The sequence below is a fragment of the Sorex araneus genome, chromosome 2 (genome assembly GCF_027595985.1).
Source record: "Sorex araneus isolate mSorAra2 chromosome 2, mSorAra2.pri, whole genome shotgun sequence".
Taxonomy (NCBI): domain Eukaryota; kingdom Metazoa; phylum Chordata; class Mammalia; order Eulipotyphla; family Soricidae; genus Sorex; species Sorex araneus.
This window is the reverse complement of record NC_073303.1, coordinates 57,091,355-57,162,868: the sequence shown is the minus strand read 5'-3', so window position 1 is coordinate 57,162,868 and position 71,514 is coordinate 57,091,355. Positions and strand designations below refer to the sequence as shown.

Below are 71,514 nucleotides of genomic sequence, written 5' to 3'. Positions count from 1 at the left end.
CACTGTCTGGAGTGACCCCTTTGCACAGTGATCCCTAAGCCATGTATAAATCCAAAGCAAAGAGGTGCCACACCCATACCTCATTAAAGCACTTACATATGAAACATCAGAGGGGATTTTGAGTGACTCTTTTTAACAGCAACAAAACCTAATTGTTTTATCATTCCTTTCTACTGTTGGATCTCACTTCCTGAGCACAGAACTTGTTGGTTTCTTGCACAATGGAAGATTACTGTGGTACTGCTATTGTTTTTTCCTAGAGAATGAAACAGGAACATCTCAGTTTGGTAGGGGTCACCTGCATGAATGTTCTCATGCTAGGAGCGCTAATGTTGATTAACTACCTGAGGCTAGGTCATGTACTGAGATCTTTACATACTGACATTCATTGCATTATTGCTTCGTTAGACAAGTATCTCCATATAGAAGTGAGAAAATTAAGGTGCAGTGAGCTTTAGCAATCTGTTCAATGCCCAGAGCCTGGTACATGCTGAGACTAGCCTCGCCCATCTGTCCAAGCCTGAAGGGTCATAAACAATCTACCCTGGAATCGATAATAAAACCTCACTCAGTAAGAGACCTATTTCCTGGTCAGAGGTGAATGCTGTCTATTTTCCTTATTACCTAAGCAAGTATTTTCTTCCTTTTTGTTTTTTGAGATTTTTTTTCAAAGTATTCCTCACTTTCTACCTAAGTTTTTGAAGAAAAACAGAGACAAGAAAATAGCAGAGAATGCCTTGCTCTTCTAATATCCAAATCAGCACTCTCCAACACCAGGAAGTTCCTGGCCCCAGACAAATAGACCTTTGGCGGGCTGGAGAGATAGTGCAAGAGGAAGAACATTTTGCCCTACGCGCGACTGACCCACGTTCCAGCCACGGCAGAACTGATCCCTGAGCTCAGAACCAGGAACTCTGCAAGATGCGACCCCCAAACAAACGAACAAACTATAAAATGGATTTTGGAACACTATTTGGTTTTAAAAAGTTAATAATAAAAAGTATGGAATTTAAAAAGTAACAAACAAATAGACCTTTGATATCTATAAGCTTTGAAAAAGTTAACAATTCAAAATGATCATTTATTAGCACCTGGAGACCGGGTAAAGCATCAGAGCGGGCCAGCATACTTGTCAGACCTTCCCCGTCTGATTGTCAGGGCAAGTCTGTCTCTGTTTCCAATCATTGTTCCAAACAACTAGCAAAGGAGCTTTTTACTTCTTCCCTTCACGGTGGTGTCCCACATCATCTAAGACTCCTGTTTGGTCTTACTCTCTGAGGAGTGAGTAAAACACTCGGTTTATGAACGCTGTCTACGAAAGGAGTTTGGTGAGAATGAGATTTCAAGCTCCATTTCAAGGGTACAGGAGTCCTCAGAACTTCTTTAAGGCTCTGGGAACTTTTTTTTTTAATCATAATGAATGGGAGTACTTATTTAAGCACCCAGGGACATAATCTTTTCTCTAATCCACTACCAAGTTTGATTCAACCACAGACACTTCATCAAATGAAGTAAAATCATGTCCCTAAAATTGTGCTCAGTTGGCAAAACATACCCAAAATAAATGTTCCTTCTCTACAAAGCTCCACTGCAGCCTCAAGAAATAAATTAGCCCAGCAACTAATTAAGTACCTTCCTCTGCCATCTATTATCATTCCCAAAATATTATCTTATCAAAATAGTTAGTACATGTCAATCCTTACCTTTTTGTAAGAAAATTTAAAAAGTGGTTCCTAAAAGTTACTTCCTTCCATCCAGCTGACGAGACTGCAGAGCTTGAGTATCTCCCCAAAGGACAGAGCTCCAGGAGTCCTGCTTCTTTCCTCTCTTCACTTCTGTTGAACATTAACCATCATCTGCTTTTATTGATTTTCAGAAACCGTCAAGTGTCATAAAAGGTAATATCACATCCACTCCAGAAAAAAAAAATGGGTTTGTATGGGAAGAAGTCAATTCATATATAGTGCATTAAAAAAAAAAACAAAACTTTTTTTTGGACTTTAAGGTATGTCAATAAGTAAATTAAAAGACAGAGAGAAGTTTAACTGGGAAAACTTCCTCTATATTCTACTCACTGCAGATTGAGCTTCAGAAGATCACCTGCTGCATTTCAGCCGCTTCAGCCCTATGCAAACTAACTCCTTTCCTTCAAAATTCCGATCATAAATTTTCCTACGAAGTTATTTCATCCTCTTAAAACACGGTTTTCATTAAATAATAGAAAACCATAAGAGACAGTAGACCCAGGCTGTGTATCCAGGCTCAAAACTATTAAACTTGTCATAGTCTAAAGACACAAGCTTGTAATAAGTACTAAATAAGCCTTAGGTCTCAGTAATATGACATTGTACAATAGTGACATAATATGATATTGTTTCAATGCCAGTCTGTTGGATATCATTGGTTTGTCCTTTCCCCCTTGCCACTAGGAGCTTAGGTTTATCAGTCACACCCATCAAAGTGCTCCCGAGTCACTCCCATTCTTTTGTTTATCTGTAACCAATTCTACCAGTTTATCTGCTCTTCCCTTAATCAAACTCTGTTAATTGGTAAGGTCAGAACTTCCTAGGACACTGAATATTATAACATTGCCTTTCTCTCCTCTTTATGCCTTTTGAATAATTTACTTTTAAAGCTATGTCTTTTTTGTATAGACACAAGAAGACAATATTATGTTTTTATAACTTAAGACTTAATTGGCCTCGATATTCCTTCCTGGACATCTGCTTTCTCCACTTAAGCCTCAGTTGCCCTCAGTTCCTAGCACCCCAAAGTAGGGTCCCCGACGTGGGACGGGAAGGATCCAGGGCAAGCGGTGAGTTATGTGCTACCCTGGCATCGAGATGGGCCTGGCCAAAGTGCCTAATTCTTAACTATAAGTTAAGAGCTTGATCATAGACAAATGCTGTCATGATCCAATAGTAATTATGAGACTGGGACCCTGCCAGGGATGGGAAAGACTGATCTGGCCTGAGCACTGTAGTCTGAGATTGAGATGGCCCCAGGAGAGCAATTCTATAAGCTTTAATGCATTTCTTATTGTGTCCATACAAAATAATTAATATTATGAATTCTTATATGTTTGCTGGCTGAGGAGAAGAGAAACACATTCATGGGACTCTGCCCTTGGGTGGATCCTCCTGCTGAAAGAGAATTAAGTCCTAGGAGAAGCATCCCCTGAGGGAAAAGAACCTTACCCTATTGCTGACCACACCTATGGGTATGCCCCAACCCCCTCATGCTGTGGAGATTTAACTAGGCTGTAAGAGTGGGTTGGGGGCGAGATCATCGGGCCAGATCCACAGAGCCAGATCCATCGGGCCAGATCCACCGGGCCCAGATCCATGAGATCCAGATCCACGGGGCCAGATCCACGGGGGCCAGATCCACAGATTGAGAGAGAGACCCAGAGCCGGGAGAGAGGCAGAGAGAGAGAGAGAATGAAGTAGGATGGGGGAGAAAGAAGCAGGAGGAGAATCAGAGGAGAATGGAGATGGACATGAAATAAACCGATCGAGCAACCAGTTTGGCCTTCTTCCTTCCTTCGCCTGCCACATCTTCGCCATCAACCTCCCCGGGGTGGGGGAAGCGGCTGGAGGCTACCGAACTCGGGCGGCGGGAGAGACAGCTGCTGCCCTAGGCCCTGTGCCTGGCTCGGTGTGGTGAGGCTTCCCTTTCCTCGCCCGCGTTTTTTCTTTTTATTTTTATACACCAGTCCCATTAGCACGTAAAAATACAACTCTTATATACAGAAAAAGTAACATACTGTACAACTCAAATATATAAAATATATAACACTGATACATTCATATGGATGAATGTATCAAACATAAGGCAAAGAAACCCCATCCTTTATTTTATGCTGTATGTTTTACAAAGAGAACTAGGCAGGTCATGCTTACAGACTGGTCTTGACTGCACTGCTCACAAACATTAAGCTTGGGTGATAATGGATAGAGAAAAGGAGAGTTTTGCATGCCTTTGCATGCCAGAAAGTTTACACATTTCCAATTAATGCTACCATCATGGAGGGGAGGAAGATGAGAGGCTGCTGATGTGTGTTGGGGAAAACAGCATCTGAATCCAAACCCGTCCAAAGGCCTTTGGCACAAAAGACAGCAAAGACATTTCAGGAACCAGGAAAGCCCCAGGATGCAGAATTCCCAGTGCAAGGAGACTTCAGCGCCAAAGGCCAGTGAGATCCAGGCCTCTCTTAGAGCGATTCCTAATTCCTAATTCCTGGTAAATAAGTGCCCGAGTCCACCTGGAACTGAGGGATAATGTCACCTTGCGTTAGACCTGTCACACCCTGTCCTGTTTCTCTTAATGGAATGTCTTCCCGGAATCCAAGCTCTGGTGCGTTTTCCACTGTCTTGAGGGGTGTGTGTCTAACAGAACGGGAGCACAGACTGGACCCCACCCTTCCTTCCCAGGTCCCCTAGAAGCTTCAGGGTGCTTGAGGCCTTGCTGTCGGGGACCCTGAAAGTGAAACTGTCCAGTCGATCGGTGGTTAGTGCCACGGAAGTCCGACAAACACACCAAGGCCCTGTGTTCTTTGTGTCACATGGAAACAAGGTGAGGAAGGCTAAGGACTTTTCCCATTCTTAACCCCTCCCGCTAGCGAAATCAAATTATCGTGTTCAACAAAATCAAGTAACTTCTGCTCGTGGGTTTACTTCATGAAATCGGTGACAAGCATTTCACAGCTTTGCTCTGAAAGGTGCCTGCTTCCTCTTAGGAAACAATTACAGGAAGCTTTAAAAAGTGTTTTTAAATCTATATCTTAAATAAATAAAGAGTATATACACATCACTCTTAGTTATTATTGCTTTTCAGTACCATAATACAAGAACGTTTATAGCATATTAGTAGCACTGTCACTGTTGTCCCATTGCTCATCGATTTGCTTGAGCGGGCACCAGTAACGTCTGCATTGTGAGACTTGTTGTTACTGTTATTGGCATATTGAATATGCCATGGGGAGCTTGCCAGGCTCTGCCGTTCGGGCAGGAGACTCTTGGTAGCTTGCCAGACTCTCCAAGAGGAACGAAGGAATTGAATCTGGGTCAGCCGCGTGCAAGGCAAACACCCTACCCGCTGTGCTATCGCTCCAGTCCAATTCATATTGGTATGTCAGCTAAAATGTATATTTTCTCACAACTTGTTATACACAGAGAAACTTTCATAAGACTAACAGCAGATTTTTTTCAGCAGAAATTTTACAGGCCAGGAGAGAATACCAGGTTATCTTCAAAATACTGAAAGGGAAAAGCTTCTATCCAAAATCATTCTAGAGGCTGGAGTGAAGTACAGTGGGTAGGTCACTTGCCTTGCACATAGCTGGCCCAGGTTCTATCCCCAGCATCCCATATGGTTCCCAAGCACCGCCAGGAGTGATTCTTGAGTTCAGAGCCAGGAGAGGGCCCTGAGCATCACTGGGTGTGGGAGTCCCCACCAATCAAAAGTCATTCTATCCAAGAAGGCTTCTATCCAGAATTAAAGGGGAGGCGGGGGTTATAAGCAAAGAAAGGCTAAAGGAATGTATCACACTAACCTGTCATTATAAATAATGTATAAAGAACCTTTTAAAGACCAAACAAAAAGCCCCAATGAGGAAGTGGGCACGGAACTCAGGGAGAGAGAGACTTGCTTTGCAGTAGCCCTGAGTTTCACAAATCCCAGGTCTCACAAACAACTCTGCACTAAAATGCAACAAAAAGCAACTGAAAGGAAGATGTTCACTAGTAAAGTTAAACTTGTGGTGAAGGCTTGAACTGATAAATTATAAAACTTATATCAATATTAAATTACAAAATTTACTGAAAGAATTACTACTGATCCCGAGCAATAGTAGTGAGCCGGGTGCCAGCCTTGCACACAGCTGACCTGGGCCGGATCCCCAGCGTCCCATCTGGTCCCCCAAGTCCCTCCAGAAGTGATCCTGAGCACAGAGCCAGGAGCAAACCATGAGCACCACCAGGTATGGCCCAAAAACCAAAACAATAAATAAAAATTTCAAAATTAATGACAACTAACATACTCATGAAGGGATACTTTTTTTTTTTTTAAATAGGAAATTGGACGCCAAAAAATTCACATTTAACACGAAAGGGGAGAGTAGTAAAGAGGTAGAGTTTTGGATGCATCAGACTTAGCTCTGATCAGTTCTCAGCACAGACTGTGAGCTAGATCGGCCAAATGGGTTCGGTAGGTGAGAACGTCATGAGAAGCAGCGTAGAGGCTGTAGGGTTTTCCATAATGTTATTAGTTTCCTCTGAGTCAAACTTACTTGCTCTCTTTATGTGTAGACAGACATGGGGAGACGCTGTTGAAGTACTGGAGGGTGAAGTCAACTCCCGGCAGCATTCAACCTGGCAGTACTAAGGCAGATAGTGCCTTCGGTTCCCAGCACTCCACTCTCAGTGCTCAGGAAAGGGCAGGGTCATGCAGTACAGGTATATCAGAGCCTGGCGCATGCTCTACCACTTAAGTCACACCCAGAGGCCCTAGATTTTGTTTTTTCGAGAGCATTTAAGCACGCATCTTTGCCCTGACAAAGAAAGAGGATGACAGTGAGGTCTCTGGGCTTGCTGTCTCTCCCCTGACTTTTTAGCTTGGAAGTTGAGCATAAGATGAAATCTCTGATGCCGTTCCTTTCCTCAATGGAAGGCTCTTTTCTTTCTACACTACTAAACCTAATACTGCCAGGGGAAAAAAAAAAGCTCAGACTTTTATATTTTGCCCTCAGGTCTTGGTACTCAATATACAAGTAAGCCCGGCTCTAATCCAGAATCTTTGGGAAAATTCTATTATCTTAACTAGAAGTTTTCCCATTGGCACTTGAGGCAACACAGGAACTGAAATCTCAGCTGGCATCCACTCCAGTCTCCTGTCTAAGCCTTCGAGACTGGGGAAGGAGGGCGGACACAGGTACAGACTGCAGGGAAATTCTCGGGCTTCCTACTGTGTCCATGCCACACCCAGCAGCTCTCCCTTAGGACAAGGCTGGAGCAGCTCACGTTTAACTAAGCTGCAGTTTAAGCCTGACCAGTTTGATATACATCTCAGAAAACTCAGATGTTTTGGGGTCTTTCTTGCCTTTTGGGTCACACCCGGCAATACCCAACGATACTCCTGGCTCTGCACTCAGGAATTACTCCTGGCGATGCTTACGGGACCATATGGGATGCTGGGAATCGAACTCGGGTCAGCTGTGTGCAAGGCAAACGACCTACCCACTGTGCTATCTGTCCAGCCCTCAAACTCAGAGATCTTGAGGGACTTTGTTCTCCTGGACGGTTCCGATCAAATTTCTTAGATAAGAGAAACAAAGTCAAGGCCGAGAACCAGGATTACATCCAAGTAATTTATACAGCAGTAGTTAACACTGTGTAAACATAGAAGATTCCAAATTTTCCTTTTATTTGAATCCCCTGGAGAACATTTAAAATTTCTAATGTCTTTTTGGCGTTCCCCATAACATGGCTGAGAGTCAGACCACAGCCATGAAAGTTACCTCAGAATTGACGCTCAGGTGGGGCCCAGGCTTCAGAATTTTGATTCCTGTTCAGACTCTTCCAACAGACAATGAACTTTGTGAGAACTGTTGATATAAAGCCCTTTATACAGAATAAAATAAGTAGCAGTTCACAACACAGGATTTTACTATAAATTAACACAAATTCATCACTCTACTTCCCCTGAAAGTTTTTGTTTTATGAAGTTAAATATAGAGGGTTCAGAGAGGTAATACAGCAGGTGAGGCGTTTGCCTTGCAAGTAGCCAACCTGTTTGACCCCTGACACCCCGGTGGCTCCCCAGAAGTGATCTCTGAGCACAGAACCAGGAGTAAGCCCTGGGCACCATCAGGTATAGCCCCCAAATAAAACAAAAGCATATATATGATTTATTTTATATGCTTATAAACTTTATGCATTTTAATTATATAAATTAGGGTCTATACACGCATACTAGGTCACACACAGCTGTGCTTGGAGGGCCTGGACCAGCCTCTGGGATGTTCAGCCCAGTGGTGAAGGCCTCCCAGTTCTCCTGCCGTGGTGCTCGGAGCTCACCAGGATTGTGCCCAGTGATGCTTGAATGCTACGGGTTGATGGACCAAACTCAGGGCCCGATACAATCTAGGATGTGCTCTTTCAATTGAGTGTTCTCCCCAGCGCTGACAAACAAAATTTTAGCACAAGTGTTTCTCAGCCCAGGCCACACAGAAGCACAGGGATTGGGATTTGCTTGACCTTGATGCGTCCAGTAGCAAGTGCTAAAGTCCTCCTTGAGCCCAGGGCAGAGTGCACCGAGATTAAGCACCATTGCTTTGCAGCTGGGTGTACAGCTCCTCACTAGAGCACTTACCTTGCATGTGTGGAGCTTGGATTTGGTACCAGGCACACACACACACACACAACACACACACACACACACACACACACACACACATCAAAAGCCCCCACTGGCTTAAACTCTTCCTTCTGCCAGGCCCTTTCTTAACATCACTAGATACTATCTTGCTTAGTCTTCACAACTCTGCTGTGAAATAGAAGCATTACCCAGTTCTGACTCCAGGCCTTGTTTTTTAAAACCCCAACAACAACAGAATCAAGGCACCTAACAGCCCTTGTCTCCCCAACTCCAGAAAGCAGCCTGCTGAAACTGTCTCCTCAGCCAGTTGAGGAACAAGAGCCAGACAAGTGTCTTGAGTCCAGCACTTCCAAGCAAGTGGGTTAGCTCAGAGATGCATAGCCAGGCCGGACCTTCCAGCCACAGACATTCCCACCTCACTTTGCAGAGAGACGTAGCTGGAAATTCTGCCCCAGCTGCGAAACCTGTCCAGGGTCCGCTTCCAGAACTGTGTCACCAACCACTTTCTCCCATCGAGTCTCTTCAACCCAAACCTTCAGCTGCACCTCTTGGACTTCCTCCTCCTCTCGCTTGTCCTGCAGCAAGAGCCTCACCAAACCACTCGGTCCTGTCTCCCCTTCAGCTGGGCTGCCGAGAGACCATTCTCTCCCAGGTCGCATAAGGAAGTGGTTAATTCTACTTGTAGCTCAGCTCTGACAAGCCAAGCCCAGCAACCAATATTGTTCAGAGTCACACAGAATGCCAGCGCGCCTCGAGCTAGCAGGAACTGTGTTTCCCTGACTCGGGGTTGGGGGTTGTCGCTGAAATGCAGCCTTCCAAGGGAGAGGACATTCTCTCCATTACTGCGACTATCACCCTAGACTTGCTGACATTCATTTGAAATTTAACTTTGGTCTGCCAGGACCTAGGACTTTGAAAATTAATTTTCTTCTCTCTCTTTGAAATAGAGGGGGAAACGGTGGGTGTTCTTGGAATCTTTTCTTCTTCAACCACAAAGCAAAGACCTGTAGGGATAATTACTGGGAAGCTAATGCCAGGGTCTCCACGATAACGGCATATTTCCTGAACCTGACAATATCAATTATGCCCCATGTTTTCTGCCCTCACTAATAAATTAGTCTGCTATACTTCATGGCTGTTATTTAAGCTGCAGACTTTGGAGTCTGATAAATTAGAATCTGAATCCTAATTTCTGGGCTACCCTTTGACTTCTGGATGTATCACAAAGATGGATTAGGGAGTCTTCTCTCTCACCCTTGGCACTACCCTCTATGTTTGTGTTCCGAATTTTGATGGCTATCAAGGGAGGGGAGAACAAAGCAAGGGGCGGGGGTTACTTGTTTCATGGAGCTCTGAAATCTATCTTAAGACCGAACATGATACTGATGGTGGACAGAAAGAATCCAATATTTTCCATTCATTGGTTTTCTAAACTCTCTCAACTCTACTCCTCCTGCCTTACAAGCTTTTTCACCATGCTCAACCACACTCAGACCAGAAACCAACTGTAATTAGCCTCAACTGTCACAAGTTTGAGCAACTTGGAGGCCGTTCATGCTATCTCGTGGTCTCACAAAGGCAGCTGAAAAACTAAATTTAAAAAACAGTGTCAGGAACATACCAAATCGAATACAAAGGAAGCCACAGATGTTCAAGTCCTCATGTAAATTATTATGAAGCTAAAGAAAGACAAACCTGGGTATAAGACCTTGAGATGAGTTGCAAGTAAATGCAATTTAGCCAAATCATTTTTCATTAGTGACTTGTGGAAGAAGACGGGAGCACTGGTTTCTATTCATAGCTGACCAGAGAGTCGTCCAACCGTATAGCCCTGTGGCCGTGACTATATATGACTATATATTTTGTGGAACCAAAACTTTCTCCCACAGGAGCCTCCTTTTTACCTTCCAAATGTAGCCTGTCTGATTATAGCACCAGTCACTGGTTGTGCCACCCCCAAGTGTTCCTCTGCTGGATTTAGGGATAGACCCTAATTCCACCCTAACTCTTTACTCTCACCATTCAGTTACTTTGATGATCTCTACTTAGCCAGGGAACAGGCAACAGGTCTTATCTCGCTCTATGGAGACATGAGACCGAAAGGCAAGTCACATGCTCAAAGCCCCACTTGCAATTAAGGAAAGTGAGGTTCGATATAGCATATATCCTGCTCAGGATTACATAGCTGGTAGGTACAGAGTCAAGATTTGAAGGCAGCTGTGTGGACTCAAGTTCTTTGTCACTGTGAACTCTGCTCCTGATTTGCAGAAAAGAGCCCGTCACAGCTGCTACCCTCTACAGTACAACCACACTCTTTCTCGCTACACTTGGACTTGCCAGAAGAGGCTGTGGTACACAATCAACTCTGTCTTACAACAGTACTTATTTAAAAGAAGAAGAAGAAGAAGAAGAAGAAGAAGAAGAAGAAGAAGAAGAAGAAGAAGAAGAAGAAGAAGAAGAAGAAGAAGAAGAAGAAGAAGAAGAAGAAGAAGAAGAAGAAGAAGAAGAAGAAGAAGAAGAAGAAGAAGAAGAAGAAGAAGAAGAAGAAGAAGAAGAAGAAGAAGAAGGAGAAGGAGAAGGAGAAGGAGAAGGAGAAGGAGAAGGAGAAGGAGAAGGAGAAGGAGAAGGAGAAGGAGAAGGAGAAGGAGAAGGAGAAGGAGAAGGAGAAGGAGAAGGAGAAGGAAAAGGAGAAGGAGGAGAATTCTGGAAAATTCATGCCAAACTAAAATTGTTGCAACCTCTCTAACACCAAGTAGGCAATGTTTACTTTTTTTTTTTTTTTTGGTTTTTGGGTCACACCGGCGATGCTCAGGGTTTACTCCTGGCTCATGCACTCAGGAATTACTCCTGGCGGTGCTTAGGGGACCATATGGGATGCTGGGATTCGAACTGGGGTCAGCCTCGTGCAAGGCAAATGCCCTACCCGCTGTGCTATCAGAAAGTGTGACCTAAATTCAGCAGTTTGTGTAAGTGCAATGGTCTCCAGCCCAGAAGCTCCCGGGGCTCCCTGAGGTTCTCCTGAGACTGAGGATGGTGGTGGATAGGAGCTTCTCTTAGCATTTGCCAGGTTTAAATCACGTCTGCCACACCGTGCAGAGGAACATTAAATATTTTTTTTAAGTTTTGTGGCACACCTGGTGATGCTCAGGGGTTACTCCTGGCTCTGCACTTAGGAAGTACCCTTGGCAGTGCTCCGTGGACTATCTGGAATGTGGGAGATCAAACCAGGTTGGCCACATGCAAGGCAAGTGCCTTCCCTGCTGTGCTCACCAAGTGTCTGAGGCTTTGCCTGGTTCCTGCTACCCAGTTCTGGTCAAAACCTTGAATGAGTTTGGAAATGATCCTTCCCTCACACCAAACACCAGGACAAATCTCAACCAGATCAGAAATTGCAATGTTAAAAAGGGAGGGGAGGAGGGAGGCATACACGTATTAGTAGAAAATATAACCAGGGAACGGAAAAAAGCTTTCCTAACAAGTCAGAAGCAATAATGAAATGACTAAGGCGTGTATTATCAAAAACTTTTGCATGGAAATTAACACTAAGGGAAAAGCAAAAAGATAGGATTAAGAAGCAATTTTTGCATCACACAAAGAAATGAAGAAAGGGAAAGGACAATGGTGAATAAAAACAAATCCTTGGACTCTGACAAGAGAACTAAAGTGCCCAATGCAGGGGTCAGGGGCGGGGAGATGGCAAACTAGAAGTGACCAACCAAGACAAGTGTAGGAGTTTTGTACATTTGCTATGGTGGTGGGGGGGGCAGTAACTTTGTACATCAAAAGTTAGAGCAACATTATTGTCACTAAAATGATGTTTAGTATGTTACTAAAATAATAATACTGTAGCACTGTAGCTCTTGCCTCCATTGTTCATCGATTTAGTGGGCACCAGTAATACTTCAGAAATGGTTAATGCCTTTAGTGTATAAGAGCTTCTGAAAAAACAGAAACAAGCAATTGAAATATATAAGAGATGCAAATGGCCCTTAAAATTATAGGGGGGAAAGTGGCTCCTAAAAATGTAAGTTTTAAACACTAACAATGTTGCTTACCTATTAGAGTGACAGTAACAACAATACATGTTCTACAGAAGAGACTGAAAAACAGTTTCTTATTGCTATTAGAAATGCAGAATTTGGCAATATTAACAAAATTTCATGTATCCTTTGTCTTAGAAATCTCATTTCTAGGTATATAACGTAAAAATACCCTGGAAAAAACACCTAAAGATGTTTGAATGGTTATTTGTTGTAGCACTAATTATTACAAAACAGAAACCTGGATACAAACAAGATATCACCCACCAGTGAGATTCTGATGGAATAAAATTATTTGCAGTCGAGAAAAGAAATGAGATTATTTCTATATACCATTATGAAGTAGTCTCCAGAACACTCTACTAAGTGAAAAGAGAAGATCAAAATAAATGTTATTACATTATGCTATCATTCATCTAATATCTAGGAATAGGGAGCTTCTAATATGTATGTTTAAAAACACTTATGCATATTAAATTTTGTACAAATTTAAACATAATAATATGTACACTTTTGCTCATCCTTTTTGAAATAAAAAGATAAGCCAAAATTGTTAAGTACTGCAAAATTGGAAAGGCATTAAAGCAAGACAATAAGAACAGAAGCTCGAACTTCACTAAACATAATAATTTGTAATATATTTGACATCACAATCATGTAAAATTTTTACATGATTATAAAACAATATTAAATCAAAATGAAAAGGAAGCAATCCATAAGCAAATGAAGTTAATGGCCTACACAATGTATTGAGTAGGCACATAGCTAGAGAGAAATCAATCTGTCATTTACATTCTTTTATTCTTTTATTTTTTAATTCAGTTTAACATTTTTGGTTTACAATAATAATTTCTCATGGAGATAATTCCAACACCACCTCCCAAGGACGCCAACTCACCCTTCCCCACTCAATTTTGTGAGTCAGTTCCCTTCTGGTGTTGCTTTTGGATCTTTGCTGCTACTTTACTATGTATGCTTAAGAGTCCACATGTGAAAAAAGTGAAATTAAACCCATATATCACATCCTTCACAAAAATAAACTCAAAGTGGATTAAAGACCTCACGATCAGACCAGAATCCACAATACACATTGCCGAATACATTAACAGAATTCTCAGGAAAATGACCGCAGAGGAATCTTTAATGAAATTACCACAGTGGCACAGACAACAAAAACACAAATATATAAATGAGATTACATCAAATTTAAAAGCTTCTGCACAGCAAGAGAAATTCAAGTTTCGTGTAATGTTTGTGGAGGTAGGGTCACACTCATCCACGTCTTAATTCATGTCTTATTCCTGTCTTAATCCTGGCTCTATGCTCAGGGATGATTCACATCAATACCTAGGGACCAAGAGGGTGCTAGGAATTAAATCTGGAACAGCTGAAAGCAAAACAAGCATTCTACTCACTGTGCTATCTCTTTGACTCAATCCACATAAATTTAAAATTATAATTTTGACTATCCTAGTAGGATAGATCCTAAACACAAAAATAACTTTGTAAAATATTAAACTGTTTAAAAAAATAAACTGTTTTCAGAAATAATGCCATTAAATTAAATAAGATAAATATTGTGAAATCAATAAATATAAAACAGATTTCATACAAAACTTTAGTTTTATTTGAAATAAACACTTTAAGCAGAAGAGAAAATATACAGGTACAAAATCAAACTGAAAGCTTTTAAAACTGCATAAAATTCAAATTGAAGTATTAATAGGAACTTTTAGGAAGAACTTGAGGTGCCTTCTATTTAAAAAACTTAATGATTTTGTATATTTAAGCTGTCTATCATCAGCTCTTAATCTATGAGCAGTCCTGTGATCAGTAAATATCATTTTTCACAAAAGAAACTAAACTTTTTTTTTAATCTACGGAGTCTAAATCTAAAGCAGGAAATGTACAAAACGGGAATATTTGTCATACTGACAGCAAGGAAGTTGTCAAAAACTCCTAAGGTTATGTATATTAAAGAATTCAAAAGTCAACCAAAGGAGAATATCACAGGTAAGAGATAAAAGATTTTAAAAATGAGTTTATAATGAATTTTAAAACAAATTGCAAAAAAACTTATAAATGATTACAATGAATTATAACACAACATTTGTAGATTTGTTAAAATCTGCAAAATTATAATTATACTCCAACAAAAACACATTGATCACCTTTGAAGTGGGAGCATTTGAAGATGTTGGGAAACCTATTAATTATTCTTAACATATAAGAATGCAAGGTTAGAATCAAGAATTTAGCTTGCCCTTGATATAAGTATTTTTTATCTTTCTTTCCTTAAAAGGTTTACATAAGGGCTGAAGAGATAGCACAGCAGGTAGGGTGTTTGCCTTGCACACGGCCGACCCTGGTTTGATTCCCAGCATCCCATATGGTCCCCTGAGCACCACCAGGAGTAATTCCTGAGTGCAGAGTCAGGAGTAACCCCTGTGCATTGTCAAGTGTGACCCAAAAAGAACAAACAAAAAAACAAAGTTTATACAAATCTTGAATTTGTATAATAAATAAAGCAATAAATGAATAATAAAAGAAGCAATAAATAAGTAATAAAAGAAGCAATAATGTCTGTCTGACACATTGGGGTCACAGGACTGGCGGAGGGCTGACGCTAGGAGTCCACCTCACTTAGCTGCTGAGCAGCTTAGTGGGGGCGGGGGACACACTGGGGTTGGGGAGAGTGAGCCTGCAGAGAGCCCCAGGAACAGACAAGATGCACCTCAGAGGGAGAAGACTGTTCACTGCCAGCAGGGTCAGGTTCATATCCCTCATGAAACAGAGAACAGACTTTTCATTGGGGTATCCATGAACATCCCACAAAAAATCGCCAACAGATCTGAATTGTACCTGAATCAGATCAAGCCCCCAATACCAGAGTGTCACTCTAACAACTAATTTACAGGAGATACTGGTCAGAGGTAGCGGTTGCAGGTGAAACAACTCTTGGGAATGTAAAATACAACATGTGACAAACGATACAAGTGATGTTTCCCATATAAAAGTGAAAAAGATAAAAGGAGAAAGAAGAAACTGATAAGATTCAAAGAAACTCGAGTAGACATTTGGATCTTGTTTGGACCTAACTGAAACCAAAAAAGTTGCTTTTTTTTTTAAAAAAAAACAAAGGAACAATGGGTGTAGGGATGTTGCTCAGTGGTAGAATATGTGCCTGGCATGTGACAAATTCTAGGTTCAATCCCCAGCACTAAGGGGCTTTAAAAAAAATGATACAATTGGGGGAGAATTCCCATTTTAGAATGTAATTACAGTTGTATAGCCTGACTTTTTTTCTTTTTAGTCACACCCAGTGATGATCAGGGGTTACTCTTGGCTCTGCACTCAGGAATCACTCCTGCCAGTGCTCAGAGGACCATATAGGACGCCGGGTATTAAACCCAGGTCAGCTGTGTGCAAGGCAATAGCCCTCCCCGCTGTACTATCGCTCTGGCCTCTGGCTTTGACTTTGAAAAGAGTCTTTATTCTTTTTTGTTTTGCTGCATTGGGTTTGTGGGCGGCCACACCCAGTGATACTCAGGGGTTACTCCTGGCTGGGTACACCCACATCACTCCTGGCGGTGCTTGGGGGCCCAAGTGGGGTGGTGAGGATCGGACCCAGGAGTGAGCCGGAGCATGACTGGGTGTGGTTTAACAAACAGAACAATTTCTTTGATGGAATGAAGAGCCAGTAGTCAAGGCACACGCCTTGCATGCAGCTGGCCTTAATCTGATTCCCTGTGCCACACGGCCCACCCAGCATTGCCAGGTGCAACCCTGGGGACCCCCAGGCACCTCTGGGGTGGCCCAGCCGTCCCCAGCCTGCAGCACTGAGCAGCACCATGGTCTCAGGCTCTCACCTGAACCGTCACCAAGTTGGCTGGAAACTGCCAGCAGGGACCACCGGGACTCCTCAGCACCACTTGAGAGTCTTCCCACCCATGGGGGCCGGAGTGATAGTGCAGCGGGGAGGGCGTTTGCCTGGCTCACAACTCCCAGGGTTGGGAGTTCGATCCCTGGTATCCCGCATGGTTCCCCGAGCACTGCCAGGGATAATTGCTGAGAGCAGAACCATGAGTAACCCCTGAGCATCGCCAATGTGACCCAAAAAGCAAACAAAACAAAACAAAACCCAGAGTCTTCCCCCCACCCCTACCCCGTCCCTCCCACAACATCCATGTGAGCTGTGGGTGAGGTGTGTAGTACAGACAACCAGAGACAAGCAAGGCAGGACATGAGGTGCTAATTGCCGAAGCCTGGAAATGGGACATGGGAGTTCATTACACTCGTCTCTGCCCCCTGTTTATTTTTGGACATTTTTAATTAGAAAATATCAAAATAAGAAAACTGAAAGCACATGCACACATCCTAACTCTCCCTACTTTCTCTCTTTGAGGATCTGGGTCAATAATGGTGATTTAAAAAAAAAAAAAAACAATCAAGGTATTTACTTCTCAATAGTAATGAGGATATTCTGATCCAAAGACATGAGAAGAATTTATCTAACCATGGGTCAAATCTTTCACATTCTAGGATCTAGAATTTCAAAACATTGAAATAAAGACTCCTGAATTAGTTAAGTAATTTGGAGGTCAAAATGCTTGAAAAAAATGATAAATGGGCACTGACACCTGAGAAAGGTTCTTCTGTGTTAGCAGCTGAATGGTGCAAACACCACCCGCTCCACCCACCCACCCAGTCTAGGACTGTCTCCGGCAGAAGGCAGGAACAGCACAGCAGACTCAGGAATTGCTAGCTTGGGAGAAGGAGGGGAAGGGGCAGAGCCTTGGGGACTTAGAGACATGTGAGGGGCGTTCAACCTTTCATGACGTGATTTAGAACTCCGTGTCTCAAGCCCGTCAGGGAAATCCAGACTGAAGATAGAGCCCCGAGTCACCGTTCTAATTGCCATTCACAGCTTCCTCACCATTCACTTCAGACCAGAAGCAGCATTTTTATTCATGACATTACCGAACCTTCACGCAGCTTCCCTCCAGCTCATTGTATTGGTATCCTCGCCCCAATCTGACAGGCAAGAAAAAGGAAGTTCTGAGAGCTCAGGTCACTTCCTCAGGCTCATATAGCTCGTCGGTGACTTCATTTGTCCTCTCAGATAGGAAAGTTGGCCTCAGCATGGCAGGGAAGGTCTCCACAGGAGCTGTGTTCAAGGCGATCTTGTTAAAAATTCCAAACCTATCCACAGACGTAAGTGCCTATACAGGGAAGAATGAACACTTTGCTAGAGGAGCAAGCAGAAAACTCATCAGTCTGGGCAGAAAATCCAAAACAAAAGCATTCAAGAAGCCAGGCAGGTGTGGTGGGCAATAAGGAAAGAGGAAATGTTCTTCCGAGCTCCTTTCTGCCTATCACTTACTGTCTTCCTTGACTAGATCAAGAATGCTATTTCACAGACAAATGCACCGCCTTTTGGGCCTGTGGCAATAATGCAATAAAAGCTGTCCATTTAACATGCTATTGATTAGAAAACAGAGCTAGAATATGAGAACTGAAGATTAAAGATGACCGAAAGGCATCAAAATATACTAAAGAGGTTTACTACTCATCAAAATGCAATCATATTCCAGAGGGTTATAACATTAAATATGCATTTTATTGAATTAAATGTCTGACAATTGTTCAAATGCCTGCGGAAGGCAAAATATAAAATAAGCGGAATAGGTAGCTATCCAGAATAACATGTTCTCTGACTGGGCTAGATTTTCTGCCATTGGATCTGGATAAGTATGACCTACATCACACACATTTATTTCAACATGTGAAGATTTTGGATAGACTAAAAAGTTAACTGGAAAAATATGATAGAAAAATTTCAGAAGCCAGAGAATATTGCTAGGTGGAAACTAAGTCTTTGAAACTACATTGAACTCCCAGTACATTAGGGGAAATGTTGAACATATTTCTTTATTTCTGTTTAAGAAAATATTATCCCTAATGGGGCTAAGGATGCCTTATAACTGGTAACTGTTCCTAAGTGGTCACTATTTGTCATTATTGTATTGACCCCGACAGTCAGATGGGGAAGAGAGGCTGGAAATAAGTTCTCAGGAGGTTATAAAACCAAGCTGTGATTAAAACAACAACAACAATAACTGCAACAAGCACCTTACTCTACCAATAGAACCCAAGAGCCTAAGAACTGATCTTTGGCAGGAAGCTTGCCACCGGAGGGGCTAGGCAGGGAATGCGGTGACAGTGGCAGAGGGACGTGACCTTTCTGGAGGATGGGTGCTGGGAGGTGGCAAGTGTTGTGCATCAACCCATACTGGCAACAGTTCTGTAAACCACAGTGCCTAAAAATTATTATTATTTTTTTAAGTTCCTGTTGTAAGGGCGTACCTGGCACCAGGACAGGCGACAGAAATCAGCAAACTCAGGTAGGCCTCAGGTTCAGTTCCTGGAACTGAAACAGATTCAGTTCGCCAGAAATCAAACAAGGTGTAACTGGCCAACCTGAACCCACGTGGAGAGTTCCTGGGCCCAGCGCGTGGGCAAGTGGGCTCAATCAATCACAATGCCCCAGAAACCATCGAGAATGTACCCGGTAACCACAAGCTTGGCAGAGCCCAGCACATACCCTAGACATTTGCCAAACAGGTTAAGATTTTTCTGAAACAATAAAGCATGTACTGCTTATGTAATCAAAGCCTATATAAACTGCTTGCTGTCTGAGGTCGGGTCGCTATGTTGGCTCCATAGTTTGGAAGCTGGCCTCACACGCTGGGGGAAAGTCATCCCAGATAGAGAGGGGGAACACCAAGTAATATGTGATTGGAGATCCTGCACATGAAGGGATATGCGTGCTGAAAGTAGACTAGAGACTGAACAGGATGACCACTCAATATCCTTATTTGGAACCACAACACCCAAAAGGAAAGAGAGATATCAAATTGGAATGCCCCACTACAGAGGCGGGGTGGGGTGGGGGGTGGGACTGGGGGGTGGGAGGGATATTGGGTTCATGGGTGGTGGAGAATGGACACTGGTGGAGGAATGGGCTCTTAAACATTGCATGAGGGAAAAACAAGCAAGAAAATGTGTGAATCTGTAACTATACCCTCACTGTGACTCACTAATTAAAAAACAAATTAATTTTAAAAAAAAAAGAGACCACTCTGTGGGTGAGAGAGTTGACCCCAGTATACTGGAATAAAACTCCTACTGCTTTTGCATCATCAGTTCGTGTCTCTCTTCGTCTCGCTGCTTGGGGACCCAGAATCCAGGGCTTAACACTGTCTTGGAGGCAGTTTGGTGAATGGGAGAGAAACTGGGGACACAGTAATGGGATTCTGGAACACTGCATACCTGAAACACAGTCACAGAAATCTTTGTAGTTCACAGTGGTTAAAAAAAAACTTTTTTTAAGTTACTCTGCCACAGAATTCTGAAGTGTGTGGGGAAAATGTAAGATACACAAACTTCTTTTTCTTAGGTTGATAGTGCACACAAGGTTTATAGTGAACACAAGTTTGCAAGGTGTCTATGTATGCACATAGGCCTATGTACATACATTTCACCAAACTTGATTTTTCAATAAACTCTTGGTTTTCCAATAAACTTGATGAAATTCCATTTTCCACATTGTCAAAATGCTATTCCATTTGACAATGTGGAAAAGATGATCTCAGTCACTATAATTCCACCGCCCAGATTTCGTCTTTACAGATGTAAGACAGTGGCTGTTGGGCGCCCCAACTGCCAATATGATCCATTTCTCCAACTGATGATTCTGTGGCTATTGCCCCGCGGAGCTCCCAGCAGCATCCATCTTTGTTCCTACTTCCAAACTTTTTCACAGCCTGTTACTCCTCTGACTCTTGCCCATATTCCTCTTGGACACCGTGATAGATGGAGTTCTTTCCAAGGAAAGTGGAGAGACTGTCACAGACAGAACATGTGGGAACCCATGCCCATGCCCTTTCCACCTGAGGCTCTCTCGCAGCTTCCTTAGTGTCCACCCAAGAAGGAAGATACACCTTTTCACAGCTATTGATACCCACAACTACTCCTTTCTTTTCCCTGTCATCCTGGGGTTTTCCTTTTCTTGCTTTCTGTTCATGGTGCTTTTGCTCCAGTCTCAGAATACCTTTACTTCTATGCACTCGTAATCTTTTCCTTTTCCCTTATCCTTTTGACCACATCCTCGAGGTAGTAAATAGGAATGAGTGTCCTACGTGGTTTGAGGGGAATTTTCCAATGTAAAGTGAGGAGAGGATGAATATTAATTTCATGTTGAAAATATTACCCTACCAGACGTATTTTTGGATTAGCCATCCTCTGAGTGCTCTAAAGCATTCTTAATTTGAAAGCGATGTTTGTATGAGTATAAGGAATGAAACTTCTTTTTACAATCCCTACTCATGAAGCCAGGACCCATGCTTACTGTTTCAGAGATAAATAGTGGGTATTTCTATCCTCATTTTTTTTTCAATTTTCATACATTTTATTTTTTTAAGTAGTTAAGTTGGAGCTGGAGCAGTAGCACATCGGTAAGGCGTTTGCCTTGCATGAGGCCAACCCGGGTTCGATTCCTCCGTCCCTCTCAGAGAGCCCGGCAAGCTACCGAGAGAATCCCGCCTGCATGGCAGAGCCTGGTGAGCTACCCATGGTATATTCGATATGCCAAAAACAGTAACAAGTCTCATAATGGAGATGTTACTAGTGCCCACTTAAGCAAATCGATGAGCAATGGGATGACAGTGATACAGTGATACAGACACATTCCCAGACCTAATAAATCAAGTAGAATGAGGGTGCAGTCTGAAGATTGCAGGGGCAGCTAGTGGGACGTAAGCATTCATGCCATAGAGGTGGTCCTGACAGACTTTAGCAGTCCTGGCACACCCTGGCACTTCCCGAGGTGAATGAGGTGGGTAGAAAGGAAAGCAGTGGACTTCTCTTTTGAGACTATACACCAGCGTTTATAGGCTGCAAATCATACTGCCCTTTCTAAAGATATATTAGGATGCTTTCGGTACCAAGGTTATCCTGCATTGCTCAACGCATTATGCCAATGCATTATACCATTATCCTGCACTGCTCAATGCATCATACCATTACAGCAATGGTCTTTTGCCACAGATTTGTACTGAAGCCCTGATAAGCCTTCTACCCATACCATACTCGCTTTCCTACCACTGTCAGCCCTGAAGACAGAGCATCAATCATTCATTGTTTGCTGAGAGCTGTTTGAAAGAGCCACTGAGAGACCAGCAACCTATGAAACCTATTCTTTAGCCTCCATCTTTTATTCAAATTTAATTTTATTTATTTAAAAAAAAATTTAATGAATCACCTATACAGCTGATACAGCTACAGACTTACAAACTTTTGTGATTACCTTTCAGTCATACAATGATTGAGTACTCATCACTCCACTAGTGCCCATTCTCCACCACCAATGTCCCCAGTATCCCTCCTGCCATTACCCCCAACCCCTCACCCCACCGCTGTGGCAGGCGCAATCCCTTTTACTCTCTCTCCTTTGGGGTGTTGTGGTTTGCAACACAGGTACTAAGCCTCCATCATGCTTGGTCCATGGTCTACTTTCAGCACACATATCCCATCCCGAGTGAGCACTCCAAGCATCACTTACTTGGTGGTCCCTTCTCTATCTGAGCTGCCTTTCCCCCCAGCATGTGAGGCCGGCTTCCAAGCTGTGGAGCAATCCTCCTGGCCCTTATCTCTATATCCTTGGGTGTTAGTCTCCCATTCTGTTACTTTATATTCCACAAATGACTGCAGTCCTTCTATGTCTGTCCCTCTGTCTGACTCATTTCACTTAGCATGATACTCCCCACGTCATCTTCAACCTCCACCTGTTCCCATCTAGCATCCTGGGTGCCCCACTTCAAGTCTCCCCTTCCAAAACCATGCCGTTAGCTCTTGATTCAAATCGTCCTGGGCTGTGGCTAGGTGCTCTGAGGCTGAAAGCACTGAGCTAGAAATGTGCTAAAGGCTACTGGAATAGAATCATTTATGCATGTGCTCTTGAGGTCTGTATCGATACTGAGGCTGGGAAAGCAGTCTTTTTCTTTCTTTTCCCTGTGGCCTGCCCAGCTTTGGGCATCAAACTATGAAAAGAAGCCTATTCCTGCTCATGTCCTGTGTCTGAGCAACCGGAGAACCAGGGTCCTGGGGGTTTAATAAGAGTCTGGGTGCTTGTAAGATTCACTGGCATGCCTGAAACAGACATAAAAACTCTTCACCAATCCATGTAATGCATTCCAACAGAATTATTCATGTCCTGTCAGATCCACTGCGCCATTTTATAGTGAGAGCAACACAGAAAGACTTGGTTTTCCCTCTTTGGTGCTTCTTGCTTCACATTGTGAACTAGTGTGTTCTAAGCAAACTGGGTCAAGACCAAAATACTGTTGTGTCTTGAGGGTCAAGCTTCCTGAATTTGTCCTGGGAAAGAGTTCAGGAGGAAATGTTCTAGAAAGAGTAGGTCAAGCTGTTCACGAAAAGAGAAGGTATCAAAGTGCAGGCTTACTGTTGAGTGGCATTGCTTCAGAGTCAACTTCTTAGATCATGCAGGTATAAAAATAAGCAGATCTATAGGGTTTGGCATATGCATGGGATTTCAGAGAAGACAGAAGGTTTCGTAGCTGTGATTTCTTGAATTCAAAGCACCATGAAGATTGTAACCATATTTGATTGTGTTCTGAGGTTGCTATGGCAACTGGAAACTGCCATGACTCGTGGGTATGATTTTTATGATATAAATACTAAATACTGTATAAGGAGTGTATGGGCTGGATCAATAGCACAGGAGGTAGGGTGTTTGCCTTGCATGCAGCTGACCCGGGTTCGATTCCTTCGCCCCTCTCGGAGAGCCCGGCAGGCTACCGAGAGTATCCCACCCGCACGGCAGAACCTGGCAAGCTACCTGTGGCATATTCGATATGCCAAAAACAGTAACAACAAGGCTCACAATGGATACATTACTGGTGTCTGCTCGAGCAAATCGATGAGCAATGGGATGACAGTGATACAGTGATAAGGAATGTATAATAAAGTTGGGTTATTAATATGTCACTTATTCCCTTTTTCTGGTTCTATCTGGTCTTTAACCTTATTGTGACCAGCATTTGTAACTCAGCTCTGTGGAGAGAAACGTCCAGACTTCCCTGGACTTTGTGAGCAGGCTTACAAGAAGAAACTGATCAAAGATGAGAGCAGATCAAAGATTGAAGGGACAGGTGATTCATGTTGACATGTGAAAGGACAGGGTACAGCAGTGACTAGTCCTTCAACATAGCTGTTTGCTCAAGGCAACAACAGGATGTTATAGTACAGTCTTGCAGCGTCTGTACAAGGGAAACTTTTCCATGAAAGGAAAAGTTTTCTGAATCTTTCCATTTAGGTCACTTGTATACCACATTTACACTAACTGTTCTGCTGTCTCCAGTGTATATTTGCCAAGTCTCTGAAAATCAGACTAATCTGAACAGCAACATAAAAGCAGACAGTCTAAACCAAGGCCGCCCTGGGAAGGTAGTTAATTATAGTTGATGAGATGTAATCTCAGGCAGTCCACTGCAAAGACAACGATGACAAAAACATCAGGAAAGCGTTGGCCTTAATTCAGAAAACATACGTTAGCAATAACTCTATAATCTTGCAAATGATTCCTGTAAAAGAATCCTTAACAGGAAGATAATAATAGATCAGATTTATAATTGGATTTTTCTATTTATATTCCATCATACCTTTGTAATAAATTTATGTTTTCAACATATTTTATAATTCAGATCTTTTCCACATCAAATAATAACTTGTCCATCTTTTTATTACATGATTTCTCAAACACGTGTCTTTTACTGGTCTGGTTAAATATTAATCTATATTTAAAATATAAACTTAAATACTAACTCTAATATAGCACTGTAGCACTGTCGTCCTGTTGCTCATCGATTTGCTCGAGCGGGCACCAGTAACTTTTCCATTGTGAGACTTGTTGTTACTGTTTTTGGCATATCGAATACGCAACGGGTAGCTTGCCATGCTCTGCCGTGCGAGCGGGATACTCTCGGTTGCTTGCCGGGCTCTCCGAGGGCACGGAGGAATCGAACCCAGGTCGGCCTTGTGTAAGGCAAACACCCTACCCGCTGTGCTATTGCTTCAGTCCACCCTATAGTATCTGGCTTTTTTTATTTGTTTCAGCTCTTTCGTAAATGATTCCAGAATCCAGAAACAAAGTACAGCTGGTGAAAAATAATTCTTATAAGAGTTTCCATTTGCTGTTTGTGTTACCCCAATGCCCAGAGCAGTCCCCGCAGTGTTCACTGGTCATGCTGCGACCCGATCTTTCATTTACTTAGTTGCTGTGACATAGTAATTATTGGAACCTCAACTTTCTCCATTAGACAATCACGTCAATGGCCACTACTTTTTGGAGTTGTGCTAAATAACTAAGATAACAACGATTTAGACATCCCACAGTTTACCACCATGTAAACTCACCCACCTAGCTTTACAGAGTCACAAGTCATCTCAGTAAGGTGCAAGCCATGGGCAAGCCAGTCTTCCCTCATAAAACTCTGGGGCACCCTCGGGAGGGGGGCAGGCTGAGTGCCCACCCTGCCAAAGCCCCGAGATCACATGTACAATCCACAGTGGCTGCCGTGCCAATGGCCCAGTTCGTGACTAATCTCTTCAAGAACGCCAAATGAAAAGTCCAGGCACACCAGTCTTCATGCTGAGAACTTGGGGTCTTCTCTGAGTTGGGGCGCGCAACACACCCTCCGCCCCTACCCACGTTCTTCCAGAAGCCCTGCCAGCCACTTTCGCATCCCACAGCTGCCACCGTGTGAACTCCTCTGCCCAATTCTGAAGATTCTGGAGTTCCTGTGTACGCCACGTCCAAATTCCACAAGACTGGCAACCCAGTAGCAGCACAGCACAGCAGATGAGAAAGCCTCACTGACGCCAACTAAGCTCAAGAAACAGAGACAATAACTCGGAAGGTCCAACTCGCAACAAACAGCTCAGTGAAGCCTCAGACAAGGACATAGTGTCCCCAGGGGGAGATAGGACAAGGTTCACCTATTTTAATTGACTGACGTATTTTTTTGATAGTCCCATAGCTATTGAGTTGTAAGGAGCAATAAAAATCAATTATTTTGTGCTGCCAAGGGGGCAGGCTTAGGGGGCAGGTGGGAAAACGGTCACCGTGGTGGAGGGGAGGTCACACTGGTGGTGGGATCGGGCTCAGAACACGGAATGCCTGTAACGACTGTATTATGAACAACTTTGTCAACCACAGTGTTTAAATAAAGTAAAGTAAAATACTTGCCCCAAGCCTACCGAGGAGCAAGAACAGTCCAAACCATCATGATTTCCCCAAGTCTGCACTCTCCCAGTCACCAAGTCCAAGGCTTGATTATCTTCCCCTCTCCCTTTCCTCTGTAGTTGCTGTTGCGGTGGCCTGGAACTGCACAACGTGCGTTGTGGGGTGTATGCATCTGGCTGGGTTTGCACATGCAGCTGCAGTTCTCACACACATTCTGGGTGGGGTCACTGTGGAGCTCCCACCAGGCACTGTCCTTCCTGCTCCCAGTGCCGGCACGTCTTTCATCCACTCGCTCACCAGGGCCTGCACTTGGCTCTCACAAGGACTTCGTCTCGGAGCCACCTAGGCCTCAGGGCTGCTCCAAGGCTCTCAGACAGACCACAGTGGCCACCATACCGAGCTGTTTTAGGGGCCAGAGGTGATGAGAAGGGGGCTCTGGTGCCGGGGATAGAACTCAGGGCCTCGCACATGCTACACATCTGTTCTGCCACTGTCTCAGCCCCCGTGCCACAGGCGAGGGAGCCTTCCTTCTACAACCCTGTTTCCTTGCGTGTGCCCTGGATAGAAGAGTGTCTGCTGGCTCTGAACCTCACTGTTCCAAGCTTCGTCCCCATCCACCCCTCCGTGTGCTGTTATTCCCCCGCATGCCCTGTGGGGACTTTTCTTCTCTCTCTCTCTCTCTCTCTCTCTCTCTCTCTCTCTCTCTCTCTCTCTCTCTCTCTCTCTCTCTCTCTCTCTCTCTCTCTCACATTCTCTCTCTCATTCTCTCTCTCATTCTCTCTCTCATTCTCTCTCCCTCTCTTCCCTCCCTCTTTCCCTCTCTCTCTCCCTCCCTCTTTGCTTCCTTCCTCCCGCCCTCCCTCTCTCTTTCCCTCTCCCCTCTCTCTCTTTTTCCCCCCTCTCACACTGTCTCTCTCAGTCTCTCTCTCCCCCTCCCGTCTCTCTCTCTCTCTTCCTCTCTCCCTCCAAGAGATAACTCCTAAACCTGAGAAAGGTTCTCGATTTTCATCATTCTGTGTTACTAAGCGGGTGGTGGAAGTTTCTCCTGAGTCCCAAATGCCTTGACTGACGTTAGCCAGAATGAATCCGTATGGCAAAGGGACACATCTCGGAGGGGCCTGTTCGGGATATGCTGTCAGCCTGTCTTCCGAGGTGAACCCTGTTCAGAAACTCTTACTAAAGTTTTGTACAAGTCTGTGCTGGAGATGCTCTTGAGCTCCCCCACGACCCCCTCTACACACAGGGAGGGGGGGAGTTGCAGGAGCAGAGCGAGAGATCCTCAGAGAGCGAGCAAATCTCCCCAGATGCCTGAGGTGGTAAGTCCCAGGGAGTGGTATGGGCCCCTGGGACACCTCCAGGAAAGGGGCCCCCAGGCAGCCATGCTCACCCCTGCAGCATGGGGATACTCCGCCCTCAGTCAGCCGGAGCAGGAGATGCCCATCACCCCGTGAATAGAAACGAGAAGCAAGGATTGGAAGGTGAAACAACTTCCCCAAGGTGAGTCAACAGGGAAGCAACGGCCCTGGGGTGTGTGTGCAGAGCTCTGTGAGTCAGCTTCCCCAGCCAGAGTTCCACACGCCCTTCCAGAAAGCCCCGGGATGCAGTGCTCCGGGCGCCTTCTGCAAGGCTGAAGACACTGTCCAAAGCCTCCCGTCCTGCAGCCAGCCACCGGGACCCGCATGGCTGCCAACAACCCAATGGCTGGCTCCGGTTTTTCTCTTTTCAACGGGAGCGGGTGCTCCGGGTGGGAGCACCCTGGGCTCTCCACCCTGGTGGGGCAGGGGTGAGCCTGTGCCGCCCGCGGGAGCACTCTCCCCTTTCCTCGGGGCTCCAAATTCTGGGGTTCAGGAATTGGCACCTGGAACCAGAACGCGCGCAGCTCTGAAGCTCAGAGCCAGCCTCCCCTCTAGCTGCGAGGACCCTCCTGGCATGTTCCATGTTTCACGCATGTTAGAGCATGTTTTCAGGCATGTTAGAGCATATTTCACGCATGTTAGAGCATGTTTAATGCATGTTAGAGCTCTGGGTCTCACGGAATAGCAGGAAGCCCCAAGCCAAACCCCCGACTGCGTTACTGCCTCTGTCTCTCGGGCAGTGCAAAATCCAAATTGTTTGGATCCTAGAAATATTCTCCTTTAAAAAAAAATATATTGAGGGAAAAAAAAAAACTGTGCCACCTGGATTATCTTTCAAATTCACAAAGCTCGAGCTTAATTTCCCTTCTTCAGGTCTCCAGGGTCTGGGGAAGAGGACAATTAAAGTCATTATTTCACCTTCTGTTCCGTTTATACATCTCAGAAGCAGACCCCATTCCCCGTGGGCCCGGTGCGGAATTGAATCCTGGCGATGTGAGCTGAGCCCGCTGGAGGCCATCAGGCAGGTCAGATAAAATTAATTGAATGTGAAGCGCCTCCTTCTCATGCTGATTGCAAAGGCAGTGGGGGGAGGGGCAAGTTTGCAAGCCGTTTTTTATGACAATGAATCATGAATTTATAGCTGGGCGCCCAGTGCCAGTTGGTTGCAGGTCCCGGGTTTGGGCTACGCCTGTGGGTCTCTCCCGGGAGCTTCACAGACCCACACTGAGGCCCGTCTCCATGGGAGCCAAGGCCTTTGTCCAGCAGCATCTAGCACTTGGGGTGAGTGACAGTCTCAGAGCCGCGTTGTGGGGAGTGGGGAAGGCTTGTTCATCTGGGGTGACCTTTCTACCTTCTTAGTGACCAGCTCAAGCTGCTGCCACCTTAAGGTCACCTCCCCCATGCCCCCACACACACTTCCTGTTGCTGATGAGTTTGAATTTTTCATGACTACCCACTAGGCTTTAAAAAGTTGAGCCTGTGTTAGAAAAGATGAAGTCATGAACTTTGCATATAAGTGGATCAACATGGAAAGTATCATGCTAAGTGAAATGAGCCAGAAAGAGAGGGACAGACATAGAAAGATTGCACTAATTTGTGGAATATAAAATAACAGAGTAAGAGACTAATATCCAAGAATAGTAGTGTATAATACCAGGAGGTTGACTCCATAGCTTGGAACTTGGCCTCACCGCTGGGGGAAAGTCATACCAAATGGAGAAGGGAACACCAAATAAAATGTGATTGGAGGTAAGGGAAATGCGTGCTGAAAGTGGACTAGTGACCGAGCATGATGGCCACTCAACACCCCTATTGCAGACCACAACACCCAAAAGGAGAGAGAGAGAGAACAAATTGGAATGCCCTGCCAGAGAGTTGGGGTGGGGTTGGGGGATGGGACTGGGGGGGAGAGATACTGGTTCATTGATGGTGGAGAATGGACACTGGTAGAGGGATGGGCTCCCGAACATTGCATGAGGGAAAAACAAGCACGAAATGTATGAAACTGTAACTGTACCCTCACTGTGACTCACTAAATAAAAATAACAATAATAAAAATTTAAAAAATAAATAAAAAGTTGAGCCTGACCGATGTCAGCTCAAGGCTTGGCTGGCCAGTAAGTATCTTCATCATCATTCACCCACCAGAGAGAAACTTCCAGGTTTTGCTCACAGTTTCCAATGGCCTCAAACTGGCTTTGAATGCAACACGTGAAAAGGAAACTCGGTTTACCCAGCTGCTAGCAGTCCTGGTTTGGGGCTGGCCCAGCCTACATTTTTGACTCCCTGCAAATACCGGGCTTTTGTGACGAACAGCGAGTTAACAATTGTCCACCATAAAATTCTGTCGCAGAGCTTAGGCTCACAGGGAGGCTAAGGGAGTAAACAACACGGAGGCAGAGGGCCGAAAGACAAGCCCGCCCGACCACCCTGCCCACCCCCACATTCTCTGTAATAATTGTCAATTGATAAGCAGCAAAGGGCCTTTCAAAAGCCCTACACAAAATTTACTTGGACTTTAGTCCTATGCCAACTTCCTCCCAACTCAGGAGCTCCTCTTTCTTTCTCTTCTGCTTTCCAATAAACGTTTCTGCTTTCCAACTTTGGGTCTGAGCATCTTTATTACTCAATATTTTTGTTCTTGAGAACTGAAGAACATGGGACTCTCGAACAAACAGATCCTCTACCACGACGCCAGCATCTTCTGTGCCACCGAGCCTGGGAAATACTGGGCCGAAGTTGGGGTGTTAGGGCGCGGATCGAGATCTCCCTATAACGACAAAGAGACTCCAGAGACTGCAAACAGCAAGCAGGGTTTATTGTAAGACTGGCTAGCCAGGGTCCAGCCACCTATGCGGACACGCAGGTCCAGTACGTTGGGCAAAAGACCCCGAGCTTCCCCAAAGGAGATCTTATATAGGCCTCCCCCTGCCGCGCACTTCATAGCCAATAGATCTGTAATATTGCAAACTTTCTTAACCAATCCATTTAAAAGGACATCACTCCTTAGCCTGTGGTTTTAGAGATCAGTATTCTCGCCAATATTCAGGAATGTCCCAGTTCTGGGGGCAGTCCTGGGTCTTATGATATGGGTCTTGTGACATGGGTCTGGTTATCTGGTCTGACCACCACCCTTCTTGCGACCCGGGGTGCCTGTATCTGAATTCCTTGCTCAGGGGCAGAAAATCAAATTATTCTGCCATGCAGGCTCCTGTAAAAAGAGTCTTGAGAAAGCTAACTTGATTCCTGTGGTCTGTCCTGGGCCAGTTCCTCACAGGGGGAGTGGGGACAGTGAGGCTGGAGAAAGTGCCTGCGGGCTCTGCGCACTGGAACCTGCCCTCTCGCCTCCTAGCTGAGGGACCTTGGGCATCCGCCCCTCCTGAAGCAGGAGGTTCCCATTCGTAGGGGAGATTCTAACTACAGCACAAGGTGTTGCAGATGAGATAAAGGAACAGCAAAGGACAGGTCTGAGCAAAGGTTACTCCCTGCTTCAGCAGTTCTACGCTCCAGGGCTCACAGAAGGCAGAGCCAGTTCTATCCCCATGAAACCCACACTCCCACACATGCTGAGAACACACCCCCTAATTTTTCAACTTTCCCATACAGATAAGAGCGAAGCAGAAACCCCAAGGTGAGGGAGTAGGCCTGCACTGAGGTTTGTCCTTAGGGTCCCCAAGGGAGCGGCACTGAGAGACTTTAGGGAGACAAAAGTCTTTTGAGAGGCCCATGAGGGAGTTGCACTGAGCAACAGGGAGGGCCTCAGCCCCAGACCATACGCCCCTAAACTGCCCCAAGTAAACTAATAACACTGTACGGAGGAAGCAAAAGGTCCCACTTCTTCCTGAGTCTAGGTTGAAGCCGCCAACACAAAGGTTCTAAAGAGTTTCTTCCCCTCCCACCTGCCACACGGGTTCCTACTTATGTCAGAGAGGGCTATTCTCAAGAGGAAGCTTTGCATTCAAACAATCACTGAAGCAGCAAAGCATTTGCCTTTAGCAAGTTTATGGTCATTCTTAACCTCCTCCTGAACTAAAAAAGGCCTCTTTCGAACGCTAAAGTGTGACTCAGAGACCTTTCTAGGCAGGAGAAGAGGCGAGTGCAGAGCAGAAGGGTTTGTGTTCTGGTGTGTGACCGTGGTCTTGGCTGTCTGTGGTCAGCCGGGTCTGCTCGAAGAGCCACCATGGTGGACATAAGCAGAGGCCTCCAGCTCGTCAGAGCCCAGAAAGGGACGGTGCCTGCATCCTGCACTGCGGCCTCAGGGCCCGCTGCAGAGTCACCTTCCCTGCCCTTTTGATGTCACACTGACCCGTCTGCACCAGCCCCTCGGGGAAGTGGCCGGGTGCCTGCCCTTCCGCTGGCTTGTTGACTAAACAATTCCATGCAGAACACTCTCACCATCACAGCATCACACCTGTCAACTGAATTTTTTTAAAGTCGATTTTGCTTTAGACACTGTGGTTTGCAACACTGTCAATTGGGGGGGGGGGGCTCACGCGCAGCACAGTCCAGCACCACACGCTTCACCAGTGTCCAGTGTCCACTTCCCTCCACCATTGTGTGCCTGCCATCTCCGGTCCACCCCCCCTCCCCCAGCCCTCCCCAGGGCGGAGCTTCCCACTGAAGACCCCTTCTCCGTACCTGCTGCCCTGGGGCATTTGTTACCTGCTCCCCACGCTTCCCATGTGTCTCCGGATTCTCCTACGAGAGCTCGTTCTGTGTCTCTCCCTCTCCCTCTGCCTCACCTCAGTCGGCCGGTCCCTCCAGAGGCGCCCAGACAGCGGCAAGTTGCACGACTTCATCTCCTCGCCTAGCCAGGCAGCATCCCATTGTGTATATGTACCAGTTTCTATAGCCAGTCATCAGCTTGATGTCAGGGGGCCCCACTGGTGACTGACGTGCAGGAGCGGGGATAGAGACGGTCACTGTCTCTGCCTCTGCCTCCCAGGTCCCGCTGGGAAGACCAGGACTGGCCAAGTCTGAGCCCCGCCTGCCCCATCAGGTGGCCGTGAGGCCGCACCTGAAATCCGCTTGGTCAGCCAGGCATGGGAGTCGATCGCCACCTGATTCTTCATGGAGCCTCGGACTCAGGCCGGAGTGAGGATTTGCCCTTTGCAGGGAAGGAGAGACCAGTCCCGGGCCAGGCCTTCCCCAGGGTTTGGGGGGTTCTTGTCTCGCCTCACAGGAAAGAATTTCAGGAGTAGACAAGCAGTGAAGTAAAACAGATTTTCACTTGGAGGTGTTTTTTTAAAAAAGAAATATTTTATTGAATCACTGTGAAAAAAAGAAAGAAAAAAATTACAAAGCTTTCAGGTTTAAGTCACAGTCAAATACTGATTAAACCCCCATCCCTTCACCAGTGCACATGTTCCACCACCAAGAACCCCAATACACCCCCCTCCCACCCCGCCCCCCCATCTAAGTAGCTAATGATATTCCCTTTATTCTCTATATACTTTGAGTACATTCCATATTTCCATACAGAACTCACTATTATTGATTGGAAATTTTCCCCAATCAGGCCTGCTGAATAGGCATCATCTAATAATTTCTCTTCATTGCTGAGAGTGAAGACTTTAAGTTTTGGGTTTCTAGTATTTTAGTTCAGTTCACAGTCAAAATGGATGGCTGCAAGAATCCGCTCTGGTGCCAAAGTGGGTTAGGAGACCTCAGGATCACAGTCTTTAGGCGCGGAGGGTCTGTTTCTCGTGCCGCAGCTCCAGATCATCTCTGGGCGGAAGCTCACTTGGAAGTTTTGAAGGGGAGGAGAGAGAGACAGAGACAGAGACAGAGACAGAGAGAGAGAGAGAGAGTAATGCACTCAAGGGAGAGTACGGGCTTCCCCAAAGAAGAAGCCTTGAATGACCTTGAAGGCCATTTTTTTTTTTTATTTTTGAGTTACACCCAGCATTGCACAGGGGTTACTCCTGGCTCTGCACTCAGGAATTACTCCTGACAGTGCTCAGGGGACCATACGGGATGCTGGAAATCTAACCGGGTGGCCCTGTGCAAGGCAAAAGCCCTCCCCACTGTGCTACCGCTCCAGCCCCTTGAAGGCCCGTTTTTATATGCATATTCTTGGGGTTGCCTTGGTCTGAAGCTTTCTGCTGGAGGTGGGGGTGTGATCAGATATCGTCACAAAAGGACAGCTCTGATTCACAGTTTCCGTGAATCTCCTAGTTCTTGTCTCCGCTGGAGTGGGCCACATCTTCTCTGGGTCTGTGCTGGTGCCCGGTGAGCCAGGTTTCCCAGCCATCGCCTTGGGACCTTGGAGGGGGCTCTCCCTGCCTGCCTACATCAAACTGGCTCTTATAGGCACCTGGGGGTGTGGGGGGGGGGGAGGGCTGGGCTGGAACCTGTCCTAGGGACAGAAGCTGCGGCCCCGGGCTCTGCAGAGTCCCAGCCCCAGGGGCTCCTGGAGTGTGCCCTGACTTCACAGCCTCTAACCTCAGCCTCTTGCCAAAGGCAGAGCCAGCCTCCCCAGGGAACCCACCACCCTCCCGAGACTGCGTGAGGCAGGCAGCTCAGCAACCCCAGACAGGCCCGGGCCACACTCGGCCAACAAGCTGTGGGATTCCGCACAAGACGTTTGACCTCTTTGAAATTTCCCCCCGGGTAAGTATCCGAGCAGGTGCACCTCATGCTGTTGCTGTGACATCTCCGTGAGAGGATGCAGGGCAGAAACAGGACCCAGGGCAGTGCTGGGGTGAGGTATGTATTCACTGGGTGGGAAAATGTCGGAGCAAGGGGCAGGATTTTAGATGGCAGGCGGCAGAGCCGAGAGCACACAACTGAGGATTGGGACTGAATCTGGATTCAAACACAGTTCTGAGGAGCCAGGGAGGTAGCTAACATGGGTAGGGCACAGGCCCGGCATGCACCAGGCCGTGGGGTTGATCCCCAGTAACCGCCAAGGTCTCACAAGAACCCGAAGGTCTAGCCTCAGTGTCCCCCACCCCTGATGGGGAGACCCCCAAACCGCAATTCCAACCTGGTTCAGCCGATTAGCAGGTGCTTGCCCTTAGATAAGTCATTTGGAACCCACAGAGGGTGATGGCCAGCACGTGTCAGAGCACACGGGCTAGGTAATATATGTGGTGTCACACGGTGTCCAGGGCTGCCGTGAGTCATGGCTGAATAGACTCATGAACGTTACGACAGCAAGAGACCTTGAAAACATCTTTACCTCTTTACAAGGGCAGGCATCACACTTTGTTTAATGTCACATCTCCAGAGCAGAGATCACGGTGCATAATCAAAGCTCAGTAAATGTTTGTTTCTGAATTAATTAATTTTGCCCAGTTCTCTTCCTGAAGTATGGAGGTGGCAAGACATTTATTGAAGAAATAGTAAGAGCTGCAAACCATAATGCCCTGAAGTAGAGATAGAGTATGCCATAGAGGGAGGGGTGGCCTGGGGCAGGAGGAGGGATACTGGGGATACTGGTGGTGGGAAATGTGCGCTGGTGGAGGGATGGGTGTTTGATCATTGTGTAACTGAAACTCAAACATGAAAGCTTTGTAACTGTAGCTCACGGTGATTCATAAAAGTAAAAATAAATGATAAGAAGAGCTAAAGGTAGTGCCCAAGTCTCCAGTCTCTTGAAGAAAATCCCACTCTTCATGCCAGGAGTGCTCCCACTGCCCGTGCTTCCAGGTGCCAGCTTACCACCATAGGCCCGCTGACCCCACACTCCCAAACGTGACCTTCTGGAACGATGAAGTCAGGTCTGCAAGTAGTTCCCAGGGATTTCTCCACTGCTTCCTCCTGAAACCAATCTCAGGGAGCCCCGAATCAGCTTGCTAGTTGGCACTAGTTTGGGAATTGAAAAATGGTCGTTCCCACCTTCCGTGGCATTGCCTGGGTGGCTGAGGTCTAGGAGGCATCATTCATGTCTCCAGTTTGGGATAACGGCTGGGAAAACAGGAGGAAGAGGTGTTGGCAAAGGAAGAATAAAAGGTACCCTCTGGGGACCCAGAGAGTCAATGCAGCAGGGAAGGAGCTTGTGCACAGCCAATGCCATACTATCCTCAGGCCCAGAGTTCTCCCTTTTCACAAGAACTCATTTCACCAGCACAGAGCACTGGGTTCCCAGAGGACACACTCTGGGAAAGGCTAGCAGGCTCCACTGTGACGGAATCACCAAGGTCAAATCCAGGGCAAGGTGTTCACCGACGAGTAGGGAGAACACCAGGGGCCTGTCGGTCACCTGGGGAAGGAAGGTGCTTGTAGCTCCACAATTAGCATTAAGGGCAAAAACCTTAGAATCCCAGAGAGCAGGGAAAGCACTTACTTCTTGAGACTGAGATTTCAGATATTAGAAATGGATGGTGTGGAGACAATAGGCCCCCCATGTCACCCTCTGCGAGTGGGGGCTCGTCACCTCAGCATCAGACTGCACTTACAGCCTCACAACTGAAGGCTTTGTGCCTCGTGTGCTGGGGGGAAGGCAGGTGGGATGGGGAAGGGACCACTAGGTCAGTGATGGCTGGAGGGATCGCTCGGGATGGGAGATGTGTGCGAAAAGTAGATAAAGGACCAGATGTGATGGCCTCTCGGTATCTGTATTCCAAACCATGATGCCCAAAAGGACAGAGAGAGAGAGAGAGAGAGAGAGAGAGAGAGAGAGAGAGAGAGGAGAGTAAGAAGGAAGGTGCCTGGCACAGAGGCATGGGGTGGGATGGAGTGGGGGTGGCAGGAGGGATACTGGGGAGTTTGGTGGTGGAGAATGTGGAATGATGGAGGGATGGCTGTTCGATCGTTGTATGCCTGAAACTCAATTGTGAAAGCATTGTAACTGTATCTCGTGGTGATTCAATTGTATCACTGTCATCCTGATAGCTCATCGATTTGCTCGAGCGGGCACCAGTAACGACTCCATTGTGAGACTTGTTGTTACTGTTTTTGGCATATCGAACACGCCACGGGTAGTTTGCCAGGCTCTGCCATGCAGGCAGGATACTCTCAGTAGCTTGCTGGGCTCTCCGAGAGGGACGGAGGAATCGAACCCAGTTTGGCCATGTGCAAGGCAAACACCCTACCTGCTGTGCTGATGATTCAATTAGAAATAAAAAGTAAAAAAATAAATTGTTTTGAAAAAAAGAACCAAGGCTTTTGGACAACTCTGTCCCATTCCAATTACTTAAGGAAGGTCGTAAGACTGGGTTGCTCTCCAGACTGGCACTAAAACCCTAGAGGGGTGGGATGAAAAATTTCGGAGGACTGAAAGGGTGATCCCTGGTTGGACAGCCCCCCCGCCCCCATTTCCCAGCTTCTCTGAAGGCTCCGGTTTTATTTGAATGAAGAAAATGGTGAAACATGAATCATGGTTCTTGAGCTTTCATCGTGTGCCAGGAACAGTGCTTTATTGGTATTTTTCCGTGTATTTCTCCATAAAACCCCCCAAAATAGGTACTTTAAAGAACACTCATTTACTTCAGCTTCTCCACTAAGGAGGAAACACGTAAGCCAGAGCAGTCACTTCGCAAAGCAGTTGGAGTCGGGATTCAAAGCAGAAAACTGTGACCCTCCAAGCACCCTCCTGCCACCATCCAGGGTCTCCCCCTCCTCGTTCCATCTGAGCAGCCTGGCTCTTTCTTCTCGTTCACAAAGGAGATGCACAGCAGACCTCCTCCTGCAAGAATCACAGGAAGCATTGCAAGAGCCTCAGAGCTGTTCATCTGTTGGCTTGTTGTGTGGGGGTTTTGTGTGTGTGTGTGCGCGCGTGTGTGTGTGTGTGTGTTGTTAATATTTTTTTTATTGGGTAAGAGCAGTCACATGAGATCTACCTTCTTAATAAAAGTTTAAATGTACCTACGCTACTATTTATTTTATTTTTTTAATTTTATTTATTTTTTATTGAATCACCATGTGGAAAGTTACAAAGTTCTCAGGTTTATGTCTCAGTTATACAATGCTCAAACACCCATCCCTCCACCTGTGCCCATATTCCACCACCAAAGACCTCAGTATAGCCGTTGTTAATATTTTGAGCCACACTTGGCCCTGCTCAGGAGTTACTCCTGGCTCTGTGCTCAGGGATCACTCCTGGTGGGCTCGAGGAATTACATGGGATGCCGGAGATCAAACTTGGGTCCACGTCAGGCGAGGCGTGTGCCCCACCTGCTGTCCTATTGCCTGAGCCCCCCCCCCACTCCTCTGCAGAGAGACAGTTATTCTGCTTAAAAGCAGGGGCTGGACAAGGTATCTGCCAGCCCAACTTTGTGAGAGTTGAGTGTCCTTCTCCTCACCTCCCAAGTGACACTTCTCCCGCCCAGTCTGTGGGGAGACTCTCAAAAACAGAACAGAGAACATCCAATTAAGAGGTTCCTTCTTGTGCTTCCAGAAGAGATAGGCTTGGCGCCTTCCCAACCGCCAATGCCTTTCAGCTGGCCCTGTGCATTCCGGACGGCGGCCGGTGCCAGGCCAGCTGTCAGCAAAGCAGGTGAGTGCAGGCTGGAACCCGAAGCAGGGTGGCACTGCATCCCGCCTTCTGCAGGCGATCTTCTCACAGGCCAGTCAGACTCCCTCAAGCAGTGTTGAAGCGACTGGCGTGCCAATGAGCCCTAGTAACAACCACACGCATTAAGAACACGTTGATAATCATGCTCCTGAAAGATTAGAATGCTTATTGCAGGGCTTCTTCTAAAAACTTTTATGGGCACAATTCTATTTGTTAAAAGCCCTGGGAGAAGTCCAGAGCTATCGTACAGGAGGTAGGGTGTTTGCCTCGCACACAGCCAACCCGCGTTGGGTCCCCGGCACCCCAGAGAGTCCCCCTGACCGCCCAGGAGTAGGGGTTACCACAGGGTGTGGCCCGCAAACAACAACAAAAACTCTGTGAGGTTGCTACCACTCCACTTACATTATAGACTACAGGGATTTTATTTTGCTTTTTTTTTTAGGTCACACCCGGCAATGCACAGGGGTTACTCCTGGCTCTGCACTCAGGAATTACCCCTGGCGCTGCTCAGGGGACCATATGGGATGCTGGGAATCGAACCCGGGTCGGCCGCGTGCAAGGCAAACGCCCTACCCGCTGTGATATCGCTCCAGCCCTATTTTTATTTTTTAATTTTTTAAAATGTATTTATTTTTACAAGGCTGTTCATGATTGGATTTCAGTCGTACAGTGTTCCAGCACCCATCCCTCCAAGAGTGTACATTTCCCAGCACCAGTGTCCCCAGGTTCCCTCCCATCACCCCCCATCCCCACCCCTGCCTGCCTCTATGGCAGGTGCTTTGCTTCTCTCTCTCTCCCTCTCTCCCTCCTATCTCTCTTTCTGCCTCTCTCCCTCCTATCTCTCTCTTCCTCCCTCTGTCTCCCTCTCTGTCTCCTTCTCTTTCCCTCTCTCCCCCTCTCTCTCTTCCTCTCCCTCTCCCTCTCTTTCTCCCTCTCTCTCTTTTGGGGCACTATGTTTTGCAATATTGATACTGAAAGGTTATCCAGAATATCCCTTACCTACTTTTAACCCTCAGCTCTTGTACTATGGGGGGTTTAAAACTAACTAGCAATGAGCAATGCCAGAAATTAAAAAAAAAAATCTAAGGAGCCAATACCACAAATAACCTTCACAAAAAAATTCTGTCATTGTCACTGCTCATCGATTTGCTTGAGCGGGTACAGAGTAACGTCTCTCATTGAGAGACTTATTATTACTGTTTTGGGCATATCTGATACGCCATGGGTAGCTTGTCAGGCTTTGCCGTGCGGGCGTGTATCTCGGTAGCTTGCCGGGCTCTCTGAGAGGGGCGGAGGAATCAAACAGGGGTCAACTGCATGAAAGGCAAACACCCTACTGCTGTGCTATTGCTCCAGCCCACAAAAAATAAAATTAAATTAAAAATGATTAAAAAAAAGAACTAATATCTCAAATGTTTAACTCCAAGCCCAGTGGTCTCCGGATTTGAGATGGTTGCACTCATGAGCATCTCTTACATAATTCTTCCTGGCAGACGCCTGGGCCTGAGACCAGCTTTAGGAGTGTCCAGAGAAGAGCCACACTTGCTTTGAGCTGGCCAACCTGGCCACCAACACGCACGTCACAAGGCCAGCACTGGTCCCTCCACTCGCCACTCCCCGAGGCATCTCCACCCAGGCTGGACTTGCTCTAGGAACCAGAAGTAATCTTCTCTATTTCGGTTTCTCTTTTGGTCTGTTTGTTGAGCCTTGACTCACCATCAGACACCCTGACTCTACTAATAAACGTTAATTTGACAAAGTCATAATAATTAGTTACTCACATCCTGTCAACGGTAATCTTGGCCATGATTCAGACAACTCACACGGCACATGCCACTTCAAATGTGCCCTTGGCCAGCCAAGTGGGAAGGGGGTACCTGGCAGCTAATGAGGCCGCCTCCTGCATCTGTGCTTCTGCTCCCAGCCACATCCGCAGGTCCTCTTTCACTGATTTCTTTCTTTTTTTTTTTTTTGCTCCTCGTTGCAACTCAGAAGCACTTTTGCTCAATCATTACTCAAATTATCCAAGCTCCCCTAGCTGCTGTTTCCAAATATTGAAACACTTTATGGCAGGCTACCAGCTCCATCTTATAATCAAATAGATTTGATCACCAGGCAATTTCCTTTGGATTTTTAATAGGCTTTTCCCCTCCTACGCCATTGCCTTGTCCAGCCTGCCCACAGAAAAGAGAAATTACCGCTGTAAGTACATCTGATTGCATTCTTTAGACAAATAAAACCGAACTACCCTGAAGTTCTGTCCCCCGTGCATTTCTGATCCACATTTGGTCCTCTCTTGAGCCTTCCCCTCACTACTCCTGACAAGGTGCTCTTTTGTCAACATTCACACCAGTGCTTGTAAAGACCTATTTTAAAATTTAAGTGTCAGATAATTATTTAAAAATGCTTGTCACCAGATACTTATTTTAAAATATTTCTGCTTTCTATACTACTATTTCTGTACTACTATTACCTATTACCTATTACCTATTACTCTTCTATACTACTATTACCTACAAACAAGACTGGTATAAATATGTTTGTGTTTATACATATGATGTGCATGTGGCTATTTATGTGTGCATATAACTGTGTATATATGTACATATCATTTATGTATATATGAATGTATATCACTGAAATACCCTTCAAGAAAGTGTTCTAAAAATATGTTGGTAAGGACCAAAATAGTAGCTAGATTTATCCAAATCAAGCAATAGTCTCGGAGCCTCTGAGAGACACTGGTAAATAGACCTCTCTGTTCTGCATTTCAGTTCCTCTAAAAGCCTGACTGCCTTCCTATTTGAAATCAAGAAGTACAAAACCACTAGGACAGAAGACATGAGCACAGTTTTCATTTTGACTAATTTGACCAGGATTCTAGGAAACGATTTGCAACTCGAATTGAATTTTGGAAAAGTTCAGAAGTTCCTACATGGGTGTTGAAATAAATAAGACCAATGATAGCAGTCCCATCTAGGAAATACACAGAATTTATTGAAAAGTGGTGTGAGATTAGAGAATAGCTTACATTTGAAGCCATTCTAATTGCAGTGCTCATCTCTTCCCCCCCAACTAAGCCCCACGACACATACATGTACATACATGCGTTGTTACCTCCATATATATCAAGCAGTACATTTGCTTAAACCCTCGCATTCTCGGCTTGCATTCCTGTTTCCTGAGGCACGCTTACTACAAACACTGGAAAGCAGGCGAGTAATCTCTAGCCCCCATTCCTCGGGAGGTAGATGTGCTAGACTCAGTGACAGGGTAGAGTGAGTAATTTCCAAACTTTTGAAACAACAGATTGGCACTGCCGTGAACTGGTGCTTAAACACCAGTGGACTAGACAACCTTTGATGAGAACAAAGAGGGATCATTTTCCAGGGAAACACAAAATCAGAATCTACCTGATTCCAAAGTAATGTTCTCGCCAGGGCCCACATCCATTGGGTATGCCCCATGCTGCCTTTTTCCTCGTACTCCCCATTGCTTGTACCATGTCTGCCTGTCACATGTGTTGCTCCTTCTTGCTTTATGAATATTCCTTGTGCAAAACCTGGAACCCTGGGCTAGAGGAGTAGCTCAAGAGATGAGAAGGATCCAGTTCAATCCTCGACACTGTCTGGTCCCCCAGGGCTGCTGGGAGTGTCTCTTGTTCACAGAGCCAGGACTAGCACCCTGAACACCACTGGGTATGTCGCCTAAGTTCCTCCCCGAACCCTTTCATCCTGCCATATCTGTGACCTCTGTAAGTAGAATGAACATGTCAGCAGGTTGTCTCGGGGAAAGCCTCCCCGTGCCCTTCCCACCTAGTGTCACTATCGTCATACACTGGACTAGAAGTCCAGCTGGTTTCCTTGTCAGCCTCCTCTCAGGGCTGGGCAGAGGTCTTCTCATGCCTTCCGGTTCCTGCCATGGAAGCCCACCTGAGCAATGTCCTGAAACCACCCCCTTTTGTGTCACATCCCTGTTCTGTGTAGTCCAGCACCCGCATCGCTTCTGTACCACATTACTTTCTCAGCCTGGAAATCAAGACACACACACACACACACACACATACACACATATACACACACATTTCTATGGTTTGAGGACCCCACTCAAGAGTGCTCAGGGCATACTCCTGGCTTCTGACTCAGGGATCACGCCTGGTGGGGCTCAAGGGACCGTGTAGGGTGCCAGGGATGGAACCTGAGTTGACCCGATGCAAGGCGAGGACTTCCCAGCTGGATTATCCCTCTGGTCTCCAAGTCAGTTTCCAGCTTACTCACACTCCGCTTCCAGGAGAGACAAGAGACTAAACCCTTACGTGGCGTCCTCCTAAGAACCCTGAGATGAGTGTGATTATCTTTGCTCTTCAGGTGAAGAAATGGGAGTTTGCGGGGTCCGAGTCTTTTTTAAACTGCAGCTCACAATAACTGGATGTGGATTGGCCACAAAATCTCAAAAAAGTTTGTCTTAAAATACATTTCTTGGAGACCCTGGGGACCGCGCCGCTGGGGACCCCCGACCCTGGCGCGCCGGCCCGGCCCCCCACGGAGGGGCGCGGAGGCGGTGCTGCGGGGCGTGGACACAAAGGCCTGGGCCGTGCGTGGCAGCCCCAAGACCCGCTGCCCCTCGGTTTGGAGCCTGTGACCCGCGAGGGTCTCCGGGCCGTGGGCCCCCAAGGTGGGTGTGACGCGCTCGGTGGCCCGCTCCGGGGTTCGGTCCAGGATCCGCGCCCGGAGCCGGTGCCGGGGGGCGCGTGCCGGGCCGGGGGTCCCCGCGCTGACCCCGGCGCGCTTCCCTGCGCCGAGACGCAGCTGTCGGGGTGCGCGGGGTGCCCGGCCCCCTGCGCCCGCGCCCGCGTCCCTCCGGTCCCCGCAAACGGCCTCCTGGAACTCTGCGCCCAGCAGGGCCGCGTGGAACGCGCCGGGGACGAGGCCGCTGGACGCTCGTGGGCGGAGGGGGGACAGAGGGAGCGCGGCCGCTGTGGTGTTTGCCCTGGAGAGGTTTGGCCTCACCCCGCGGTGTGTGGGGGCCCCTCCGTGTTGGGGGCGTTCCGGTGGGGGCCGTCCCCGCTTGGAGCTCGGGACTCCTACGTGCAGAGAGCGCGCCGCAGCCCTCTGCGCCCGAGTCGCCTCCCACCTCGCCGCGGGCCCCATGCCGCCGCCTGGCACCTGTTTGCCGTGTCGCGGTCTCATGACTCCCTTTGGAGTGTCCAGCCGGAGAGAGCCGCTGGGTGCTGGGCGGTGGGACACAGGACAGACAAACAGCAGAACCCGGAGCTGCCGGAGACCCTGCCTGATTTGTGACCTTGGCAGCGCTGTTTCCCAGGCCCGGGGCCTGGGTCTCCCCTGCTGGTACAGCTCGCCCGAGCTGCCCAGGGCTGGACCCTTTGTAGTTTAAGAGCTTGGCCTCCAGAGAGCATCTATGAGGATGGCGCAAAAAGAAATATCTCCAAGCAAAACTGACCCAGTTTTTAAGGGAAGACAGAAATCAACTTTGGAAACCACCATCGCTGTCACTGCCATCCCGTTACTCATCAATTTGCTCGAGCGGGCACCAGTAACATCTCTCAAAGTGAGACTTGTTGTTACTGTTTTTGGCATATCCCATACGCCACGGGGAGCTTGCCAGGCTCTGCCGTGTGGGCGCAATACTCTCAGTAGCTCGCAGGGCTCTCCGAGAGGGGTGGAGGAATCGAACACGGGTCGGCTTCGTGAAAGACGACCGACCTACCGCTGTGCTACCGCTCCAGCCCAGAAACCACCATATACAGATGAAAATAAAGAAGCTGGTTTGGTATTGAAGGACCTTGCGAGGAAGTATGCTGACAGACTCAAATGCTGTGAGAGCAAAGTGGAAAAGATAACAGAAGAAATACGCTGTAAAGCAATTGAGTGTGGCGCAGGAAATAAAAACTATAAAATGACGGGAATTGCTACCATTGAGGCATTCTTACCTTCCAGGCTAAGGGAAGATAGGAAGAACTTGTTGGAGACGCAATTGTGTGTCACCGGCAGGGAACTGAGGTCTAAGATTGCTGAGAACTTTGGATTTCAAGAAAATCATATCAAAATTGCCATAAATAAGAAACAGCTGCAGGGGCTAGAGCGATAGCACAGCGGGTAGGGCATTTGCCTTGCACGCGGTTGACCCGGGTTCAATCCCCGGCATCCCATACGGTCCCCCAAGCACTGCCAGGAGTAATTCCTGAGTGCAAAGCCAGGAGTAACCCTTGAGCATCGCTGGGTGTGACCCAAAAAGAAAAAAAAAAAGAAAAAGAAACAGCTGCAGTTAAAGGAGATGCTGGAGGGGCAGGGCACGGTGCGCACCGTGAAGGCCGTGGTGCTGGGCTGGTGTGCTCCGGGAGGTCGTGCGGAGACACCTGTAGCTGGGCGACCAAAGCAGAGCGAGGCCGTGCTCAAGGAGAAGCGGGTTCGGAGGACCAAGTGGGTCCGGAGATCCTGGGCGAGAGAGCCGAGACGGTGGTGCGCCCCAAGACCACGCCGTCCTTGGACATCGCCAGCCAGCCAGACGGGCAGGTCCATCAGGACCCCGCCGTGGGCGAGGAAAGCCCTGTGTCGGCTAGGGGGCTCCAGGAGACGGGCAGAGCGTTCCTGAAAAGAGAAAAGTGCGGGCTAGCCCTGCCGTGTCTGCTGGACGCTGACCGATACTTCTGCGCGTGTTGCAGAGAACTCCTGGACACGGTGGGTCACTACGCGGTGCTCCAGCCGGACACCGTGTGGTGCTACTTCCGCCTGCAACAACCGGAATGCCTTGATGATGCAGAAAGAAAACTAAGTTTGGCCCAGACATGCGTTAAAAATTGTTATGGAGAAAATCACCAGCGGCTCATCCACATGGAAGGAAATTGTGGGACAGAGAAGGTTCTGTGTTTACGACTTTACGTGCTTCAAGGTATCCGAAATTATCCCAGTGCAAACGGATAAGAGGCCTCTGACTGTCTCCACGAGGCACGGCAGCTGTTTAAGGAGCTGCACCTTGACCCCACGAAGGCGCACGACCTGCTGCAGTTGGGCTTCACAGCCCAGGAAGCCCGGCTGGGCCTGAGGCCATGTGAGGGCCACAGCACCACCGCAGAGAGGAGCTGGCACAGATCAGGAGGGAGGAGAAGGAGAAGAAGAGGCGCCGCCTGGAGAGCATCAACTCCCCAAAGGGCGTGGGCTGCTCGCTGCACCAGGCCAGCGGGAACCTGGACGCGCCCTCAAGATGCTTCTCAGCAACCCACAGATGTGGTGGCTCAGTGATTCTGACTCTGACAGCAGCCCCCGAGAAAGCGCCTCCCAGGAGAGCATCACCAGCTCGTGTCCATGGGCTCCGAGGCAGGGGCCGCCGAGGCCACCCTGTGAGCCTTCCAGGGCACCGTGCAGCTGGTGGCCCAGAGGCTGGCGCACAGCGTCGGGAGCCTGCCCCGGGCCTGCAGCTGGTGCCCGAGGAAGCCACCTCCACGCCTTCACGTCCCCGTCGGATTCCGCAGGGACCTCCAGCGCCTCCACAGATGAAGACATGGAGATGGAGGCCGTCCACGAGATCCTGGAAGATATTCCAGAACACGAGGAGGACTCCTGCGACTCGACTCTGGAAGACAAGGAGATCATCCTTGCAGAGTCCTTGTCCTGTGTAGAAAACACAAAGTCAGCCACCAAGAAAAATGAAATTCTGGACTGAAATAAGTACTAAGCTGCTGCTCATACACCCTTTGCTTAAGGTTGATGCCGGCCCGCCTTTCTCCCTTTGGGGGCCGCTCCAGGCGGGTAGGGCTGGGGCCACGCTCTGTGGCAGCCAAGCTGGACGGAGCTGAGCTGAGGGGGTCTGCAGACCTGCCGCTGTCCTACCCCAGGAGTGGGTGGGGCTGGATCAGTGGGGGGGAGGGTACCGGGAGCAGGGGACGGGACGAGGCAGGCACCATATCCCCTTCCCTCTCCTGCTGCCACAGCCTGTCTCCCAGCCCGCCCCGCCCGCCCTGAGCCAGCCCACCCGTTCAGGCCATTGAAAGGGCCGCAGGAACAGGCTAGCGAGGCCTTCTGGGGGACCTTGAGCGTCATCACGGCACCCTGCTTACTCCAAACATGCCCTGGGACGCAAAACTTTTGTGTTTAAGATTTTTTTTTTCTTTTTGGGTCATACCCGGCCATGCACAGGGGTCACTCCTGGCTCGCGCACTCAGGAATTACTCCTGCCGGTGCTCGGGGGACCATATGGGATGCTGGGAATCGAACCCGGGTCAGCCGGCGTGCAAGGCAAATGCCCTACCCGCTGTGCTATCACTCCAGCCCCCATGTTTAAGATTCTTTACAAAAATAAAAACTTTTATTTAATGGGGAAAAAATACATTTCTTTATGATTTGTCATCAGTACATGTTTGATTGGATACCTATTTTTATACCCATCTCCATGGCTTAATTAACCATTTCAAGGGCAAAAAGGGGTTCATGAGTAAAAATGTTTAAGAAACCCTCATCTTAATGGCTTGCCCTGCATGCCCCAAAGTATTCCATTTCCTTTCCTGGGGGTGTGGGTATCATCCTGGGCTTGGTGTCTTCAAATAAGGAGAATTTATTTTGCAACAGCTCCAGAGGCTGTCACTGTCACTGTCACTGTCATCCCATTGCTCAACGATTTGCTGGAGCGGGCACCAGTAATGTCTCCATGGTGAGACTTGCTGTTACTGTTTTTGGCATATCAAACATGCCACAGGTAGCTTGCCAGGCTCTGCCGTGAGGGCGGCATACTCTCAGTAGCTTGCCAGGCTCTCCAAGAGGGGCAGAGGAATTGAACCCAGGTTGGCCATGTATTCAAAATGAGCAATGGAAAATAAATTATCTAGCGTCTGCTCCTAGCAGATAGGCTCGAAGAGTGGTGGGGAAATCTGAGCAAAACATAATGCCCAAAAGTAGAGAGAGAGAGTATGGGAGAAATTGTCTGCCATAGAGGCAGGCAGGGTGAGGACTGGGATGGGGGGGAATACTGGGGACATTGGTGGTGGAAAATGTGTACTGGTGTACGGATGGGTGTTCACCATTATACAGCTGAATCTCAAACATGAAAGTTTCTTCGGGAAAACTTCTTTGGGAAAGTCCACTTCGCAGATTTTTGTTTTATTTTGCAGCAGCTCCAGAGGCTAAACATGTAAAATCATGATGCATCCTCAGAAGATGTCAAGGGGAATTCTTCCTTATTGCCCATCACTTGGGGGTCCCAGCACACCCCTGCCTTTATCGTCATCACTGTTACGTGCACTTCTTCCTGTGTGCCTTTCAGATCTCCTTTTTTGGTTTTGTTTTGGGGCCATAGCAGGGCTTACTCCTGACTCCTGGCAGGTCTGGGGGACCATCCAGGGTGCCAGGAAGGGAAGTCCAGTGCCCCTCGTGCAGGGCAAGCGCTCTGCCCGCTGGACTATCATTGCAGCCCAGATCTCCTTTTTCTTAAGGTGTCACTCCCTGAATTTAGGGCCCACCCTAAACCCAGGATGATTTTATCTCAATATTTTTAACTATCGGATATCGAATATGCCACGAGTAGCTTGCCAGGCTCTGCCGTATTCGATATTTGATATGTCAAAAAAGAGTAACAAGTCTCACAATGGAGATGTTACTGGTGCCTGCTCAAGCAAATCGATGAGCAACAGGATGACAGTGATACAGGCAGTGATTTTTAACTATATCTCCAAAGACGTCATTTCCAAATGAGGTCACATTTTGAGGTAGACATGCATTTGAGGGGAAGAGAATTCATCACAGTTTCCAGCTGTAGAAATTTGAAACTACTTCTGTCCAACCCCAAGTTTTATACATCTGATTTTTTTTTTCACTTTATCACCTCCCCAAAAGCTACTGAGCACATTGGGCTTCGATCATTTTCCTGGACAGATTGTTTATCTTCCTGTCCCTCGGCCCGTGCACTTGCGATTTTCCTTACACAGGCTAATGGAGCAGATGGGCCAGTAGCTAGAGACAGGCCCCGTGGCAATGAGTCTTGAGCAGTGATAAAACCCATTACACTAAGGTTGCTAGAAGACCCACCTTGTGGACACAGGAACTAAGGCCTGATAGGACCTTCACCTGGTGCCAGCACAGACCCAGAGAGGCTGGGTACCCTCTCAGAGAAGACCCGGCAGGAACCAAGGAGTATCAAAGACCATCAACTACTCCCAACTGGACCCGTTGGCAATCGCCCTCTCAACAGACTTGCACGTAGGTAGACAGCCACACGGGGCAGCTGGGGAGAAACCCTCGAACAGCCAACTTGAACAAAGGCAGCACACACATGTGCTGCCGCAGCCCGTGTGCTGCCATGGCCCTGTGTTGCCACCAAGCACATGTGGTGCCTGAGCACACGTGTCACCTGCATCTCTCCTCTCGAGATGGGGACTTTCACACCTTCCTGTCTGATCTGGGATGTGAACTGGGGCTCCCTCTGCACTCTGGAGAAGCCTATGTTCTCTCTTAAGAGCCTCTCTCTCTCTCTCCCTCTCTCTCTCTCCCCTTCTGTCTCTCTCTGTCTCTGTCAGTCTGTCTCTCCCTCTTTCTCCTTCTCTCTCTTTGTCTCTGTATCTCTCTGTCTCTGTCTCTCTGTCTCTCTCTCCCCCCCCCCGCAACTCCTTTCCCTCAATGCACTGTAGCACTGTCCCGTTGTTCATCGATTTGCTCAAGCGGGCACCAGTAATGTCTCCATTGTGAGACTTGTTGCTACTGTTTTTGGCATATCGAATACACCACAGGTGGCTCTCCAGGCTCTGTCGTGCGGGTGGGATACTCTCGGTAGCTTGCCAGGTGCTCCCAGAGGGACAGAGGAATCGAACACAGGTCGGCTGCGTGCAAGGCAAATGCCCTACCTGCTGTGCTATCACTCCACTCCAAACATCTAGATAAAATCTGTGGTACTTCACTGCTTGTCTCCTCCTGAAATTCTTTTCTGTGTGGGAAAGGCAGGGTCCCAAAGGCCTGGGTAAGGTCTAGGACTAACTTTCCTTTCCTGCAAGGAGCAGAGGTCGCAGCCTTGATTTCCCCAGACGTTTCCTGGGCTTCTTGAGGCTGCCACTTCTCTCCTTCCCATTCCCACAAGCCACCAGGGACCACCCCCGCCCAGCATCACTAGCTTCTCCCTTTTCCTCTCCTTCAGCCAAACCTGCCTGTCGAAGCCTTGAGTCGTCGTGAAGATCAGCTATCACTTTCTCCAAGTGACACACAGATAAGCTATGAATTCTTTGTTTTTTCTTTTTTGGGTCACACCCAGCAATGCACAGAGGTTACTCCTGGCTCTGCACTCAGGAATTACTCCTGGTGGTGCGAGGGGGACCATGTGGGATGCTGGGAATCAAACCCAGGTCGGCCGCATGTAAGGCAAATGCCCTCCCTGCTGTGCTATTGCTTCAGCTCCAAAGCTATGAATTCTTTCTCCCAAGTTCAGTGGTCTTACTTTTCGTGTCTTTACGGTCCTCCGTATCTTCTAGATTACGTTCTAGGTAGGGTTTTGTGCAGTGTCGACAGTCACTAGCATACTCACTGCCCACGAATATCACCCTGATCAGTTAACTGTATCTGACACATGCTTCTGAAAGGCCAAACCGCCTACTTCCCCACAGCGCCTTGGTCAGGCAGGAACTACACAAACTTAGCTGATGAATTCATAGCCATCTACCTCTTCCCCTGTTTGGAATAGTTTGTGTGTATTAATAAGCAAACAATGTGGGACGTTTAAATACTAACCTTACTTTCACTTCCCCAGATAGAATTTTTAAATAGCCCTATTTATTTTTCCACAGGAAACTCAATTTATTTTAATAATAAATTCTCCTTTATTTGAATATTATCTAGCGACGGCGAATCCTGGCCCTGCCAGACACAATCCTTCACAAATTTTTTCAATTTATTCCTATATTCAGTGCCGCCTTTTTTTAACTCTTCAAGGCAAATGGTTCTAGGACTCAGAGGAGACAAGGACAGCGTCTTAGTCACCCTGTGTCCTGACAATGTCGAGGACCCCAGCAATGTATGAAGATGGCATGCGTCTTGGTTGCTGCTCTGGGGTCAAGGTTATCCAGCGTCTATGGGTGATAATATGCTTCTGCAGATTTCACATAAACCTCGCTGCAGCCCCAAGAAGTAGAGATTATTGTCTGCTGGCTGGGAAAACAGAAGCAGCAGGGATAAGGACATTTTTCTGAGCCATGTGTCTGACTAACTCCAGAGCGGCTACTGACCAACAGGAGAACAAAACAGAACATAAACGAAACAACTCTCAGACTGGGAGGCCGTCCACATTGTCCAAAGCTAGCTCCTGGGCAGCGAGTTCATTGTGACAATCCAGAATATTCCCTTAAGCTTAGGAAACTGATGTTCATTTGCCTAGGAAAGTCCAAAATACCTAAAACACTTGCTGAAGAAAAATGTAGAATCTGTAAGCCCAGGGAATAGTATATGTGAAGCACGTGTAAAGTGTGTGTGTGTGTGTGTGTGTGTGTGTGTGTGTGTGAAATGTGTGTCCGCTATAAGTGTATGTTGAACGTTCGATGTGTGGAAAGGAATGTGGAATATATATGTATGCAGTGTTTGCTGTATGTGTACATGTAGTGTTTGTGCAGTGTGTGTAGAGGGCGGTGGGAGTTGTGGTATATGGGTGTGTGCGTGGTGTCTGGTGGGATACAGAAATTTTTTTAAGCCATGTTTATTTAAAATTGTTTTGGATACTGAAATATACAAATGACTTTGCGTCACATCTGGGCCCCAGTCCTGGCAAAGACACTTCACTTCTGACCAAACTTGAACAAGGTCCTCATTGCCCTGAACTTGGTGGCTGCAAAATATCCTTTCACTCTCCCACACAGGGCCACTGGGGTTGGGAGGAGCAACCCAGCTGGAGAAGAGGCATTTGGAAAGCTCTCATTCACGAGACATTGCATAAAACAGAGGAGTGGGATTAAAAAAAAATAAAAAGTAAAGAAGGGCTGGAGCCATAGTACAACGGGTGGGTGTTTGTCTTGCTTGCAGCTGACTCAGTCCTCATCCCACAGGGTCACCCAAGCACTGCCAGGAGTAAGTCCTGAGTGCAGAGCCAGGAGTGACCCCTAAGCATCACTGAGGGATGCCCCCATCCCCAAAAAGAGGAAAGAAATTATGGTTCCCCTTCTAATTTCTTTATAATAATAAAGAAAACTGGGCCTGTTCAGGTGTGTCAGATTCAAAGAAGTTAATCTCACAAAAAGCATCTCCCCAGGAGCCCCAAGGGAAGTGAAACCTTTTGTAAGAAGAAAAGCCTTTTTAAAGCAAAGAAGCAATTACCATTAATTTACATGGAAAATTTTTAGCATTCCCAAACCTCAAAAATAACCCACCCAATCATCCCAAATACCACATAAAACCTAAAATAGCACAACATACAGTAAAAGCCCCCTCCCTGCCCCCGCCCCCCCCCACACACATGGCCTGTAGAAAGTAGTTCCTGGGGAAGGGCCTGGTGGGGTCCACTCCTGCCTCTCAGGGCTGCAGCCTCTTGATAGTCACTGAAAAGACAAACGTGAATGCCAGTGTCCATTTCTTCTTCATGTCCTCACAGGGGAACTTAGTGGAAACACATTCAAAGGTTGGGCTTTCACAGAAAAAAAAAAAAGATTTATTTTTCATTTTCATATTAAAAGTGGGATATCCTTATTTTCAAGCTCACTGTGCGGTGAAGAGTGATAGCTTAACAGTTGAACCTACTCCAGACACACCGATGTCAAATATGCACAGCCAGCCGCACCCCAGGCCAGGGCAGCCGGGATCTTGACTCTGATTGCTTCCCTGGACTGTTTCCTTGAGCGTTTCAGAGACTTGAGGTACACAGAGATGGGGACCTTCACTCTCAAGGAGGGAGGGGAAAGGGGACAAGCAAGCAAACAGACAAAGCAGAGCAGAGACAACTTACAAAACTATGTGGCTTTTAAGTAATCAACCAAGGTCTCTGATTGTGTGTGTGTGTGTGTGTGTGTGTGTATGTATGTGTGTGTGTGATTACTAGCTCAGAAAAATAGGAAGGGGTAAAGTTTATCATTTACTGAGGTGTGAAGGTATACTCTCAATATCTTAGAGTATTGCAAAACAATAGTAAATCAATATAATTTGTTTATGCGTGAGAGATGGGGGGCTGGAGCGATAGCCATAGCACAGCGGGTAGGGTGTTTGCCTTGCATGAGGCTGACCCAGGTTTGATTCCTCTGCCCCTCTCGGAGAGCCTGGCAAGCTACCGAGAGTATCCCGCCAGCACGGCAGAGCCTGGCAAGCTACCCGTGGCAAATTCAAAATGCCAAAAACAGTAACAACAAGTCTCACAATGGAGATGTTACTGGTGCCCGCTCCAGCAAATCGATGAGCAACAGGATGACAGTGATGACAGTGGTGAGAGATGGGGAGGATGGCTGGAACGCTGCCGCTCCTGACTAAGAGAGGGGGGTGGGGGGGGTGGCTGGTATCTCCCAGCACTGCTGGAGCCCAGCTTGGCAGAAATGCACTCTCAGCCCCAAATAAAGGGAGGAGAGAAAGGGTCTACAGTAACAGGGTCAGGCAAGATGGAAGGGGGGAGCCCCAGCAAGTTCCATGCCAGCAAAAGTGCAACACAAGCCAGGGGACAGGCGTCCTATTGGTAAGATCAAACTGTATCCATGTCAGAGAGAACTGGGTTCAAGAACCGCCACACCAGACAGGAAGCTGAAAACTTCTCTTAACCTTTTACCATTTCCTCCAAAGATCTAGTCGAGTTTAAGACCATGAGCCTTCCGGGAACGAAGTTCTCTTGGGGATTTACCTGACAAAAGCAAGAGATAGGCTCTATCCCCGCATCCCTGATGGTCCCCAAGGTCTACCAAAAGTAACCCCTGAGTCCAGATCTAGGAATAACCCCTGAGCAACACCAGCTGTGGCCCCCAAACTAACAAAACAAAACAAAACAGAAGTAAGAGAGCTGCTGTAACTAACATTTTGTTGACTCCAAAGAGTTCTCAACTGTATGAGCCAAAAATAATCTTACATGACTGAATGAATGGGTCCAAAGAAGACACATCAGAAGCACTCTAAGACAGATCGCAACTGGGTTTCTGCTAATGTAAAGAGAAAATAAAATCATATATGTGTTGCTTGAGAATGATACAATGAAAGGTTTATCGAGACAAAATTCATTACCTTCTCTGGGGAAAAATGATATTTAAGAGTGCCCTTTTTCTGGAGGGATGGGTGTCTGATCATTGTGTGATTGCAACCCAAACATGAAAGCTTGTAACTATCTCACAGTGATTCAATACAATTTTTTTAAAAAATGCCCTTTTTCACAAAGATTTTATTGTAAGATATATAGGTAAAAACTTGCATATTCTGAAAAGATAGAAAATGGTAGTAAAATGGACTTTCTTAAGAAATATGTTCATAAATATGTTTTATCAAATGTTAAAATGGTTATTATTTTGCAAAATAATAAATAGAGCAGAGCAGTGGTACACAAGTGTGCAGATACTCGACGTATTCATGTTGAGTCTTATATAAAAATTCAAACATGTAATTGTACTTAAAAACTTGACATTTTGTACTCCAAGTTATCATACAGACTTAAAAAATATTTTTATGATGGCCCTATGACGTAAAAAATAATAAAGCAGACTAGGTGGCTTGGCAAAGTGGGATTGAACTGAAATAAATGTTTGGAACCTACGGGCGGTGCATGAATCAGTTCCCCCTTTAGCAAGTCTCTGGGTCCTCAACATCACTGAACAAAGCAGTTTGCTAAGCTTTAGTTTCCAGCAAGGTCCATCGTGGGTTTTTTTTTTTTTCACAGCTTTATGGAGCAACAGTCGTCATGATTATGATGAGCCCATTTCCTATCCTAGTTCCATGAGTCTAAGGGATAGGGGAAGACGTTCTCACTCCATGGAACGAAAGGTTCGGACAGCTTCCGATATCTGCTCATTGACCATCGGCCACAAATTCACAGGTCAGAACACTGGGCAAGGTTTGAAGGACGTCACGTTCTGGTCCTCGCCTGTTCACAGGAGGGAGGGAGGAAGCATCTCTGAACGCCTGACGCCACCTCGACTGAGTCTCGAGTTCAGGTCGCCAAGTCAGGCCTTTTCCTGTAGATAAATAACTTCCCCAAGATGCTCCACGCCCCGCGCGGGGCGCTGCCCGTGAGGCTGCCCTCCGGGCTCCCAGGGGCCACCGGGAGCCCGCATCCCACGGGATGGAAGGGTACAATCTAATATAGATCAGCGGCCCCCAGGCCGTCGTCGGCGTGTCCCTCCAGAGACGCGGGCTGAGCGCGCGCCTAGAGCACGGAGAGGTCGTGGCAGGACTTGGACTTGAGCTTGAAGGCCATGTTCTTGTTGTTCTTGGCCACGATCTTGCCCCAGAAGCGCCGGGCCTTCCTGGGGATGCTCTCGCGCCTCTTCTGGTAGGCCAGCCGCCGCTCGTTCTTCTCCTTGCTGTCCCTCCGCAGCCGCACCTGCCGCACGATGCCGTCGAACAGCTCCTTCACGTTGTGCTGCACGGCCGCTGACGTCTCGATGAACTTGCAGTCGAACACCACAGCGCACGCCCTGCCTTCTGGTAGGGGGAGAAGGAGGGGAGTGAGTCGGGGGACACACGAACGCCTCCCCTCACTCTTCTCAGGGGAGGGGACCTGGCGATGTTCCAGGCTTCCTCCCGGCCCTCAGCGCGGGAATGACTCCTGGTGATGTTCAGGGGGGAACCGTATGGGATGTCAGGGATCGAACCCGGGTGGGCTGCATGCAATGCAAGGGCCCTCCCTGCCTACTGTGCTATGGAGCTGGCCCCTCTCAAGGTCACTCTGAAGTATGTCGTGGATTCATTGGCTATACGGGATACTTGTCTTCCCCAGGCACAAACAGAAGCAAAGGCTCTTGGGAGGGAGCTGGAGTGACAGCACAGCGGAGAGGGCGGTTGCCTTACATGCAGCTGGCCTGGGTTCGATCCCCAGCATCCCATAGGGTCCACCTGAGCACCACCAGGAGTAACTGTAATTCCCGAATGCAGAGCCAGGAGTAGCCCCTGAGCATCACTGGGTGTGACTCAAAAGGCTCATGGGAAGATTCTCTTAGATCCTACCACCACAACCAACTGACTTTGTGGAGGTCAAACTTCATCAATATAGTCGTCTTAATTATAAGAGCAAAGGCCACAGACTTGAGGGTATTGGCTGTGTGCCAGGAACTGGGGTATATATAATGTTCAAAATAGAAGCATTTTTAATGTTCACAGCAAAGTTGAAAAATACAGTATCTCCCTTGAGAGAGAAGGAAACAGAGTAGGGTGTTTTAAAAAAGAGTAGACTTCTTTTAAAAGAAGTCAGAAGGAATTCAACAGGCCGAAGGTGTCAGTGTAGGAAGGGTAAAAGCACTCGCCTACAGCCCTGGTTCTGACTTGGGGCCCGCAGACCAGTACCCAGGACACGTGCCAGTCTGCAGTTATGAGCAGGTTCAAGTACACTGAAAGTGGTAAGACTGAATCAAAGCTGCATCTCTTTCAAATACACATGAATCTATTTTTGTATTCAGACTCCACCCAGCAGTGCTCAAGGAGCTTCTCCTGGCTCTGTGCTCCTGACAGTGCTGGGAAGCCTCAGAGTATTAGGGATCAAGCCCTGGTCTCCTGCACACAGAACCAGCCCTCAAGCTGCTGGGCCATCTTTGCAGTCCTCAAGCTCATCTTTTTAAATCTTTCTCTTGACTAGATTTCCTAAATTAAAAATAAGAATCCTACTATATATAGTAGGTTTCCTCTGTAGGAAAAAAAAATTAGGCCAGAGAGGTAGTACAGAGGAAAAGAAGAAACTTGGCCTTGCAAGAGGCTGACCCCAATTCTATGCCTGGTTCCCTGGTACTGCATGGCACACCAAGGACACAGCTCAGAGTACCAAAAGTAGAATTCCTGGATATGGCTATATCCACATATCACACACATATACGAGCAAATGAGTATTTATGTAAATAAATAGACGTGCTTTTTAATTGAAGTTTTCATAAATAGAATGGAATCATAGCAAAGGAGATAAACTATTCTAAACAATTTCTACTTCAAATGTTCTGTTGTATTCAATGACCATGAGTCCAGGGTTTGGCTTCAAATAAAAATGATTATTATAGAATGATCCTAAGACCTACTTTGCTTGGTAGGTGAGCTGTCTGGCTGGCTGACTGGTTGTGGGAGCACATGTGCTCAGAGTTTACGGCTCTGCACTCAGGGATCACTTCTGGATAAACTTGGGGACCATATGAGGACCTCGGGATCAAACCCAGATTGGCCACATGCAAGGCAAGAATTCTACTGTAACATTATAATATTACAATAGATTACTATATTAATATTACATTACAATATAATTATGTTTGTAATTACATCACAAATAATATTACAATGTTACAAGAATTCTACTGCAATATTGCTCTGTCCCCAGATCTACTTTGGAAAGCCACTTCCCAATAAAAGAGTAAGGTGATAAAAAAAAGTAATCATTATTACTATAGGCAATAATTTTATAAGAGTAAAACAATCCCAAACTAGCCATGGTCCTTCATGAAGTACTTGGGGGGTTTCTCTCCTGCACTGGGCCTGAGGCATAGTATTTCACGTTACCATTGTACCAAGGACCAGAACGACATTAGGCCAATAAAGTCACGAGGACTCGAGGGACTTGTGTGCCCACCCAGCGGAGAGGAATTATTTGAACTAAGCATGAAAGAATATGTGACACCATCAAACTGAAGCCTTGGCTGAAATTTATGAAGCAAAAGGGACATAAATCCTGAAGGACAGAGCTTCAAGAGTCCATAGGAACCGGATGGCCAGAGTTAAACTCTTACTCTGAACCAAACTCTCACAAGGGGGCCAGAGCAACCAGAGCAACAGCAGGGCGGGGAGAGTTGCTTACCTTGCACATTGCCAGTTGGGGGTTCGAATCCCCAGCATCCCATATAGTGCCCCACGCAATGCTAGGAACAATTTCTGCATGCAGAGCCAGGAGTAACCCCTGAGCATTTCTGGGTGCACCCTCCCCAGCGAAACAAAGCGAAGCAAAAAGAACAAAAATAAATAAATAAACAAATACAACTCTCCTAACGTCCCTCGGTTGGAGGAACAATTAGCATCCGCGCCTAAGGAAACTCCTGTCTTCCCTGGAGAAAATGAAGAACAAGGAGAAAGAAGGCTGGGGGGCTGCCAAGAAAGCTAGGGGTGGGGTGGAGGGGGGATGCTGCCAGCTCTAGGGCCTGCTCCAGATATCTGTTCTCAAGGGCCCATGAGGTGCTGGGGATCAAACCCTGTTTCCTGAGGGCAAAGCTTGCACTCAGCCCACTGATCTGTCTCTGGCAGGAGGAGGCAGCAAAGCCCAGGAGGAGTCTGAGCATGCGCATAAGAGGCCCCGTGCGGTGGGACCGGGCAGCGCCTCTCACCTGAGACAGACACCTCCCGGCGCCGCACCAGGTCGCTCTTGTTGCCCACCAGGATGATGGGGATGTCCTCCGTCTGCCGTGCCCTGCGGAGCTGGATCCGCAGCTCTGACGCCTTCTCGAAACTCGCCCGGTCCGTGATGGAGTAGACGATCAGGTAGGCGTCGCCCACCTGCATGCAGTGCTCTTGGAGCCACTCGTTCTCCCCCTGGAAACATGAGAAGGTTCATGAGTTCAGGCTGATCGGGCACACTAGGCGTCCGTCTGCACCGCGGCAACATGTGTCTCCAAAACTACCTTCACTGGCACGGACGTGGACAAACGCACGACCCGCTGAGACGGCTGGAATCCTGTGATTCCCGGGTGCTATACGATTGCATAGCTCTGCTACAGAAACAGAGAGCCTTTTCAGGGCTGGCCTGATATTGGTAGAGCGTTTGCCTTGCATGCGGCCGACACGGGTTCGATCCTCAGCATCCCATATGGTCCCCCAAGCACGGCCAGGAGTGATTCCTGAGTGCAGAGCCAGGAGTAACCCCTGAGCATCACCAGGTGTGACCCAAAAAGCAAAAAGAAAAGAAAAGAGCCTTTTCTGATTTCCTTTAAAAAAAAAAAGGCTGGAATCATGTGATTACCATATTCTATCCGATTTCATATCTCTGTCTACAAAAAAAAAAAAAAGAGCCGTTTCTGACTTCCTAAAAAACTCAAATTAGCCTTCCCCAAGTGGTGAAATTAAGAATTCTTTTGTTTCAACATGCAAAATGTCTAGCATAAAAACTCAGATGCCCCAAATTTTTGGAAAATAAATGAAGCCGAGTATTGAGTGTCCACTTCATATAACACGCTCTTATGCCATTTAAAATTATCATCCATACTTCTGGCTCTTTCCCTAAAACAAATGTACATTTTTGTATTTTTTTAAAATTAAAATTAAAGGCACTCTGACAGAGCTCACTTGTGAATGACCTACGCTTGAAAGCAGTTTCACACTTCAGAAGAAAAAACTGCCTTTCTAAAAAACTTCTTTTGAATGGACTGCGATTTGCAATACTGTTAATGATGGTTTCCCACTACAGAATTCCATTACCCAGAGTATCCCCCTCCATGCAAGATCCCAACACCCCTTCCTCCCGCCCTCCCCTGCCCAGACACACACACAGACTCAGCTGTGGGGGTCATTTCTCCTATTGCACCGCCTTTGGCCCTCTGTTGTGTATTTTGCTGTATATCTCCAAGTCATACATATCAGAGAGCTCATTCTGCAACGATGGTGCTCAGATGGAAATGCTTTTAACGAAGAATACAGACTGGAGCGATAGCACACCGGATAGGACGTTTGCCTTGCATGCGGCCGGCCTGGGTTCCACTCCTCCATCCCTCGCGGAGAGCCCAGCAAGCTACGGAGAGTTTCCCGCCCACACAGCAGAGCCTGGCAAGCTCCCCGTGGCATATTCAATATGCTAAAAACAGTAATAACAAGTCTCACAATGGAGATGTTACTCGTGCCCGCTCGAGCACCAGCTATGGGCCCACCTCATCGAGCACCTAGAAAAACAAGAGCTCAGGCCCCTCGTACCTTATTCTCCCACATGTCCAGGAGGATAATTGTCGCACTTTCGCCATCAACAATCAGTGTCCGCTCATACGTGTCTTCTAGAAGGAAAAGAACAATAGTGGTGTGAGTCAGAGACCACTCACTTAGGAAGGTCTTGCTGAAAAATTTTTTTATGCTAAAAAAACTGAAGATTAGAGAAGCAATTAATTTATAAAAATAAAAATTCATCAGTCCACAACGAGAAAGAACAATCTTTTCATCACCTTCAACAACGTTCTCCCCATAAGTACTAAGTAGAATGCCACTTTTTGCTTGTTTGTTTGTTTCATTTTGGGAAACGCAAACCCTGGGAGTACCCGGAATTCACTCCTGGCTCTGTGCTCCATGCAAGGCGAACGTCTGCCTGTGCTACTACTGCTCTGAGCCCTCAGAATGCCACTTCAAAATGTGGATCACTTTGCCACTTAAAATGCATTTATTTTCATCATTCTAGGACCTTTTACACAGGAAACCTATTGATGAGGATAAACGGACGTTACAGTTCTGATTTAGGCTCAGGGGAAGGGCCTTGAGAAAAAATTAAACCAACTGCCCAGTAAAGCACAAGCCTTTCCTGGGCAATTTTCAGTGGTGCGATTACTGAACAGCTAGGGGCAACTTCGGGACTTATGAGCTCAGAAAAATCTCCGGTGAGAAACAGAAAAAATTCTTGAGACTATCCCTGTTTGACTAAAGTTTTCTTCCTTAAACAACAACAACAACAACAACACACACACACACACACACACAGAGTTCTCTTGGAATAAACAAACCTGTTTTTCCATCCCGAGTACACAGAGGCACTCATAGCCTTACGCTACTCAGTCACGGAATCTCGCCTCCCAGCCTCTGATAGGGCTGAGTGTCAGTGAAGGTGACACTCAGAAGTGTTCTGGCCTGCGGTGAAGGCCGCAGCACCTCGGCCAGTACACTCTGGGGATGGCACTACCCAGGGACGGAGGACGTGGCGAGATGGGGTTGTCAGACTTTCCCTGTTTCTCAATGACGCTTCCTGCTTTCAACTTTATTATTTGAAAGAGATGATTTTCGTAATAACGATGATCGTGTCTTGTGCCGTTTTTTGCTCCTGGAGTCGCTTCCCCTAGAGATCTCCATAGCTGATTCCTTATCTCCTGAGAGGGGCACTCACTCCCCGTCATCCGTTTTAAATGGCAACCCCTCCCTCCTAAAATACTTCGCTTCATGTGTTATTTTACTTCATTGTTATGATTGTCATCTAAATGCAACGCAATAATCCTATTTATTTTATTCTTGCCTGTTCCTTATTGTCTCCTGGTAAAGCTGAAATTTCAATCCCTTCAGTTTCCTGCTGTCCCCTCCAGCACCCGGGCATGCTCAGTGAGTACTTCTCAAATGAAGGAATGATACTAATATCACTGAAGCTGTAAGCACAGCAAAACCTGAATGGGGGTTCCATCCCTTGCAAACAGTGTGCCTCGGGGTCATTTACTGAAGATCTTTGGGGCGTAGTTTTTTCACCTGCCAAATGATAAGAGCACCCCAGCCTTTGGGCTGTGTGGCAGTTGTCTTGGCCAGGCCTGGGCACAAAGCAGAAACCAAGAAGTGTCGGCTGTCTTCATCGCGTCTCCAGATGGGAAACGCAGGGGCTTCCTGTCCATGCCAGATTTCCAGGTTTGAAATGTACCCCACAGTACCCCCAGTACTACGGGGTAACTGGAGTGCTTCTCATTCTGCCACAGGGAGGGCAATGCCGCTGGCTTAGTGCTTCTTCACCTAGGAAGTAGCATCAAGTAAGGGACAGGAAGGACAATGTGTAAGCTTTTCCTTGGGGGATATCCCATTTTGTAATCAATGACAGACATTTCCTGGGGGATACCCCATTCTGTAATCAATGATAAGCATTTCCTTGGGGGGATACCCCATTTGGTAATCAATGACAGACATTTTCTGGGGGATACCCCATTCTGTAACCAGTGGTAAGTGTTTCCTTGGAGGAAATGCTTCTTCTGACCACAGTATACCTGAAAGGTAGCACGGCAGGCTGCACTTGTGGTCTACTGGAGAGTAAGAATCTTAGAACCGAGCAGGCACCTTTATACAGCCATGGGCATCATCACAGCCAGCCACACAGATGGAGGGAGGGCTGCCTGCCTCAGACTATTTCTCTTCTCTAAAACTCACGAAAACAATGATCTGCTCTCAGCCCTCACCTGCCACCCAAAAGCAGCTACAAGGGACTCACTTGAATCTCCAGGGGTTCAGACAGAAGACACATGATGTATTCCAAATGTGTGAGGTGAGGTGAGGAGAGGGGCTTTACTCCTATGGCATGGAAGACAGTCCCCTGATGGGGTGGGAAGGGTTACATTAGATGATGATGGTCACTCGCCATTTCCCCGGGACTGACATTCCTCACAGGACCCCCGCAGTGCCCGGAGCCCACTTTCCTGGCTTTAGCATTGGTGGAACCTGCAAAGGAATTCTTTCATACACCATCCCCAAAAGTTCAGAGGCTCCTGCATCCTTTCTCCAAATCATTTTCTACTGCTCTCAATTTGCAGAATGAAATGGATCCTGAGAATCCCTGGAAAAAACTCCTGCTTTATTTACTTATTAAAACTTCCTTCCTTCAGCGCTGGAGCAATAGGACAGCGGGCAGGGCATTTGCCTTGCATGCGGCTGACCCGGATTCTATTCCCAGCATCCCATATGGTCCCCTGAGCACCACCAGGGGTAATTCCTGAGTGCAGAGCCAGGAGTAATCCCTGTGCATTGCTGGGTGTAACCCAAAAAGCAAATAAATAAATAAAAACTTAAAAAAAAATACTTCCTTCCTTCTTGGGGCTGGAGCGATAGCACAGCAGGTAGGGCATTTGCCTTGCACGTGGCTGACCTGGGTTTGATTGCCAGCATCCCATATGGTCCCTGGAGCACCACCAGGAGTAATTTCTGAGTGTATGAGCCAGGAGTAACCCCTGTGCATCGCTGGGTGTGAACCCCCCAAAATACCAAAACAAAACTTCCTCCCTTCTAGAGGCTTCTGCCTCCTCTACATCTGGGCCTGTGCCCTGGCCGCAGGCAGTATGGGTGGAAAGGACCACAGGCAACGAAAGGGCCAGTTTTGGAAGCTAAACCCAGGGAAGGGAAACAGAAGATCAGTACCAGCTCAAAATAACCATGTGCCAAGCACTGCCCTTCATGCTTAATGTGCTATCTGCTTTAATTCTCTAATGTCCTCCAAAGTATGTTTTATTTTACTCATCAGGAAGCTCAGGATGCTCAGGAATTTTGATCAAGAGCACCCAGCTGAGCTGGTGTCAGAGCTGGGATGGAAACCGCAGCCCGGCGGCAATGCAGTTGTGTCACCCTTGCTCCTGAGGACAGCACCCCCTTCTTACCCATCTCAGGCCTCCCATCCCAGCTGTCCTTAGGGTCCAGCTCCGAGATCAACCTCTTCCATGAATCTTTCCTGATCTTTCACAGTAGCATGTTCAACCCACTTCTCATATTCTATTTTGATTTCCGGTTGGCCTATGTATGATCTCCGCTGAACACCGCTGGTGCCTGTGACCTTCTGCACACTCCCTTCGTGCCTCACAAAATCCATGATGTGGGGGGCTGGAGCGATAGCACAGTGGGTAGGGCGTTTGCCTTGCACACGGTCGACCCGGGTTCGATTCCCAGCATCCCATATGGTCCCCTGAGCACCACCAGGAGTGATTCCTGAGTGCATGAGCCAGGAATAACCCCTGTGCATCGCCGGGTGTGACCCAAAAAGCAAACAAAAAAAAAAATCCATGATGTGGTTCGATCATATACTATGATCAAACGATTTCAGTGACAGTTCAGGAATGGAGGATCAAATGCCACTGGCCGCGTACAAAGAGTCATGATTATTGTGCTATCACTGTGTCACCACCCCTCTGTCTCGGGACAAATGAAAGAATATTGTGTAAGTATTTCTTTCCTATGGTCAAGCCTGGAAAAAAAACAATGGAAGAGCACATCTTAGAAAACCCTTCCTCTGAAAAACATAAAGCCAACACACGATTTCCGAAGTTAGCTATAGAACAGGGATGCGAACCTAGATGGCGGAATTAAGTTATTCAGATACATGCAGTGGATCCTCCAGAAGCTTCTTGTTAAAACTCTGTGATCTCCTTCTGCCTCCAACCCCATTACACAAAGAGGTTTCCCAAATATAGAAGCCTGCCCTCCCAAATTCCAAGCAGGATTTGTTCTCACCACTCTATATCTACCCTGTAGGTAGATTATCACTCCACTCAAACGAACATACCGGGGGGTCCTCCCCTGACAGTGACTGGGGACCTCTGGGCTACTCCCAATATTCGGCAGGATGGCTGTGACAGCAGCTCAGCCCAGTCACACAACAGTGTCGCGATCAGGACTATACCCCATGGTCGAGGTGATCACCTGCATTTTGGGGAAGGGAAGAGAGTTACCCACAATGCTTAGGGGTGACTCGCAGCGTTGTGCCCGGGCAACGTACCAAGTATTTTCCATTTGTAATTTGCTGAGGTTTATTTAAAACTCAGCAATTTTCATATAGATGCCCTTCTTTTATAGTTGAAGATTTCGTAAGCCTTTATGAAATTAAATTACTTTCCCAGGTAAAAAAGCTGGTTGTTTGCACATTCAGGATTCACACCCAAATGTGCTTAAGCCAAACCCATACCCTGCAGTTCCTATTTTTTTAGTCCAAATGTTAATACTTAACCTTGGACTATTACCAAACTCTGGGGTATACGGTGATGTCCATGTGCCCTTGAGGTGGCTAAAACTCAGTGCACGGTAAAATTAATGAATAATTTAAGAAGGAATGCTAAAAGGCTTGAGATGAGTGAGAAAGAGAATGCAAAGGGTTGGAGCACATGCTTTGATTTAGGAGGTCCACGTAAAATTCCCAGCATTACATGGTCCCCTGAGCACCGAGCCAGGAGTCACTCCTAGCACCAGAGGGCATGGCTCAAAACCAAACAAACAAAAAGAACTTTGGGGGTAGACATAAGAAAAACTCAGTGGAGAGGTTTTGTTTTCTGTTGTGTTTTTAAAGGGAAGGACTGAAAAAAAAATTAATGGATAATAGACTTTAAAAAATACGTTGATGGGGGCCACAGAGATGGTACAGTGGGCAGAGCACTAGCCTTGTACATTGCATACAGCCAATCTTGGTTCCAACCCTGGATCCCCATAGGGTCCTCTGAACCCTACCAGGAGTGATCCCTGAGTACAGAGCCAAAAGTAAGCGCTGAGCACTGCTGGGTGTGGCCCACCAAGCCCCCAAAAGGGTGATAGGTAGATAGAAAGTTCAAGGGGGAGAGCCCAAATGGTTTGCACACAGGAGGGTGGGCTCAATCCTCTGCACTGCAGGTTCCCCATTAATGGGAGGGTGATTTTTAAAAATTGTGAAATTAAAAATAAAATCTAGGGGCCGGAGCGATAGCACAGCGGGTAGGGCATTTGCCTTGCACGCGGCTGACCTGGGTTCGATCCCCGGCATCCCATATGGTCCCCCAAGCACTGCCAGGAGAATTCCTGAGTGCAAAGCCAGGAGTAACCCCTGAGCATCACTGGGTGTGACCCAAAAAGCAAAAAAATAAAATAAAATAAAATAAAAATAAAAATAAAATCTAGAGTTCTGTTCCCAGGTGCCTCACTAGTGATGGCAGAAACCACTCAGTGTAACAATAAAATCACAGCAATTTATTACCAAATGGCAACAAATAAAGAGGCACTGAGGGGCCAGAGAGACAGTGCAGCGGGCTGAGTGAGCTCATGTTGCAAGCAGCCAAGTTGGTTCAACCCTCAGCATCCCATATGGTCCCCTGCCAGCACTAAGCCCTGAGCACCATCAGGTCTGGCCCCCAAACAGAAATGAAATTAAATTAAAAAATAAAAAAGCACTGTAAAAAGTGCCTCTTGCATCATAAATACCCATTCCAAATGCTGGTTCCTCCCTCTCTTCTCCCAGTCGCTACAAAGAGTCGATGACACCACACTGGCCTCATTTCTCCCTTCAGAAGAAGAGAAACTGATGATACATCCATGAGTCATCATTTATAGCTCAGTGCCGGAAGTGGCCCCCGAAGCAGAGAACTCCCTGACATTGGAGGGGCACCAGGAGTAAGCCTTATCTCAAAGAGGCAGAGGCAGACAAGCGGGTGGAGAATCCAGAAGCCCAGGTGTGGGGGCAGCATTGAGTCACCACAGCCACCTTCCTGCTGGAGCCCAGTGACTCAGGGATGAGTCGGACCAGCCCCGGCCACTTAGGTAAGCAGCCACGCAGTGAGCCCGGGCAGAAGCCAGGGCCGAGAGGTGCTAAGTGACTACCATTAACTCTCAGCATCCCCATGTCACTTCCTAGAAGAGAGTGGCACGGTTCACATTTGCTTAGGAACAGATGCCCTTTTTCAGACTGTATCTCCATTCTCCAAGAAGTGTTGGAAGTAGGCAAGACTTAAATCAATCTATGAAAACTTTAAATAAAACAGCAGGGAGGGCATTTGCCTTGCATGCAGCCAACCTGGGTTCTATCCCCGGCATCCCATATGGTCCCCTGAGCACCACCAGGAGTAATTCCTGAGTGCAGGGCCAGGAGTAGCCCCTGAGCATTGCCGGGTGTGAACCCAAAAAACGCAAAAAAAAAAAAAAACACTTTAAATAAGACTGTGTGTTTTGGGGGAAAAACTGTCATGAAAACCTTAAGATCATACAAGTACATTTATTATCACTATTATACTTCAAACTTAAATATATATATATATAGTATACTATTTGAGATACAGATTTTGAACTAATTTTATACCCTCAAGGGACTCTCGGATCAGTGGAAACAAAAATTAACACACTGATTCCAGCCTGTACCCTCTCGGCTCACACTTGGCCGGGCCTCATTAACACCAACTGCAGTGCCAACATCGGCGTGTTTACTCGTCCCAGTCATTTTCCGAAGGACTCTGGTTTTCAGAACAACCACGAGGGCAGGGATGTCGCAAGGAGCGCCTGCAAGGGCAGCCTAACGCTGACCTGGGGTGTGGGTGGCTTTATTTAGTTTTCACTTTTACGGTTTGGGGGGTGACTCTCCGGCGATGCTCGGGGTTGCGGGCTCTGCGCCCCGATCCCTCCTGGCAGGGCTGGAACCTGGGCTGGCGGTGTGCCGGGCACTGCTGTGCCCTAGCTCCAGCCCTGACAGAAGGGGGCTTTTGAGACCCACCTCCCCGAGGTCCTCGAGAGCTGGCACTGCGGGAAGCCCCTTAGTGGCTCAGGTTCCCGCCCTGAGCATGGTCCGTCTCTCCTGCAGAGACTCCGCCCCCGAGGCTGGCGCCCAGAACACTCTGCGGGTCCCCACCCGCCGCACCCCTGCCCCCCACCCCCGCCCTGGGCCGGCCCCCACTCACCTCCCAGCACCTCGCAGTCGCTGTCCATGCTGTCGTGCACGCCCGCGAAGATGTTGGCCAGCGTGGACTTGCCCACGCCCTGCTCGCCTATGAGCACCACCCGGTAGTAGGCGCTCCCCGACTCGGATGAGATGACCGAGTCCGTGGAGTCAGAGGACCAGCTCCGGCGGCAGTGCTCGTCGGGGGCGGCCGGGGGACGGCTGCGCCGGCTCGGGGGGTGCGGCTCCTTCTGGAGCACCAGGTGCCGGGGGTCAGCGGGGATGCTCCAGCGCTGCTGCTGGGGCTGCAGGCCCACGGGGCCCTGGCGCAGGGGCACGTTGTTCAGCGTCATCGCCGGGTCCTGGAGAGAGAGAAGCGGCCCGGGCGGGGGTCAGCCAGAGCGAGCCCGGGAATGCTTGCTCAGAGGGGGTGACACCCAAGCCGCCCGAGCAGAGAGGCAGGGCAGCCGGGAGCCGGGAGTCACCTTGCACCCGCTGACCCTAACTCAAGCCCGAGAACTGCCCTCCAGCCTCACCAGGAGGAAGGGCAGAGCACTGCGCCAGGAGTAAGACCCCGGGGTACCTCAAGAGAGGTCCAAACCCCCTCAGCCAGAAAAAAAGAACAGCAGTGAGACAGCCCCCAAGTTGCTTTTATATGGGAACGTGCACACACACACACACACACACACACACACACACACACACACACACACACACACACTGTAGCAACTGCCCCAGCAGCCTGCCATCTGCAGAGGACGCTGAAGGAGGTACCTGCATCATCCCCCACTGTCCACAGGCTCCCTCCATCCTCAGGACAAAGGCCCTGGGATGCCTCCCCTGGCACGGGGGCTGCCAGAGGAACCCACAGCCCCCCAGAGACGGTTTCAAAAGCAACAAGTCCGCGGAGCCGGGGGCCCAGCTGGCCTCCGAGCGGGTCTTATCTAAACTTGGCTCGGGACCGCACCGGCAGCCCGCGGCGCTGGGGCCTCACGTGGCAATGACATCACTCCCCCGCGGCGCTGGACTGGCACTTAGTGGGACTTCCATGTTTAGTCAAGTTGCCTTGGGGCGCTCCGACCGCCCGGGAACGCTATTATTTGGGGTGGTGGGGTGGGTGGGTGGGTGGAGAATTTCCGTTTGAGGCTGACACCCCCGCGGGGTCCCCTTTTGCCCAAGGAGAAGATAATACCACGTGGACAATTCCCCAGCCCCGCGCCTCCTCCTTTTGGCAGGGAAGTGAGTGGGTCCCCGCCGGACCCCTTCCACCTGGGCCAAGAGAACGTGCCACCTGGACCGGCCCACGTCCACTCGGAGATGCGGGTTCCACTCGAGCCAGATGTCTCCCGAAGCCAACAGAAGGCGACACACAGGTCACCCCCAACGGGGTGCTGCGCGACTCAGGCACACCTGCCCCTGCACCCCCGGGGACGTCTGTCCTGCCGGGCCACCGGGACCAAGTGGACGCGGGTCACTGCACTCAGCAAGTGCCGCCCTGGGGGCCGGGAGCGCACGTTCAGCGCCGCCTGCACCCACACTGCACACCCGGCATCCCCGGGATGCTCTCCGGGTACCCGGGGGCCAGCGGCCAGGACTGGCAGCGGAAGCCCTCTGGGCACCGGGCCGGGGCCCCGGGCTGCTGAGAAAGGCCCCCCGGACCCCTGGACACCCATCCCTGACCCCCGAGCTCCGGGGCGCAGAGCGGCGCGTGCCGGCCGGGGCTCCGCGCGCCTCTTGGAAAGTTGCGCGCGCCGGGAACGCCCACCCCGGCCCCCGACGCTCCCCGAGTCGGGGCGACCCTGCCCGCGCGCCCCGCTCACCTGGCCGGGGTGTCGGGTGGGTGTCGGGTGGGTGTCGGATGGGTGTCCGGCCGCCGTCGGTGCCGCTGCGCCCTGCCCCGCGCGCCCGCCGCCGCCCGTTTATAGCGTCCCGCGGGCCGCGCCAGGGCTTTTCCGTGACGTCAGCGCCCCGCGGGGAGGGCGCGGGATCCGTTACTTGAGTCACGTGCCCCGCGCCCCTCTGCAACGCGAGCCGCCGTGCACGCCCCCCCAGCTCTGGCAAGTGGCTTCCTTTATTTTATTTTATTTTTTTCACCAGGTGCATGGGGGTGGGGGGGAGGGAGATGGAAAGAATGCGCCCCCCTAGGGGGATGAGGGGGGCAGCTTGGTCTCACTTTTCCGGCAGAGCCCTTGTGAGCTGTCGGGATAAAGGACCGGAGAAAGGGGCAGCTGGAGGGACTCGGAACTCAACTCTCCAAAACAGTGCTCCTGGGCTGACGAGGGCCGTAGGACAGAGGGCCGGGGCGCGGCTGGAGCCTCGGCATAAGGGGGCGCTTAGGACCGAGAAGGAACCCCCGTGACCAGGATAGCTGGGAATGAGCACTCTGGACAGAACCGAGCGCTGAAGGGAGGTAAAGGGACTTACATGGTGACCTTTCAGTACCTACTGCAAAGCAGAAAGGAGTGAGGGACGGGGGGTGGGGGGGGACAGAGACTAAATCAGAGACAGAGATATAGAGACAGAGAGATAGAGAGAGACAGAGGGACAGAGAGAGACAGAGACAGAGACACACAGAGAGACAGAGACTGAGAGACACAGAGAGACAGAGAGAAAGAGAGGAGGGGGAGTGTCTGCCTGGGAAAGTGGGCAGGAGGAAAACTGGGGACCTGGTGGTGGGAAATTCACACTGGTGAGAGGCTGAGTGCTGGAACATGGTCAACATGACCCCAGCCATGAACAACTTGGCAACTGGCATCTCGCGGTGTGTGGGGAAGGGAGAGAGGGAGGGACGGGGAAATCCATCCAGGGCTGAGCTGGGCTCTGAGCCCGGGGGCTCTAGGACTGGGCAGTAGCCACCGGGAGTGGGCAGGGCTGGGGCCAGTCCTGTCCCTACAAGGAAAACCAGGTCCACCAGCCACCTGTGTCACCCCTCTCTGCAAGTGGCAGAAGAGCTGGGCTCGTGGCGCCCCTTCTCTGGCAGGACCGCAGAGACGGGACCAGAGAGATGCAAGAATAAGACATAAACTGGTCTGGCGAGAGCCCCTGCAAGACACAGCCAGCTTCAGTCCCCCATCACGGGCTTGGGGATGGACTGAGCCCGTCCCGGCCACCATGGGCAGCTGTGCTGGCTCTGCTCGCAACATCACCTGTGCCCAGACACTCCAGCGACCCCATAGGTCGCTCGAGCCTCTCTCAGTCTCTAGAATTGGCTCCATATCGGCTCACCCACCCCCCAAAATGAACTCATCTGCAAGAGAGCAGAAGCGCCCCCCGGAGCAGCCCAGAGACACGAACACACGCGCCAAGATGGTGCTAAGCAGGTCTCTCTCGGGAAGCCTCGGCTGTGCGGGTCTGGCCGTGCGTTCTCCTTCGGCAAACTCAGCATCCCCCCTCCGTCCACCAGGTAGATGCTGATACCTAATCTGAGAGCTTTACGGTCACACAGCTCAGCTGGGAGAAGTGGTTCAGATTCAAACCCTGGCTTGCCTGGCTCCCTACTGCAGGTGTCCGTGACCTCTTTCTGGGGACACAGGCATTTCCCAGATACCGTTGGAGATCATACTGGCCTTCCCAACACATCCATCTGCTTTTCCAGCCAGCTTCATCTCTGGCTTGGCCGGTAGCTCCGAGAAGCAGCCAAAGGCACAGACTCTATTTGCGTGTTTGGAGCCGGCTGCTGTTAGCATCCATCCTCCGTGATCCTTTGAAGGTCACTCAGCTGACCAGCTGCCGAGACCTCCCAGACCACACAGCAAAGAAGACTCAGAGCTTGTGGTCCCGAGTGCCCTGACCCTCACCTACTGGGTTTGTACATGGAGATGCTAAGAAACACGTGGGTGACCCAGGTGTAATCTCCTGCAGCCCGCATGATCCCTGGAGCACTGCCTGGAGTGATCCCAGAGTGCAGAGCCAGAAGCAACCCCCGAGCAGCACGGGCCTGTGTCCGAAACAAACAACAAACAAACAGACAGAAAATCAAAGGAAGGACAATCAGAGAGGAAATGGCGGGGCTGGACTGGAACCAGCATGCCATCCTTTCTTAGAAGGTGCCCTTCACCTCACACCAAGTTCTCATGGCTAAAGATATGGAGAAGGCATGACCCAGGAAACACACACATATGACCTATCTGCATTTTAGAATTAGTCCTGTTTTTCTGTGAGTCTCCAAGTCTGTCAAGTGGGCCCAATGAAAGTACTGTGAGGGAGCAAGCTAGACAGCGGGGGGAGGGGACGTTTTGTAGGTGCAGGGACTTGACTCTGAGTCCCAATATCATATGATACCTCTAGTCCCAGCATCAGTGGGCCCAAGCAGAAAAGTGTCCGCAGACACCAGTGCTGAAAAAACCAGTCCTGTTGACCAAGTACTGTTGGGAGTTGCCCCAGATCCCCCGAGCACTGTTTATGAGGGCCCCCCAATATTATGTGATTAAGGGAAGTTGACACCGGTGAGGGGACTGGTGTTTAAATGTCATAGGTCTAAAACTCACCTATCAATAACTTTATAAATCAGTGCTCTTTAAATAAAAAATATTTTTAATTGTGTGGTAAAAGCTAGGAGTAAACTAGGGCTTATATGATACAGCCTTTCGATTCTTTTTGCCCACCAATAAGAACCTAATTCTGCAGAATAGTAAAAGCCAATTCAACGCCTCAGTAATATCTACTATAAACTTTGGTATATGTGAGGCACACCAAAGAAAGTCATAAGCTCTCAAGACTAGGAGTGGGGGCACGGACCTCCAGTCTCCCAGCTGGTGATTGGATAAGATAAGCTGCTCCTAAAATTTTCAGTATCACAGAAAGGCAGCAAGGAAAACAACTGTTAGGAAAGGTTTCAGTCAAACAGTAAAGTAGGAGTGAATAACTGGATGAAAGTCATAGTTAAGCCTTTTTGCACATTTGTGGGTTCTATCCAGCTGAGTCCCAGCTATCATGATGAGGATTCTAGTTCCCTGGAACCATCTGATGGTATGGATGAAGCTGGAGGGGGAGGGAGGAATGAGGTCATCCGGGCAGATGGCACACTCTGACGAGGAAAATTAGCAGAATAATTATATTTCTCATTCTCTGATTAAGTCTCTTCCTCTGTGAGCATTTGAAGGCCTCCCTGGGTTCTAGCAAACATGAAGAGTAAGTAGGAGGCAGAACTCAAAACAATGAAAATAATCGCGTCTGTGGAATAACACACGGGTCTTATCTGAGCTAACTCACTGTCGTTGCTCTGTCCGTGTTTGGGAAATAAAGATGCTGAGGAGGGCAGTGAAAGCACTAGTTCAAGGCCATAGAGCAGGATGTGGAATGGCTCTATGCTCTCCGGACAACACCCTTCCCCCGCTGTTCTGCTTAGATGGGGGGTGCGCTTCACTGCTGCCTCCTCCTCCACCCACTAACTGTCCACAAAAAGACTGTTTTCGTTTTATTGCTGTCGTTTGGGGGCCACACGCAGGGGTTCTTAGGGCTGACTTCTGCCTCTGCATTCAGGCTGGGCTCGGGAGACCAGACTAGGGCTTGAACCCAAATCAGCCAGGTGTGAGACAAGCGCTCTGT

General features: G+C 48.1%; 1 protein-coding gene and 1 pseudogene across 2 annotated transcripts; one reads left to right on the top strand and one right to left on the bottom strand.

The window, feature by feature from the left end:
* The first annotated feature begins 42,702 nt into the window (after positions 1-42,702).
* Positions 42,703-45,234, top strand: LOC129401678 (NEDD8 ultimate buster 1-like; annotated as a pseudogene).
* Positions 45,235-52,867: 7,633 nt separating this feature from the next.
* Positions 52,868-67,922, bottom strand: GEM (GTP binding protein overexpressed in skeletal muscle). 2 transcript variants are annotated; one of them, XM_055127792.1, is made up of 5 exons: positions 67,788-67,922; positions 65,990-66,329; positions 58,572-58,648; positions 56,996-57,200; positions 52,868-54,131 (listed from the first exon to the last, which is right to left on the bottom strand). In XM_055127792.1, the coding sequence occupies exons 2-5, from the start codon at positions 66,318-66,320 to the stop codon at positions 53,854-53,856; spliced, it is 891 nt and encodes a 296-aa protein (XP_054983767.1). In that variant the 5' UTR covers positions 66,321-66,329; positions 67,788-67,922; the 3' UTR covers positions 52,868-53,853. The 2 variants fall into 2 exon arrangements, with proteins under 2 accessions (XP_054983767.1, XP_004602404.2); XM_004602347.3 differs by lacking the exon at positions 67,788-67,922 and adding an exon at positions 66,742-66,864.
* Between the last annotated feature and the right edge of the window lie 3,592 nt (positions 67,923-71,514).

Bases quoted from the DNA above. Each gene is read 5' to 3' on its own strand.
- GEM (XM_004602347.3), bottom strand. From the start codon at position 66,777: ATGGAGGGAGCCTGTGGACAGTGGGGGATGATGCAG. The intron at 66,330-66,741 runs GTACCTCCTTCA...CTCTCTCTCCAG, and splicing joins GACAGTGGGGGATGATGCAG to GACCCGGCGATGACGCTGAA. The intron at 54,132-56,995 runs GTGAGAGGCGCT...TCCCCCTACCAG, and splicing joins CCGGGAGGTGTCTGTCTCAG to AAGGCAGGGCGTGCGCTGTG.